Source organism: Mustela nivalis, assembly GCF_964662115.1.
Source record: "Mustela nivalis genome assembly, chromosome: 1".
Classification (NCBI taxonomy): Eukaryota; Metazoa; Chordata; class Mammalia; order Carnivora; family Mustelidae; genus Mustela; species Mustela nivalis.
This window is the reverse complement of record NC_139020.1, coordinates 173806318-173878406: the sequence shown is the minus strand read 5'-3', so window position 1 is coordinate 173878406 and position 72089 is coordinate 173806318.

Sequence of the window (72089 nt, the reverse complement as noted above, 5' to 3'; positions counted from 1 at the left end):
AATGCGAGATGTGAGCCAGGAAATAAGAGAATGTACAAGGTGAAGGTGAGTTGGGGATGCAGAAGATGACATGACCTAGAATAACTGTGGTGTCTTTCCTCCTTGTGTATCTATTTTAATGAGGAAAGAGGCCCTGAGATGGGATAAAGTATATTTAAAAAGAAGAAAGAAAAAACATTAAGGTAGTGTTACTCAACTTTGGTTGTACATTAGCATTTCTGGGAGAGCTTTTAGAAAGGTTCATGCTCAAACCTCAGCTCAAGATGAAATCAGTCAGAACTCTGGAGCTTGAGACCCAGACATCAGTATTCTTAAAATCTTTGTCAGTCATTCTAAAACTCAGCCAAGGGGCTCATGGTAGTGTAAATGCTCCTAGATTCCCATTGCCATCTCCCATCTGTCCCTGCGCAAAACACACACACCTCCAGGTGGGTTTTTATCAGTCTACCCAGAAATCCCATCTGAATGGAGATTTTATTTTCTTATTTTTAAAGTAACATTGTAACTTTGTTTGAATAAGTAGTTCAAGTTATCCAGAAATGTAGATGAGCCATAAGCAAAAGCGTTATATTTGCACCATGTAGAAACAACTACTATTGATACTTTATTCATATCCTTCAAAACATAGATTTAAACAAAATGAGATTATACTGTCTATATTTTAATGTGCTTTTTGTCTTTAATATATTGAATATGTCTCCATGTCTGCCCATGCATTTCTGTAACACTCTTTTCAGTGGATGGGTGTTGGCTATTGACTTCCTTTTCAGTTTCTCAGTATTTTTGTTGTTGTTGTTGTTGTTTTGTTTTTAGGTTGCAATTGACAATTTAAAGGATGAAGATATTGTAAAATACTTAAACTAAAATAATTATCCAATTTATGCTCATCTAATATGTGTACATTCTTATGCATCTCCTGTAGCTCCAAAGCTTGAGTCTCAGAGTGGAATCTTTCTCTCCCTTCTGTTTCTACCACTTCCCTTCATCTTTCTCTCCCAGCTTTCCATTCCAACTATCTATCTTTTGCCGGCCTTTTTGTCATTGTCTCTCTTGCTCTCTCTTTCTCTCTTTTATAATTAACACTATGGTATAAGGAGGACTTTCATTATACATGAGATGAGGCAAATATTCAGGAGGCGGTTGTTAAATATGTGCGAATATGGATATTTTCTCAGGGACTTTTAAGTTATAGTATTTTTAATTAATATAGTACAAGACCTCTCAAGAGTGATATTAGATTTGATTATGACCCCCTTACTATGGTGTTTTGAGTTTTTTTTGGTGATCTCTAGCTAATTTTAAAGTAAAAAATTGAATTAATAAAGTTTTCAAAAGAACATTGAAAAACACGTCCATATATTTTTCTAAGCCTGTGAGATGGTGTTGTTCCATCATAGATATTTCTCTGCTGTATAGTACATGAATATGAAATCTTCTTTGTTTCAGCGTATCCCCAACACTTCTGTACTGATGTGTAGTATAGCTAGCTACAGTAAGTGTAGTATAGCTAGCTACAGTAAGTGAACTTTGGGCTTAAATTCTATCTACTGAGTGTCATTGATTCATATTCTGAAAGTATTTAGATGGGTTTACTATTAGAAACAAATGACTGAGAGGAACAATTACAGTTGTGTGTGTGTGTGTCATCAACTTATTATTTGGAACTTACCCTAGAACTTTTTTGAAAAGATAGTTTGAGCCTTATTTCAATTATTTTACTATATAATTGATGTATATTATGATATCTTGACAGTAGGTTTGATTTCAGTAGAAGCTTAAAAATATAAAGGTTTTCTTTTTAATTTTAAAGTAATATAACTTCAAACAATACAGAGGTATATAGAGAGAATAAAATAAAATCCTTCTTTGTTCCTATATTTCTTTCTTTCTTTTTCTTTTTTTTTTTTCCCAGACCTATATTTCTTAAAATGACTGGTGTTAACGGGTTGGCACATGTGCTGCCAGTTTTTTCACTGTGTTCTAGTAACACAAATGCATTTTTCTATCTTTTAAATTTTGTACACATAAATGTGAACATACTAAGATTATCACTCTGCAATTTGCTTTTAGTTTTTAGCTTATCACTTTATTATAGTCAGTTTTCCAGATCAGTACATATGAATCTAACTTATGAAAAGCATAATTAGTTTATATTTAATGAGAAATATATGCTGTAATTTGCTCAGGCATTTCTTACTCAAAAACATTCAACTTATTACCAATTTCTTTTCTACAACAAAAGCACTATAGCAAACACACTTTACAAACACTGGTGGCCTTGGGGCATGCACATTTTCATTTTTATTAAATAAAAATACAATATATAGCTATCTATAATATCTATAATTGACTAGTATATAAACAGAAAGGACTAGCTGGCTTTTGGGAATGCTCTTTTGTCTGTCCTGAAATCATTCTTCTTTCTGTCGTGCTTTCTCTCACTCTTGCTCTCTTCCTTGCTTCCTTCCTTTGTTCCATTTTTATTTGCATTGTTCCTACATGTTTCTTTTGTGATTTCTTATGTGTTTTTTTTTTTTTTTTTTTGTAGCTTCAAATCTGTTTTATAGTTAAAAGTGAGATTAGTTTTCAAAATTAGGAAAAATCTCAGATATTCTGTTGCTTTTTGACAAGGGAAGGAGAAAGAACTTGAACATATTTGTTTGCCATGAATTTCTAACAGTTAAATTACTAAAAGACAAAATATGAGATTGTGGGAAGTGGTCACAAGACCCCCAGTATCTTGGCCAGCTACGGAACTGCAGGCTTCTCAAAGTAGTGGAAAATGTGTTTGGTGTCCAAACACCTGACTTCGCAAGATGGCTCTAGTTCATATTCGTTGTGTGACAATCAACAACTACTTTAATTTCTCTTATCTTCAATTTCCCCACTGCATAACAGAAGAAAATGGTTTCCTGGTAATGCTATCAGGTTAAAGTTAGATAATACAGGTTATAATTCATGTAAGGTATATTAAATATTGGCCTACATCTATTTATGTCTGTCATGAAACAAATGAGGAGACAGTATCAAAAAACTGTTTATTATTTCATAAAAGGTAAAATAAAGACTATAAAATTTACCCTGATTTAAAAAAAAAAGTGTATATGAAGTCAAAATACTGGATACCTCTTTTGAAGGGTTTTATTGTGTTATCTTTGGTCATGTCTTAAATAAATATCATTTACATTATCATTTAAGCAGTACAGATGCAAAACATGTTGATTGTTTTTGATGACACCTTTTTATTTCTTAATTTGGGCAAAATTCTTGGGCTTGCATAAGTATAAATAGAATGATTTCCCAAGGGGCACCTGGGTGGCTCAGTGGTTAAAGCCTCTGCCTTCAGCTTAGGTCATGATCCCAGGATCCTGGAATCGAGCCCTCTCTGCTTAGCAGGGAGCCCGCTTCCTCCTCTCTCTCTGCTTGCCTCTCTGCTTACTTGTGATCGCTCTCTGTCAAATAAATAAAATCTTAAAAAAAAAAAAAGAATGGTTTCCCAATTATATGTACTGGAAGGAATTCTGTGACAAAAGAAATGCATAGTACATTATTCCTGACCGGTGTTTACAATCCACATATTAAAGTTGTCTTCATTCACTTATTCATTCACTGATAACTATTTACTGAGTTCTGTTATGTTGTTAATCATAAATGGAGTATACAATACTGAGCCAAATGGATAAGAGGTCTGACTTCATGGGCAGATAGTTTAGAGAGAAGAAATCAATATTATCCATGTGACATATAAATGTATATTTAATCAGTGGTTTTGAATGTTAAACAACAAAAACTGGAGCAATTTTGCCCCATATTAATTCTGTTACAGTGAAAACACTGGTACTACTCACAAAAAGTACTGGAACAAATATAATCTCTACTGAAATCTTTTAAAGTATCCAGGGGACATGCCATTTAGAACATGCAGAAAACTACAAAGAAAAAGTTTCTGACCAAATTGTATTGTTTGATTAAACCGTTTGTTTTTATCTCCATTTTCTGTCTTACAAATAGAAATACCTAGACATAATTCTGTAAATGAAAACCATCCTGACCTGCCTCAGAATCGACAAAAGAATTAAATCAAGAAGAAAGTTATAAAGTCCAGCAGTAGTGGCCCAATCACCAAGTTCATTTGATTATGTACATTATATAATGTGACATTAATGGATAGCACTAATCCTTGGCTGTGATTGGTTTTCCTGTTCTTGATGAGAACTCAGAATTTAAAGAGCTGTAAAAAATAATCCAAACCCAACATTCTTCCCATTGTGACATATTAGGTGCACTATTCCTGGGAGATGGGCTTTCATTGTTTTGTGAACTTACTGAGCATAAGAAAATCTGTTTACTGTTTTCCTGCCCTATATTGTAGTCACTCCATGACTTTGTGAAGTGACTTGTATGTTGAGAAGTTCTATATTATCAGTTTGTTTAGAATCATTTGAGGAAGTGAAACAAATCAGATCCACTGGAGATTATCTCAAAAAATATAGAATGACAGTTGATATAAATTTGGAGATAGGACCCAGAACTATTTGTCTTCATAGGGCATAACCTTTCTGGTGAGAAAATCCATTTGGTTTATCAAATTGTAGACTAGAATTTTGTTTTGTGAACAAAGAGATTTATGGAGTTTAAGGGATATTTCTTTGTTAACTGGTGAGTTGAACTTTTTTTACTCAGAACTTTTAGACTTTCTTCTGAAAGAAGTAGAACTCACTTTGTGAGATCTATGCAGTTTTTTTCACTGAATGCTACCATAAAATGCTTACTGAATATTTTACTCTTTCTTAGGTGCTAGAAATTTTTTTTGTTATGTGGCCATGACAAAAATACTGAAACCACCCTGTGCTGTGAACTTTCCATTTCTACTACAGTACATCAAAGAAACTGCTGGACATACGGTTATTGGTTTCTGGGAGATGCCAAATTTGAGCCCAAACCATGTCAATGCCTTGTCTTTGCTCTTTGGTTCTGAGAAGCAAAACTGTACTGTGAGTTCTTGATTCTCAAAACCAAGACTAATTGCTATGAATGGCAAACTGGAAATTTCACTTCAAAGAATTTCAAGGAACTTGGGATTCTACCCCCAGATTTGTCACTAATGAGAAAATCACTTAGCTTCCTGAATCCTAGTTTTCTCACAGGTAAAATGATAGGATTGAATGTGTGTGTTCTAGTCAATTATGGGGCTGGTATTATTTAACATACTTATAGTTTGGGATACTTTCTTCCTCATAGGGAGACTACTTTGTGCATTTAGCCGCATCCTGAAATTTGATTATTTTTAGAAGTGAAATGACCTTTTTTAACTAAAAAATATATAGAATTAGGAAGAACTCAGAATATTTTGTGCTTTGTGGATTATAAATTAGCCACAGTAATCAGAAATGAACCAACATAACTGACAAACTGAAGAACTGTAAAATTGAATTAAAGATTTTATCTTTAATAATAAATTTCAAAATACTGGTTACTGTAAATAATACTAATGTTACTATTATCTTCTGTAATAGGCAAGACTTTGGTAGCACTGATGAAGTAAATATAAAGTAAACATCACAAATATTTGAGAGAAAAAAAGTTCACACTAGTAAGTTTTGGAATGTTTGAATGAAAACACATTATACAATTTAACTGTTACTGCGTCATTCCCAATGCCAGCAAAATCCCACCTATTCACAATTTTACATGTTCACAGTTGAACCTCTGCACATAGGCAGGTGGATCAGTCTCTGATAGGAAGTGATCAGTCTCTGTTAATTTAGAGACAACATTGGGCATATAATAGAAATATTACATCAAAAACAAATTGCTTTCCCTGACAAGTTGCATTTATAAACTCTGGAGAGATGGAATCCTCTCTGCTGATTCTGCTTTTACGAAACTTTGTAATTTAGTGCTAACCCACTCAGAGGTAGGTGTTAGCCCACCCCTAGCCTAATTACTAGCAGATAAGGAATTAACAATTTAGCTTATTGATAAATACTTTGTTTTGTTTTGTTTTCCCTTGGTAGTATAGTTTTATATATTTGGAATAAATTACTATCTGAAAATTTTCTCCTTTTCTTCTCCATCAGTTTTATGGTTAGCAGGATAATTGGTATTTCATTTTTAACTGAAACATTTATTTTATTATTTTCCAAAGCTGTTGAATTTTAGCCTTTGGCTGTGTGACTTTAACCAGAGGTGTTTGTGATTTACAACACCATAGCATGTTTATTTTTGCAAATCATTATATTAATAGTCAGCCCTTGGAAATAATGATAGTAAAAACTTTATAATTTTTATTATAAATGAAAAAATGGTTTGTTACCCCATATTCAAAGGAAAAAAACAAGTGACCCCCTGTTGACATAGACCATCATTGTTTGAAAGAACTCTTGTTAAAATACTATTTATTTATTTATTTTAACCTGGCATTTTTTTTTCATTTTTAATTTATTTTTTATAAACATATAATGTATTTCAATTCCCAGGGGTACAGGTCTGTGAATCACCAGGTTTCCACACTTCACAGCACTCACCAAAGCACATACCCTCCCCAATGTCCATAATCCCACCCCCTTCTCCCAAACCCCTCCCCCCAGCAACCCTCAGTTTGTTTTGTGAGATTAAGAGTCACTTATGGTTTGTCTCCCTCCCAATCCCATCTTGTTTCATTTATTCTTGTCCTACCCACTTAAGCCCCCATGTTGCATCTTCACTTCATCATATCAGGGAGATCATATGATAGTTGTCTTTCTCTGATTGACTTATTTCGCAAAGCATGATACGCTCTAGTTCCATCCATGTTGTCGCAAATGGCAAATTTCATTTCTTTTGATGGCTGCATAGTATTCCATTGTGTATATATACCACATCTTCTTGATCCATTCATCTGTTGATGGACATCTAGGTTCTTTCCATAGTTTGGCTATTGTGGACATTGTTGCTATAAACATTCGGGTGCACATGCCCCTTTGGATCACTACGTTTGTATCTTTAGGGTAAATACCCAATAGTGCAATTGCTGGGTCATAAGGCAGTTCTATTTTCAACATTTTGAGGAACCTCCATGCTGTTTTCCAGAGTGGCTGCACCAGCTTGCATTCCCACCAACAGTGTAGGAGGGTTCCCCTTTCTCCGCATCCTCGCCAGCAGGTGAAATCTCATTGTGGTTTTGATTTGTATTTCCCTGATGCCGAGTGATATGGAGCACTTTTTCATGTGTCTGTTGGCCATCTGGATGTCTTCTTTGCAGAAATGTCTGTTCATGTCCTCTGCCCATTTCTTGATTGGATTATTTGTTCTTTGGGTGTTGAGTATGCTAAGTTCATTATAGATTCTGGACACTAGTCCTTTATCTGATATGCCGTTTGCAAATATCTTCTCCCATTCTGTCAGTTGTCTTTTGATTTTGTTAACTCTTTCCTTTGCTGTGCAAGAGCTTTTGATCTTCATGAAATCCCAGTAGTTCATTTTTGCCCTTGCTTCCCTTGCCTTTGGCGTTGTTCCTAGGAAGATGTTGCTGCGGCTGAGGTCGAAGAGGTTGCTGCCTGTGTTCTCCTCAAGGATTTTGATGGATTCCTTTCTCACATTGAGGTCCTTCATCCATTTTGAGTCTATTTTTGTGTGTGGTGTAAGGAAATGGTCCAATTTCACTTTTCTGCATGTGACTGTCCAATTTTCCCAGCACCATTTATTGAAGAGGCTGTCTTTTTTCCATTGGACATTCTTTCAGGCTTTGTCGAAGATTAATTGACTGTAGAGTTGAGGGTCTATTTCTGGGCTCCCTATTCTGTTCCATTGATCTATGTGTCTGTTTTTGTGCCAGTACCATGCTGTCTTGATGATGACAGCTTTTTAATAGAGCTTGAAGTCCGGAATTGTGATGCCACCAACGTTGGCTTTCTTTTTCAATATCCCTTTGGCTATTTGAGGTCTTTTCTGGTTCCATATAAATTTTAGAAATATTTGTTCCATTTCTTTGAAAAAGATGGATGGTACTTTGTTAGGAATTGCATTAAATGTGTAGATTGCTTTAGGTAACATTGACATTTTCACAATATTTATTCTTCCAATCCAGGAGCATGGAACATTTTTCCATTTCTTTGTGTCTTCCTCAATTTCTTTCATGAGTACTTTAGAGTTTTCTGAGTATAGATTCTGTGCCTCCTTGGTTAGGTTTATTCCTAGGTATCTTATGGTTTTGGATGCAATTGTAAATGGGATTGACTCCTTAATTTCTCTTTCTTCTGTCTTGCTGTTGGTGTAGAGAAATGCAACTGATTTCTGTGCATTGATTTTATATCCTGACACTTTACTGAATTCCTATACAAGTTCTAGCAGTTGGAGTGGAGTCTTTTGGGTTTTCCACATATAGTATCATATCATCTGCGAAGAGTGATAATTTGACTTCTTCTTTGCTGATTTGGATGCCTTTAATTTCCTTTTGTTGTCTGATTGCTGAGGCTAGGACATCTAGTACTATGTTGAATAGCAGTGGTGATAATGGACATCCCTGCCGTGTTCCTGACCTTAGTGGAAAAGCTTTCAGTTTTTCTCCATTGAGAATAATATTTGCGGTGGGTTTTTCATAGATGGCTTTGATGATATTGAGGTATATGCCCTCACTATCCCTACACTTTGAAGAGTTTTGATCAGGAAGGGATGCTTTTGTTTGTTTGGAGTTTTTTTTTTTTAAATGATTTTATTTATTTGCCAGAGATAGAGAGTACACACAAGCAGGCAGAGAGGCAGGCAGAGGCAGTGAGAGAAGCAGGCTCCCTGCCGAGCAAGGAGCCTGATGCGGGACTCAATCCCAGGACCTTGGATCATGACCTAAGCCTAAGGCAGCCGCCTAACCATCTGAACCACCCAGGCATCCCTGTTTGGAGATTTTTGATGACTGTTTCCATATCCTTACTGGTTATGGGTCTGTTCAGGTTTTCTATTTCTTCCTGGTTCAGTTGTGGTAGTTTATATATGTCTAGGAATGCATCCATTTCTTCCAGATCGTCAAATTTTTTGATGTAGAGTTGCTCATAGTATGTTCTTATAATTGTTTGTATTTCTTTGGTGTTAGTTGTGATCTCTCCTCTTTCATTCATGATTTTATTTATTTGGGTCTTTTCTCTTTTCTTTTTGATAAGTCTGGCCAGGGGTTTATCAATCTTATTAATTCTTTCAAAGAACCAGCTCCTAGTTTCATTGATTTGTTCTGTTGTTTTTTTGGTTTCTATTTCTTATGATTTCTCTTCTCCTATTTGTTTAGGCTTTCTATCTTGTTCTTTCTCCAACTCCTTTATGTTTAGGGTTAGGTTGTGTACCTGAGACCTTTCTTGTTTTTTGAGAAAGGCTTGTACTGCTATATATTTTCCTCTCAGGACTGCCTTTGTTGTGTCCCACAGAATTTGAGCCGTTGTGTTTTCATTATCATTTGTTTCCATGAATTTATTCAATTCTTCTTTAATTTCCCGGTTGACCCATTCATTCTTTAGAAGGATACTGTGTAGTCTCCATGTATTTGGGTTCTTTCCAAACTTCCTTTTGTGGTTGAGTTCTAGCTTCAGACCATTGTGGTCTGAAAATATGCAGGGAATGATCCCAATCTTCTGACACTGGTTGAGACCTGATTTAGGACCGAGGATGTGATCTATTCTGGAGAATGTTCCATTAGCACTAGAGAAGAATGTGTATTCTGTTGCTTTGGGATGAATGTTTTGAATATATCTGTGATGTCCATCTGGTCCAGTGTGTCGTTTAAGGCCTTTATTTCCTTGCTGATCTTTTGCTTGGAGAATCTGTCCATTTCAGTAAGGGGAGTGTTAAAGTCCCCTACTATTATTGTATTATTGTTCATGTGTTTCTTTGATTTTGTTATTAATTGGCTTATATAGTTGGCTACTCCCACATTAGGGGCATAGTAATTTAAAATTGTTAGATCTTCTTTTTGGACAGATCCTTTGAGTAAGATATAGTGTCCTTCTTCATCTCTTATTATAGTCTTTGGCTTAAAATCTAATTGATCTGATATAAGGATTGCCACTTCTGCTTTCTTCTCATCTATTAGCATGTTAAATTGTTTTCCATCCCCTCACTTTAAATCTAGAGATGTCTTCGGGCTTAAAATGAGTTTCTTGTAGGCAACATATAGATGGGTTTTGTTTTATTATCCATTCTGATACCCTGTGTCTTTTGATTGGGACATTTAGCCCATTAACATTCAGGGTAATTATTGAGAGATATGAATTTAGTGCCATTGTATTGCCTGTAAGGTGACTGTTACTGTATATTGTCTCTGTTCCTTTTTGATCTACTACTTTAGACTCTCTCTTTGCTTAGAGGACCCCTTTCAATATTTCCTGTAGAGCTGGTTTGGTGTTTGCAAATTCGTTCAGTTTTTGTTTGTCCTAGAAGCTTTTAATCTCTCCTTCTATTTTCAATGGTAGCCTAGCTGGATATAGTATTATTGGCTGCATGTTTTTCTTGTTTAGTGCTCTGAATATATCATGCCAGCTCTTTCTGACCTGCCACGTCTCTGTGGATAAGTCTGCTGCCAATCTAATATTTTTACCCTTGTATGTTACAGACTTCTTTTCCCAGGCTGCTTTCAGGATTTTCTCTTTGTCACTAAGACTTTTAAATTTTACTGTTAGGTGACGGGGTGTGGACCTATTCTTATTGAATTTGAGGGGGGTTCTCTGCAGGTCCTGGATATTGATGTTTGTTCCCTTTGCCATATTAGGGAAATTCTCTCCAATAATTCTCTCCAGTATACCTTCTGCTCCCCTCTCTCTTTCTTCTTCTTCTGGATTCCCAATTATTCTAATGTTGTGTCATCTTATGGTGTCACTTATCTCTCGAATTCTCCCCTTGTGGTCCAGTAGCTGTTTGTTCCTCTTTTGCTCAGCTCTTTTTTCTATGTCATTTGGTCTTCTATATAGCTAATTCTTTCTTCTGCCTCCTTTATCCTAGCAGTGAGAGCCTCCATTTTTTATTGCATCTCATTAATAGCTTTTTTGATTTCAACTTGGTTAGATTTTAGTTTTTTCATTTCTGCAGAAAGGGCTTTTATATCTCTTAAGAGGGTTTCTCTAATATCTTCCATGCCTTTTTCAAGCCTGGCTAGAACCTTGAGAATCATCGTTCTGATCTCTAGATCTGACATATTACCAATGTCTGTATTGATTAGGTCCCTAACCTTTGGTATTGCCTCTTGTTCTGTTTTTTGTGGTCAATTTATCCGTCTTGTCATTTTGTCCAGATAAGAGTATATGAAAGAGCAAGTGAAATAGTAAAAGGGTGGCAAAGATCCCATGAAAATATACTTTAACCAAATCTAATGAGATCCCAAATCGTGAGGGGGGAGAAAGAGGATAAAAAGAGGTTCAGAGAAAAAAGAAGGAAACAATTAAAAAAAGAAAACAAATAAAAAATATATAAAAAAGAAAGAAAAAATATATATATATATTAGATAAACTAGTTAAAAAACGTTAAAAAAAGAAAAGGGTAAAAGTTCAAAAAATTTTAGCAGAAGAAGAGAGAAAAAAAATTGAAAAAAAAATTAACTGGAAGACTAAGGAATCATGGGGAGAAAGCTATGAGTTCCATGCTTTGCTTTCTCCTCCTCTGGAATTCTGCTGCTCTCCTTGGTTTTGAAACTGCACTCCTTCGTAGGTTAACTTGGTCCTGTCTGGATTTCTTGTTGATCTTCTGGGGAAGCAGCCTGTTGTAGTGATTCTCAAGTATCTTTGCCCCAGGTGGAATTGCAGCGCCCTTATCAGGGGCCAGGCTGAGTAATCTGCTTGGGTTCGCTTTGGGGAGCTTTTGATCCCTGAACACTTTCTGTAGAGTTCCGGAGGATGGGAATGGAAATGGCGGCCTCCTGGTCTCTGTCCCGGAGGAGCCGAAAGCTCGGGGCCCCACTCCTCAGTTTGCCCTCAGAGAATAGTGCCCATTTACTCCCATCTCCCTGGCCTCTGGCTGCGCTCTAAGCTCACTGAGCCTGAGACTGGTTCAAGGTAACCCCGAGCTGGGAGCTCACTCCTCGGCTCTGTCTCTGTAGCCGGCTTCCCCATTCTAATATCTGCAAGTTTTGTGACACTCAGACACCCCCGATCTTTCTGTGACCCTGTGGTGCCTGAGGCCACGCTGACCCCGCGTGGGCTTCACCCCGGTTTAGCCTCTGGAGCAATGTCCCTCAGTGGAACAGACTTTTAAAAGTCCTGATTTTATGCTCCGTTGCTCTGCCACTTGCCTTGAGCCGGCCCCTCTCCCTGCAGTCTATCTTCTCGTTGCTTTGGATTCACTTCTCTGCCAGTCCTACCTTTCAGAAAGTGGTTGATTTTCTGTTTCTAGAATTGTTCTTCTTTTCTTTGATCTCCCGTTGGATTTGTAGGTGTTTGCAATCTTTAGATAAGTTATCTAGATGATGTTCTGCTACCTGAAGTAATCTCAGCCTGCTACTTCTCCACCGTCTTGACTCCTCCCCAAATACTATTTATTTTTAATGACAGACACTTCTTATACATTCTCTATCCGAAGTCCTCAAAGTGTTATCCGTAGGTTACCTGCATAATAAATTGGAGAATGTCTTCAAAGGGCAGATTTTTTAACTATTTGAACTGCCAATTTAGAATTTTTGCCTTTCTTTTTCTAGCTTTATTGAGATATAATCAACATATGACATTGTATAAGGTTAAGATATACAACATGATGATATGAAATACGTATAATTTACAGAATGATAGCTTGAGTTACCACATCTGTCACCTCAACAAAATGATTTCATTTTGTTGATGTTGTTATGATGAGAACTTTTAAGATCTCTCTTAACAACTTTCAGTTATACCATACAGTGTTGGTATGGTCACTGTACTGTACCTTAGATACCTGAGCTTATTCATTTTGCAACTGGAAGTTTGTACCCTTTGCTTTCACCCATTCCTTCCTTTCTGCCCCTGGCTTCTAACAGTCTACTCTGTTTCTCTGAGTTTGATTTTTTTTTTTTTTTTGGTCTTTTAGATTTAACATACAAGTGGAATACAGAGTATTCATCTTTCTCTGACTTATTTTACTTAGCATAATGTCCTCAACTTTCATCGAAATTTTTTGCAAATGGCAGTATTTCCTTCTTTTTTTTTTTTATAACTGAATAATATTCGTGTGTGTGTGTGTGTGTGTGTGTACGCTTTCTTTAGTCATTCATTTGTTGGTGGATGCTTAGTTTGTTTCCATATGGTAGCAGTTTTGAGTAATGCTGAAATGGAAAAGAGAGAAAAAATATTTTCGAGGGTAATGATTTCATTTAAAAGCAGATTCCTTGACACTACCTAGAATTACCAAATAAGAACATTTGGTGAGTGCAATCCAAGTCTCTGAATTTTTCATAAACTTTCTAAGTAATTCTCAGGAACAATAAAATTTCAGGACCATTTTTGTATATAAGATGTCTTGTTTTATATTAAGAAATTATGATCCTAAGAAGGTACATAATTCTCCTCCAATTCCACAGCTAGTTAACAGCAGAACTTGAGCCAGAAATTAGATTTCTTTATTCCCATGATGATTTCTAGAGAGAATATGAACTTCCTCTCTATATTTTATCCTCCATACTTGGTAGAAAAATGAATTTTGTAAATAATCTTTTATGTACTATGGGTAAAACAAGCATTTTCAAAAAATTTCCCCCTAAGGTTTGTGGTTTATATCTTACCTCTCTTTTACAAGCTTTCTCCCAGTAAAATCAGTCAGCCTTTTTTTTTTTTTTTTTTTTTTTTTTTTTTTTTTTTTAATAGAGAGAAGAAGTGGGAGGTGGCACAGAGGGAAAGGGAGAGAGAGAATCCTGAGCAGGCTCCACAGCTAGCATGGAACCCACCATGGGGTCCGATCTCACAACTCTGAGTCATAACCTGAATTGAAATCAAGGGTCTAGACACTTAACTGACTGAGCCACTCAGGTGCCCCTCCAACTTTTTTTTGTTGTTGTTGGGGAGATAGTTTTTTATTCATGAGTTCTGATTGGATATGCCAATCTCAAGATTACTTGTTTTGCACTTATTTGTGCCTTCTCCATTTGTATTAATCAAGATATGCCAGGCCATGGTGCAGTAATAAATGAATATGCTAAGGTCACAATGGTGTGTCACAACAAAAGTTTAATTTCTCACTCATGCTGCATGTCCAGATTGGTTAAGCAGCCCTGCTTTATTCTGCTGCTATTAGTCCTATTCAGCAAACATTTCCAGCCTTCCTTCTTAAGAACCTGGTAAAATTATATTTATGGAGTTTTTTGTGATTGTGTTGGAAAGTTGGCTATTTATATATGATACTTTGTAAGCAGAAGTTGTGGAACATTTAATTGAACATTTAATTGCTGAGTTAAACCTCCATACTTCTTGGACATTACAAGTAGCAACGTATATGATAATGACTGGCTCCTCGGCATGACTCTCTACAGCACTGTGATGAACAAAGTTTTGCTAGAGATCCACAAAAGACATATTGAACAAGGGAAAATAAACTTTTGTTGTTTTAGCCTTTAGTTATCTAGAACCAGAAAAGGGCAGTGGGGATGGGGGGGATGTTTCCACATGACCAGAGTAGACATCATAAAGTTCGTATACCAACCCTCATAGCTTACTCATAAGAAGATTCTTCAAGATTTTGTATAAACCTAATTACTATTATTAAAAATCAATTTTTTAAAAGTGTAAATGCCATGATATGAAACCCAGGAAAAAGATGGTCAATTCATTCGTGGAACACACAGCACTGATAAACCTCTGAGAAAGATGTTAATTCACATTCTCCTCAAGAAAATTTGAAAAATCAAGTGTTTTTCCTGCCCACCAAATTTCCAAAGAATGTTTTAAAAGATGATAAAAACCAACAAGGGCTTAGTGGAATAGGTAGAGTATGCATCCACAAATATTTTAAAGATTAATTTAAAACCATTTTTGAAAATTAAAACTAGAAAATATATCCTGGGGAAACATTCAGAAAGTATACAAAGATAGATATTTGAAGATAGTCACTGTAAAATCATTTGTAAAACAAAACAAAACAAAAAGATACATTGCTCATAAATAGGGAATAGTTTTAATAAATTATGGTGTGTATGCATACAATCAAGATCTGTTACAGGAAAACAACAGAGTATGTACAAGATGTCCCAGTAGGAGAATATTGGATATACACAAGAAATAAATGTTGTTAAGGCTGCAAAAGAGTTAGCTAGAGGGAAGATGATAGAAGGTAAGATAATGTGGGCCAAAATGTAGATGGCTTGTAGGCCACTATGAGAATTAAGACTTTAACTATGACTGAGATTGAAAGCCCATTTGATAAAGTGATCAAAGAAGTGACATGACCTAAATAACCAATTAAAATCGTCACTTTCCCCTTTGCACAGTGAACTAAAACAGCAAGATTGGGGGCAGAAAGATTCATTAGATAGCTTTTTCATAACATGAAATAAGGAATGTTGATGACTTGAAACAGGATGATAATGGTAAAAGATCTGGAATGATTTAAAGATAGAATATTTAAGATGGAAACTGTAAGGAAGGAAGGAGTGGACAGCCGAGTCTAAGTCTCTAACCTGACCGAGTGAAAGTGTGCATGGAAAAGACTGAAGAAAGAATAGGATTATGAGAAAATCAGAAATTTAATTTGGGGTATGTTAAAACTTTCTTATTTTGCATCAAAGGGATATGTCAGGCAGTTGGATATACAAATGTGACTACAAATAGATATTCTCAAGTCATCAGTGCGTACATGACATTGAAATCTTCTTAAACTAAGGACTGTGCATGATCATCTAGAGAGCATACAGATGGAAAAAGAAGTATCCAAGGACTGTATCCTGGAGTATTCCTATACTATTCCTGGAGTAGTCCTATAATGGAGTATTCCTATTCCTGTATACAAAGGGAATATTCCTATACATCTCTTGCTGAGATGGGCAGAGCCAGCAAGTCATAAAGAAAAGGAACAATTGTGAGATTGGAAGAGAACTGAGTGAATGGCACCCAAATCCCACAATAGTGGGTATTTCCATGGGATTTCATGTTAAACTCTGAAATACAGATTATAGTCAAATAGAATGGCTAAAAGTTGATAACTTCATTTGACAATCTGGAGCTTATTGGTGGTATTTGTATGATCATTTGGCACTGTGATAAAAATGTAAGATTAATTGCAGTATTTTAAGGCCATGGAAGAAAAAGACGTGTAAAGAGTAGAAGATTTTCTATAAAGCAGCAAAGAGTAGGAACAATGGATAGCAGGATATGTGGGGTCAGGAAGGGTTTTGTTTTTGCTTTTACATGAACGATGACATAGCATGCTTATATACTGATGGTGATAATGTAGTAGAGAGGAAAAATTAAGTATACTTAGGATAGAAGAAACAATTATTGGGATAACACAAAAGGAAATGAATTTCTTTGCAGAAACAAAGTAGGTCTTTATTGGGAATACAGACAGATGATCCATAACGATAGTAGAATTGAATATAGGATATGCAAGTTACAGATAGAGGAAAATTGATAGTTACAGTTATTGGTACAAGTGGAGTAGTCTTCTACATGATTCTGTTTTCTCAAAAAGGTAGGAAGCAAGACTGTTAGCTGAGGGTGAAGAAAGGAGTTGGACAGAAAGGAGAAAGAGGGGTCAATAAAGGAGTTGAGGATTGATGCAAATGAGAGATGCTGTTTCACTTTGTAACAATAAAAATCATTAGGAATGATACATAATAAATCCTGTGGGATTGAAAGACCATTGCAGCTGGACAGATTAAGAGTTGAAGGCTGGAAAATGAAATAATTGAAATAAAGATTATAGATGAGGCATAGTTATTAGAAATAAAAACCTCTAGATATGAACATGAGAGTGGGTGGTTTGAGATAGTGTGGGTGACAAGATCATCAAAGGGCAGAGGGCCAAGGACTTGAGAAGCCAGCATTCTGGAAAATTATTCAGATTATTATTAAAATTACCAAGGCTTATAACTGAAGTTGGGTTGGAAAGAGTAATAGTGGTCCATGTGCTAAAATCTTCAGGAATGTGAAAGAGGGAACCCAAGGGGTTGTCACTGCCTAGAACATAGATAGGAGGCATATGGTAGAATCTTAATGACATTAACTACAGATCTGGGCATTTCAGGGAGTAGAGAGAAATCATGGTCTGAAGAGGCTTCAAAGAGCCAAGGGGATATATCCTACCATCAAGCCTAGAGTAATAAGGGGCATGGAAAAGAAAACTTTCACAATTTGAAGAGGGTCACTGAGGAAGTCTTGGTCAGGAAGATCCAGGACCAATTAAAGCTAAATGGTTAAGGGGATGCTCAGAGAACAGGCTGAATATCTGAATTAATTTACTGGAGCCATGACGTCCACAAGGCTGGACTAAAGCAGAACAGCTCTAGGATTCAAGGTAAATAGGAGATGGAGTCAGGCTGAGATCTCTAGTGCCTTACAGAGAAAAGAGCCCTACTGATAAAGGCTTCCTAGAGTCACTAAGATAAATAGACATGTGAGACAGGATTTGAGTTCTATCTGTGAGCCAGATTGAGGTGGAATGGCAAGTGTGTATTTAGGAAAAAGAGAGTGCTGTTACTGGGAGACCATGATGCTCTCCTTCCTCTCATCTGCCTCAGTTTGTGTGGAAACTTTGGGAGGAGACAGTGCTACTGAAACAGGGAGCTCTGTGCATATTTCTTTCAAAATGTTAACCATCATTATTGGTATGGTGGCATTATGTCTCATACTGATTTTCTCATTTCACTTAAAAATTTTAGATAATTACTTTTAATGAATACTTATTATGGGATATACATATATACTCACATTATGCAACAATGTGTGGAGTGAAAGAAGATTTTTTATTTGCTTTTACATTAGAGATGTAGCATGCTTATATGCTGATAGAAATAAAGCAATAGGGAGGTATTGTAAGAGAGTATACATTGATAATATCCCATGTGTATGTATGTATAGATCATATATTTGTGTATTTATGTGTGTATCCCATAATATATATATGTATGTGTGTATATATATGTATATATGTCTGTATATGTATATGTATATACACAAACACATATATGCATATACCTGTGTTTCCTCATTTTTAAACTTAAAAATTTTTAAAGTCAAAAATACTGGCCTAGAAGTGAAAAGACATAATGAAAGAACTCTGAATATTCATTTTTAGGAATAAGTCCTTATAGCACTATTTTATTTCAGCTGTATTTTTCAAATTACTTGCCTAATACTAAATCCATGTTTGTAGAGAAAATTATCAGCATTTTACCTAAAGTTGTTGAAATCTGAGACTGAATGGAGCTTAACAGTCATATTTATTGATGTGTCATTTGTTTAAAACTAAACAGATGTCTTTTTAGCTTCTCTACAATGATGTCTGGATAGTTCTAGGAAATTTTAGGAGGATTTCTAATAATTTAGAAGCTGTATAGAGGTTCCCTCCCAATATTGGTCTCTACATTAGAGTTTTTATTTCTTAGATGTTTCTTACATCTCTTAATTCCTCTAATCTGGAAACTTTTCAGCAGTTCTTATTTCTTTCCTAGTCTTCAAGGTTATTGGGAGGATTATAAGCATGGGCTCTGGAATTACTCTTATAGTCTTTGAATTCCATTGACACCTAAAAGATACGATTTTTTGCCCCCAAGGATTTACAGTGTATTCATCAAAGAGAGACATGTTGTTACAACACAAAATAGAAGGAAGTAGGTTAAAAATAATATTGGATGAAGTGACAGAAAAATATCATGGAGTGAATGACATTTGAGTGGGAATTTTATAAATAGTGTTTCAGAGATAAAAAATGGTGCTAGGTGGAAGAGAATTTCAAGCAGAGAAATGATCTTAGTGAAAAATATGAAAATGACAGATAGCTTTAATGTTTAAGGAAGAGTCTAAGATAGTGGGAGTATGCATTGAGTTGGGGAGAATTGAGAAATGTGGTTAAAAATACCTCATTGGGGGTGCCCCAGTGGCTCAGTCAATTAAGTGGCTGCCTTTGGCTCAGGTCATGATCCCAGGGTCCTGGACTGAGTCCTGTGTTGGGCACCCTGCTCGGTGGGTAGTCTGCTTCTCCCTCTCCCTCTGTCTGCTGCTCTGCCTAATTGTGCTGTGTCTCTGTCAAATAAATAAATGAAATCTTTAAAAAAATAAAAAAAAATCTTGTTGGGACATGAATACCAGCCTAATAATTCTGATTTGCTTTGCTCTCCATTTGACTTTATGAGTCATTAAAAAGAATTTAGTATAAATGCTAATAGCTGGTAGAGCACATTCTAAGGTTGTTTCTGCACACGAGAGGTACCGGTAAAACATTTTCATTCAGCCATTTATTTTACTACATGGTCCCAGGCAAATGTTTTTTTCTTGATTTTTTAAATCTTTAAAATCAATTGGCCAGTTGAAAAGGAATTAATTGGCTGATTTAAAACCAATATAAAAATACTTATTATATTAGAGTATATATGTCCATAGTAGGGACAAATACCAAAGTAATAAGAAAACTTGACCAAATGATGTTTTCTGTCTGGCAGTTTTTGTTGGAAGAACATCTCTCTGTCATTAGGGAGGGAATTAGTATTTTAGAAGTAGTGTTAGCAAACTTGTTCTGTAAAGGGGTAGGTAGTAAATGCTTTGGTCTTTGCAAGCTCTATAGTCTCTGTCACAACTACTCTATTCTGCCTTTGTAGAGCAAAAGCAGCCATTGATAGTATCCAAATGAGTGGTCATGGATGCCTTCCATTTAAACTTTATTTATAAAGTTTATTTTATTTGTAAAATATATATATTATATGTATATATTTATATATGATATACAAACATATGTATATATCATATATAAATATATATTATATAAAATATAAATATATTAAATAAAAATTTATTTTTATTTTATATACAATTAATAAATAAAATAAAAATTTTATTTATAAAAATAAACTTTAAAGGTTTGACCCCTGTGCTATGGTTTGCTGCGCTTGTTCTAGAAGATAGAACAGGTTTGTGATTACAGTAAACAGGTATGGGATAAGTTGAGGGAAACTATTACATCACTAATATACCACCATACAAAGATGAATGTTTATCAGATGTTTACTCTAAACCATCAACAGGAATCCATGCAGGGACCAGAACTGTCTGTGGTACGAATAATCCCAACTCAGCTGAATTCATAGTAAGCAAAAATTCTACTTTTAAGATTTTATTTATTTATTTGACAGACAGAGATCACAAGCAGGCAGAGAGGCAAGCAGAGAGAGAGGAAGAAGCAGACTCCCTGCTGAGCAGAAAGCCTGATGCGGGGCTTGATCCCGGGAACCTGGGATCATGACCTAAGCCGAAGGTAGAGGCTTTAACCCACTGAGACACACAGGCACCCCCAAAATTCTACTTTTATACCTCTTTCATATTGCAGGGCAACGAGAAAAATCAATTTAACTTAAATAAAGATGGATACAGTTTAATGATGAATATATCCCATAGGAACAAGCCCAGAAACTACCATAGAGCTGGGTTTCATGAAAAATAAAATTTCAAATAAGCAACGAGGATAGTACCAGGTATTTCTCTCATTTCCATTACGGATGATCTTATTTTTTCCTTTAGAAAATCCCTATGAGAATGAAATTCCTAGGGATTAATTTAATTAAGGAGATGAAAGACATGTATACTGAAGATCATAAAACATTGGTGAAAGAAATTCAAGAAAACACAAAGGTATTCCATACTTGTGAATTGGAAGAACTAAAATTGTTATAATGTCCATTCTACCCAAAGAAAGCTACAGTTTTAAGGTAATGCCTATCTAAATTCCAGTGGCATTTTTCATAGAAATAGAGAAAAAAAAGTTTTTTTTTTTTTTTAATTTTTAAATTTTTTAATGGAACCCTTAAAGACTCAAAATAGCCAAAAGCAAAGCAGTCTTGAGAAAGGACAAAAGTTCCTGATTTCAGAGTATACTACAAAGCTATAGTAATCAAAGCAATATGATACTGGCATGAGAACAGATGCATAGGTCAATGGAAGATAATAGATGGCCCAGAAATAAACCCATACATATATGGTTAATTAAATTACTTCAAAGAAGTCAAGAGTATGTAATGGGAAAGGATGGTCTCTTCAGTAAACGGTGTTGGGAGAAAAAACAAAGAACAAGAAAGCCTATAAGGTGAATAATTATGTCATCCCAATTTACAAATAAGGAAACTGAGACACAAACAGCTAAAGAATTTTCCCAGGCCATGTAGCTAGAGAATGGTAGAATGACTTTTTTAATCCTGCCAGTTCATTTCAAGAGCCAGTACTCTTATTAAACATTGCGTTAGACTGCCCTTAGGTTTAAGTTATTGCACTTTCTGAAATTTGAGCTTACTTAATCATGATAGTTTACTGATCACTTAATATATACCAGGCCTTTTACAAATTATCTGTAATCTTCCTGACCCTGCTTTGTAGAAAAAAATGAAGACACAGAATCAAACCAAAGTGACATGAGCAAAAATTAGTGTCAGAATTCTAACCTGGATGAGTCTGACTGTAGAGTCTATACTATACAGGGCTGGAAAACTAGTCTGAACAACAGTAAAGGATGTGCAGAGACTAGGCTGCCAGTTAGATAAGGAAGGTATTAACTGGGAAAGAACAAGAGACTGATTTTCTGGGTAGCATAATTCCCAGATTATTCACCCAGATGTTGGAGGCCAGATTTTTTGTTTCTTTGTTTCTTTTCTTTCTTTCTTTTTCTTTTTTTTTTTTTTTTTTTTTTTTTTTAACGAAGGTAATTGAGAAGCTCTGAAGAGTTGTGAATCAAAGAATGCAAGATAAAGTTGTGTTCAGAGAGGCTGGTTTGATGGCAGTAAGCAGAGGAGACTGGAAAGGTACATGAAAAATAGTAGATCAACAAGAAATCACGAGTTTGTGTTCCCTGTAAAAGAGTGGGAAGGGGGTGCCTGGGTGGCTCAGGGATTAAAGCCTCTGCCTTCAGCCTGGGTCATAATCCTGGAGTCCTGGGATTGAGCCCACATCAGGCTCTCTGCAGGGAGCCTGCTCCCCCGTCTCTCTGCCTACTTCTCTGGCTACTTGTGATCTCTGTCTGTCAAATAAATAAAATCTTAAAAAAACAAACAAGTGAGAGTTATAAAATTGAGAAAAAGGAATTATTCTGAGTCAAATTTCAAAAGAAAATATGACTAGAGTTTGGTTATAGCAGTTAAAGAAAAGGAATAAGTCAAGATTAATTCAAATGCTGAGTTTGGGATACTTGACAAATGATGTTATCACAAAAAACCTGGAAAATTTTAGTTAAAGATGTTAATTTGAATTGAAGGGAATAAGTTTGGTTGAATTAGTCACAGTGGTAGTAAACAAGGGGATGTTCTTTTGGCATTGCAAAATCTGCAGATGCATTAAAGTCCTAAGGGGATGAGAAATGAATAAAACTGTTTGCATATGGGAACACCATCAGTTATCTCAGTAAGTGATACTTCAATTAAATGAGGTGAATTGAAAGCCATTTTTAGGAGAAAAAAGATGTTGGTTTGAAACAAAACAAAACAAAAAAAAGATCCAAGTCTGGAAGTTCAAATATAAGGAATGTTCAATATGAACGTGTTCAGTGAACTACTAGGAGAACTTGATTCTTTGAAGAGAGGAAGGTTAACATGAGGACCAAGTCCAGTGAGAAGGATGGGCTTCATTTGGAAGTGAGAGAAATAAGACATGTGAGGAAGAGTTTAGGAGTATTGTCAGAAATATGGGAAACAGAACAGCAATGGCTTGGGGGAACTGAAAGGGAAGAAAGGCAAAGCTCAGTGTACCAGTGTTTGGTTAACAATATTAAACATAATAACTCAGGAAGATGGTATTTGGGAAAGACTACTAGACTTTATAAAACACTGGCTTCCAGTTGCCTTCAGAGGAAGAGACAACTGAAATAACCATGGAAGGTAAAAGGCAAAATGAACTGTGGTATATCCACACAATGGAATAATACTCTGCAACAAAAAGAAATGAACTAACCAAACTTTGACTCATGAAATTATATATGGATTGATCTCAAAATAGTTGTCCTGAAACATACCAGACTAGAACAATCTTCACATTATGATTCAACTTCAAAGTATTCTGCAAGGCTAACTAATCTCTATTGACTAAAAGCAGATCAATGATTGCCTAGAGAGAGTATGATAGGTTATAATGGCATGAAAACCTATTGGAATGGTGGCTGTGTTCAATATATTAATTGTAATTTCATGGATATATATGTATATCAGAACACATTAAATAAAATGCTTTAAATATGTGCACTTTATTATATGTCAGTTATACCTTGACAAAGCTATGAGAGTTTAGAATAATAGTGTTCCCAGTTAGATTTTAAGGGGTTATGTAAATGGAAAATGGATGTACATTTAGCAGGTATCCTAGACCACATAGTGCACATTTTAGAATGTTGCACATTAAAAAAAAAAAAAGGAAACTTGGATTACTAGGGAAAATGACAGTTTTTGTCTTTTTTAAAAATAGTTAAGACCTAGTTTTTCCTCATCTTCTATTTACTTTCCCCCTGTGACTCCACGGTAAAATATATGTCATTTGTTTTCTAGTATTATTTTTCCCCAGAAGCAGAATAAGTTATGGAAGAGTTATGTTTTAATTATTTATTGAAAATGTAAACTGCTTCAAGCAATATAACACCATAAATAAAAGTGGCTAATTTTGAAAGCATGAGACTGTACACAGTCTTAATACATTCAATTCTCCATCAGCTCAAACTAGCAACATGAGAGCCTTCCATACAATCTGCAGCCCCCTTGTCATAAATTTGCCCTCAGGGGAGAAATTTGAGGGAAACTTGATGGATTATTTTGCCTGTCTTGGGTGGGGATAAATGCATAATGTGTGTAATCTCAAGATGCAAATTTAATTATGATTTTTGTGAAATGTTTGCTGCCTAGAAATACAGGTTTTTACAAATAGCTGCTATATAATTTTTCATGATGATATCTTTTTTTTTTTTTTTAATGTACGGAACTATTTTCAAACTGTTCTAATAGCCATTGTTTTCATTTTCACCCCCCACACAGTAAGATACCACTGATGGCTGATGATCATATCTCTTGCATAGAGTAAGCTTTAATTTTACTGATCATTGCTTCTAATGTGTGCCTGAAGGCAGAGATCAGGCTTCCCTATCCATTCTCTATTTCCTCCTCAGGTTAATAGGTTCTTCTTTCTCAATCATTAAGTATTGCTCATAAGGACAGACAGATAAATGCTTCTTGAGAGACTAAGCTTTAACTGATGGATTTGTCCTATAATATAAGGGTTTTCAATAGATGTTTCTTATATGCACACATCTATTGCATATTTTAAAATCTCAATAATATTTCTCCTGTGACCTAAGGGCCTTAGTCTGAATACACTTGTCCATTTAGCAAGATGTGTGGGTAGGGGGCAGTGGGCAGCAGAGAGCAGTATATTTTATTCCATACAGGTTGGACTTTAGTACTTGGTAACAAGACACAGTACACAGTCCCCTACAGAATTAGGTATTCATGTGTGGTTTTGATGTAAGTAGACTTCACTCCGTAATTATATAAAATTTTGCTGTAAAGATGAAATGAGGTAGTGGATTTAAAACTATTGACAAATTGCATAATACATAAAAATCACTCAATGGGTATTAGATTACATTTTGTACATGAAAGGAAGAAATAAAGATACCTATTGATACTTGTGTGTTTTTATCTAAAGAACTCTGGAATTAAATAGTGGATGCTGATAGTAGTTTTTCTTTTTTCTTTTTAAGCACACAGGATAAATATTTATTAATAAAGATCACAATCAGGGTAATGAAACAATTTTAAATAAATGTAAAAGAATGGAGATTATACAAAGTATTTTATTTGTAAGAGAATTACAATAGATAATAATCAAAGAAATATCTCTGGGATACCCCCCAGATACATCCAAACTAAACTGTACACACATAGATAAAGAAGAAATCGACATGGAAATTAGAAAGCATTTTAAACAAAATGAAAACAGTGTATCAAATTTAATGAGATATCACTAAGGAGGTACACAGAAGGAAATGGTATACAATGTCTATATGAAAAAGAATGATGCAGTGACTTGACCTTAAGAAATTGGAAAAAGAATAAACTAAAAGTAAGCAAGAAAAAGAAAATAAACATCAGATCAAAAAAGATCAGTGAAATTGACAACACAAAATAATAAAGAAAATGAATTAAACCAAAATATGGATCTTTGAGAAGACCAATAAAATTGAAAAGCCTCTAGGGGTACCTAGGTAGCTCAGTCGGTTTAGCGTCCAACTCATTATTTTGGCTTAGGTTATGATCCCAGGGTCATCAGATCAAGCCCTGTGTTGGGCTCCATGCTGGGCTTGGAAGTTTGCTTGATATTCTCTCTCTTCCTCTCCCTCTGCTTCTTCCCCCTTCTGCTTAAATGCATGCATATGTTCTCTCTCTCTCTCTCAAAAAAAAAAAAAAATTTGATAAACCTCTATTCAGGCTGAAAAGGAAAGAGAAAGCAAGACAATAATATCACAGATGAGAAAGGTGACATCACTGGAGGTTATATAGATATAGAACAAATTATAAGTGAACTTATTTTATATTTTTAATTTAAATTCAGTTAATTAACATATGGTGTATTACTAGTTTCAGAGGTAGAGTTCAGTGATTCATTAGTTCTATATAATACCCAGTTCTCATTAGATTATGTGTCCTCCTTAATGTCTATCACCCAGTTACTCCATCCCTCCAACCCCTCTCCCCTCCAGCAACCCTTGGTTCATTTCCTATGATTAATAGTTTCTTATGGTTTGTCTCCCTCTCTTATTTGATCTTGTTTTATTTTTCCCTCCTTTCCCCTGTGATCCTCTGTTTTGTTTCTTAAATTCCAGCTATGAGTGAGATCATATGATAATAGTTTTTCTCTGATTGACTCATTTTGGTTAGCACAATACCCTCTAATTCCATCCATGTTGTTGAAAATGGCAAGATTGCATTTTTTTAAAAATATGTTTATTTATTTGACAGAGAGGGAGAGATCACAAGTAGGCAGAGAGGCAGGCAGAGAGAGAGGGGGAAAGCAGGCTCCCTGCAAAGCAGAGAGCCCAATGCAGGGCTGGATCTTGGGATCATGACCTGAACCAAAGGCAGAGGCTTAACCCACTGAGCCACCCAGGTGCCCCAAGATTGCATTTTTGATGACTGAGTAATACTCCATTGTGTATGCACATGGGTGCGCGTGTGCACACATACACACACACACACACACACACACACACACACACACACACACATAACATCTTTATTATCCATTCATTTGTTGATGGACATGTGGGCTCTTTCTGTAGTTTGGCTGTTGTGGACATTGCTGCTATATAAACGGTGGGGTGCAGGTACCTCTTCAGATCACTGCATTTTATCTTTGGGGTAAATACCTAGTAGTGCATTTGCTGGGTCATAGCACAGCTCTATTTTCGTATTTTTAGGGAACATCCATACTGTTTTCCAGAGCGGCTGCACAGGCTTGCATTCCTACCAACAATGTAGGAGGGTTCCCCTTCCTTTGCAACCTCACCAGCACCTGTTGTTTCCTGACTTGTTAATTTCAGCCATTCTGAGTGGTGTGAGGTGGTATCTCATTGTGGTTTTAATTTTTATTTTCCTGATGCCCAGTGATATTGAGCAATTTTTCATGTGTCTATTGGCCATTTGTATGTCTTCTTTGGACAAATGTCTGTTTGCATATTCTGCCAATTTCTTAATTGGATTATTTGTTCTTTGGGTGTTGAGTTTAATAAGTTCTTTATGGATTTTGGATACTAGTCCTTTATCTGATAAGACATTTGCAAATACCTTATCCCATTTGTCAGTTGTCTTTTGGTTTTGTCAACTGTTTCTTTTGCTGTACAAAAGGTTTTGATTTTGATGAAGTCACAATAGTTCATTTTTGGCTTTTTTTACCTTCCCTTCAGAGACGTGTCCAGTGAGAAGTTGAGGCAGCTGAGGTTACAGAGTTTGATGCCTGTTCTCTCCTCTAGGACTTTAATGGATTCCTGTCTCACATTGAGGTCTTTCATCCATTTTGAGTCTACTTTTGTGTATGGTATAAGAAAATGGTCCAGTTTCATTCTTCTGCATGTGGCTGTCCAATTTTCCCAATACCATTTGTTGAAGAGATTGTCTTTTTTCCATTGAAGATTCTTTCTTGTTTTGCCAAAGATTAGTTGACCATAAAGGGTCCATTTTTGCTTTGTTCCACTGATCTATGTGTGTGTTTTTGTGCTAGTATCATAGTGTCTTCATGATGACAGCTTTGTAATAGAGCTTGAAGTCCAGCATTGTGATGTCTCCAACTTTGGTTTTCTTTTTCAACATTCCTCTGACTTTTTGGGGTCTTTTATGGTTCCATATAAATTTTCAGAATATTTATTCTGGCTCTGTAAAAAAGTTGATAGCATTTTGATAGGGATTGCATTGAATATATAGATTGCTCTAGATAGTATAGGCATTTTAACAATATCTGTTCTTCTAATCCATGAGCATGAAATTCTTTTCTATTTATTTCTGTCTTCCTTAATTTCTTTCATGTGTGTTTTATATTTTCTGAGTGCAGATGCTTTGGCTCTTTGGTTAGGTATATTCCTAGGTATCTATGGTTTTGGTTGCAGTTGTAAATGGGATTGACTCCTTAATTTCTCTTTCTTCTGTCTTATTGTTAATGTATAGAAATGCCACTGATTTCTGGCATTGATTTTTTATCTTGCCACTTTGCTGAATTCCTGTATGAGTTCTAGCAATTTTGGGGTGGAGTCTTTTGGGTTTTCCACATAGAGTATCATGTCATCTGCAAGGAGTGAGAGTTCGACTTCTTTGTCAATTTGGATGCCTTTTATTTCTTTATTGTCTGATTGCTGAGGCTAGGACTTCTAGTACTGTGTTGAACAACAGTGGTGATAACAGACATCTCTGTCATGCTCCTGACCTTAGGGGAAAAGTTTTCACTTTTCCTTATTGAGAATGATATTCGCTGTGGACTTTTCATATATTGCATTTATGATGTTGAGATAGGTTCCCTCTATCCCTACACTGTGAAAAGTTTTAGTCAGTCAAATGCATTTTCTGTGTCTATTGAGAGGATCATAAGGTTCTTATCCTTTCTTTTATTAAGGTAGCACATCACACTGATTGATTTGCATTTTGAACTACCCTTGCAGCCCAGGAATAAATCCAACTTGGTTGCGGTGAATAATCCCTTTAATTTGTTGTTGGATCTTATTGTCCAGTATCTTGGTGTGAATTTTGGCATCTGTGTCCATCAGGGATATTTGTCTGTAATTCTCGTTTTTGGTAGAATCTTTCATTTGGGAATCAAAGTGATGTTGGCCTTATAGAAAGAAATTAGAAGTGTTCCATCCATTTCTGTTTTTTGAAACAGCTTCAGAAGAATAGGTACTAATTCTTCTTTAAGTGTTTGGTAGAATTCCCCTCTGAAGCCATCAATCCTGGGTTTCTTGGGAGATTTTTGATTACTCCTTCAACTTTCTTGCTGGTAATGGGTCTCTTCAGGTTTTCTATTTCTTCCTGGTTCAGTTTTGGTAGTTTATATGTCTCAAGAATGTATCCATTTTTTCCACATTGCCTAATTTGTTGGTATATATTTGCTCATAGTATGTTCTTAACAATTGTATTTCTTCAGTGTTGGTTGTGATCCCTTCTCTTTAATTCATTATTTATTTGGGTCCTTTCTTTTTTCTTTTTAGCAAGTCTGACTAGGGGGTTATTAATGTTACTAATTCTTTTAAATAGCCAGCTCCTAGTTTTGTTGATCTGTTCTGCTGTTCTTTTGATTTTTGTTTCATTTATTTCTGCTCTCTTCTTTATTCATTCTCTTCTTCTCTTGGGTTTAGGCTTTATTTGTTGTTCTATCTCCTGATCCCTTAGGTCTAAGGTTAGGTTGTGTATTTGAGACCTTTCTTATTTCTTGAGAAAGGCTTGTATTACTCTATAATTTCACCTTAGGACTGCCTTTGCTGCATCCCAAGAGATTTGTATAGTTGTGTTTTCATTTTCATTTGTTTCCATAAATTTTTTAATTAAAGAATTTTTTAATTCTTTAATTTCCTGGCTGACTCATTCATTCTTTGGTGGGCTGCTCTTTAACTTCCATGTATTTGAGTTCTTTCCACATTTCCTCTTGTGATTGAGCTCAGGTTTCAAAGCACTGTGGTCTGAAAATATGCAGGGAATGATCCCAGTCTTTTGGTACAAGTTGAGACCCGATTTGTGACCCAGTATGTGGTGTATACTGGAGAATGCACTTGAGAAGAATGTGTTTCTAGTGTTTTAGGATGGAATGCTCTGAATATACCTGTGAAGTTCATCTGGTCCAATGTGTCATTCAAACCCTTGTTTCCTTGTTGATCTTCAGCTTAGGTAATAAGTCCATTGACATGAGTGGGGTGTTAAAGTCCCCTACTATTATTGTATTATTATTGTTGTATTTCTTTAATTTTGTTATTAATTGGTTTCTATAACTGACTACTCCTATGTTGAGAATAAGTATTTACAATTGTTAGATCTTCTGTTGGATAGTCTCTTTGATTATGATATGGTGTTGTTCCTCATCTCTTAGCAGAGTCTTTGTTTTAAAATCTAACTTATCTGATATAAGGATTGCCACCCCAGCTTTCTTTTGATGTCTGTTACCATGATGAATGGTATTATACCCCCTCACTTTAAATCTGGAGGTTTCTTTGGGCCTAAAATGAGTCATTTGTAGAAGCATATTGCTGGGTCTTGCTTTTTTCTTTTTTTAAAATAGATCCAATCTGATACCCTTTGTCTTTTGACTGGAGCATTTAGCCCATTTACCTTCAGAGTAACTATTGAAAGTATAGCATAACAAAATTTTTAAAAAGGGAAAGAAAGAAAGAAATTTAGTGCCATGGTATTTCTTGTAAAGTCACTGTTTCTGTATATTGTTTCTGTTGCTTTCTAGTCAATGTTACTTTTGAGCTCTCTCTCTTTCCTTAAGGAATCCCCTTAAATATTTCTTGCAGGGCTGGCATATTGAACACAAATTCTTTTAGTTTCTGTTTGTCCTAGAAGCTCTTTATCTCTCCTTCTATTCTGAATGACATCCTAGCTGGATAAAGTATTCTTGACGGTGTATTTTTCTCATTTAACACCCTGACTATATATCATGTCAGTCCTTTCTGACCTGCCAGGTCTCTGTAGATGGGTCTGCTGCCAATCTAATGTTTCTTCCCTTGTAGAAACCCTTGTAGGAACTCTCATTTTGAGCTGCTTTTAGGATTTTCTTTGTCTCTGAAATTTGCAAGCTGTATTGTTATATGTTGAGATGTTGACCTATTTTTGTTGAATTTGGGGGCTTCTTTCTACCTCCTGGACTTACATAGCTTGTTTCCTTCCCCAGATTAGGGAAATTCTTAGCTATAATTTGCTCAACTATACCTTCGGCCTCTCTCTGTCTGGGATCCCAATTATTCTAATATTATTTTACTTTTTGGTATCACTTACCTCTCAAGTTCTCCCCTCGTGATTCAGTAGTTGTTTATCTTTCTTTTTCTCAGCTTTTTATTCTCCATTATTTTGTCTTCTATATCACTAATTCTTTCTTCTGTTTTATTTATTGTAGCAGTTAGAACCTCCATTTTTATTATATCTCATTAGTAGCCTTTTTGATTTTGACTTGATTCGATTTTATTTCTTTTATTCCTCCAGAAATGAATTCTCTAGTGTCTTCTATTCTTTTTTCAAGCCAAGCTAGTGTATTTATAATTATTATTCTGAACTCTAGTTCCAACATCTTACTTATATCCATACTGATTAGGTCCCCAGAAGTCAGTACTCCCTCTTGTTCTCTTTTTTGAGATGAGTTTTTCCATCTTTTCATTCTATCCACAGAAGAATAGATGAATGAGACAACAAGATACTAAAATAGCAACAAAGGCCCCAGATAAATATACACTAAACAAATTAGAAGAGACCTGTTATAGAGTGACTTCTTACAGGATATACTCTGAACAGAGCAATGTTTCCAGAACAAGTGTTAAGTATCACAATGCTCAAAAGTATTCACCACAAAACAAAAGTTGGCTAGTTTCTGTACTTTGCTCAGATTTGTTCATTGGCTGCTTTCCACAACTGCTGTGCCAGTAGTACTTTCCCTCATTAAAAATGCCTCCATCTTAGGTCTTTGGTTGTAGTTTTCCTAAGCAGGGTGGAAACTGCAGAGGGATGACAGGTATAGGGGAAAATCTTCTGCATATACCTTTATTATATTTTTAGATTTTGATCCATGTGACTATATATTCTACTTAGAAAGGTAAATATAAGGTCTTATGGTCTTTGTTGTTATTTAGGCATTCTTTCTAATAATATTGCTTTAAATCTGAAAATGCCGGGCACCTGGGTGGTTCAGCGGGTTAAAGCCTCTGCCTTCAGCGCAGGTCATGATCTCAGGGTCCTGGGATCGAGCCCCACATCGGGCTCTCTGCTCAGTGGGGAGCCTGCTTCCTCCTCTCTCTCTGCCTGCCTCTCTGCCTACTTGTGATCTCTCTATCTGTGTCAAATAAATAAATAAAATCTTTTTTAAAAAAATCTGAAAATACTTCTTCATTGTCCTATCTCTCACAATTTTTTTGAAGAATATATGCTTTTGTGTTGAGTGGGATTCTTAAGATTGTGAAGTCATAGAGAACAGGTGGGGAGCAGCATCTTGTTTTTCTATTAGTGTCATGTACAGCCTTATACATGTTTTTCAGGAAAGGTTAAAATTATGTATGAAAAACTGAAATAATGTCGCTTCTGGCCTAGGTGGGGTACTGCCAATTTTTAAGTAATAGATCAAAGAGGAATCTGTTTTGTGTTCTTCTGAAGAAAAATCTTATTTTATCTAAACCAAAACTTGTGACTATGCAAGTATTTAATGAGGCCTTATCTTTGTTCCTTTTTTTTTTCCAACTTTTCACATAATAGTCCCCATTCTAAGACAAACCTTTTCTTTGTTGAAGTCAAGGCTTAAATAGAGTATATGTTATGTTATTAATACTTATGAAATATAATACTTAATCTAGTAGGATTATTAGAGGATGATTGAGAGCTGACTTATCAATAATAATAATTTCTCATAATTACAGCTAGCATTTCTTAGAGTCTACAGAGCAAAATACTTTACATGTATTATTGTCTTATTTCATTTCCCCTGGCAACCCTGTATAGAAGTTTGTATTAGCCCAGCAGATTGGTACACTGACAGTTAAGCACTTAGAATATTGCCAGAAGTCACATAGGTGGTAAATGGTGTCAGATTAAGGTCTTTTAAATGCTAAAGCCTATGCTTTTGTCCATCATACTACTGTATGTAAGCAGCTCTCAAATATATATATGCAGTTGAATTTATTTAGCAGACATTTCTGGAATAATTTTTCACTTTGCATGGAACCAGTGTTTCAAAGATAACAGAAATATGACTTGTAATTCTTTTGTTAAATAGATTTTATTTATTTATCTATTTATTTATTTGGGAGAGAGAGAGAGAGGGCATGAGAGGGGGAGGGTGAGAGGGAGAACCAGAACTCCCTGCTGAGCAGGGAGCCTGATGCCGGACTTTATCCCGGGACTCCAGGATCATGACCTGAGCCAAAGGCAGTCATTTAACCAACTGAGCCACTGAGGCACCCATGACTTATAATTCTTATCATGTACAGATGGCATGAATCATCCAATTAATCATCTCAAATGATGATTTCTCACTGTCATGAGAAAATAACTGTTGGGTGCACCTGGGTGGGGTCTGCCTTTGGCTCAGGTCATGATCCCAGGGTCCTGGGATCAAGCCCCTCACCAGGGCCTGCTCAAGCCCCTCATCTGCTCAGCAGGGCCTACTACTCCCTCTCCCTCTGCCTGCCAGTCTGTCTACTTGTGCTCTATCACTCTGTCAAGTTAAAAAAAAAAAGAAACTAGCTGTTCAATCTTGTCTTTTCGGTAGTATTGCTACCCAAAGGTAATATGGGTGCTAATATAATAAAACCAAATAATATTGATGAACTGAGTTAATTGCTTTATAGTCATTCATAATTCACAATCATAAACATAAATAACAGTAACCAAAAAAAATGGATTTTTGCTTTCTGGCTTTATTGTATTTTGCCTGTATTCTTGGTTGCTTACTATTTTTAAAATATGTAATTTTCAATAGAATGTGTGTGTGTATATATATATACACACACACACATTTTGGCATTATGTAAATACAACTTTTATTTATATATATTTTATATATATATATATATATATATATGCACACACATTTTGGCTTTATGTGAATACAACAAATATATATATATATATAGGCAAAAATTGTATTTACATAATGCCAAAAGAAACTGGTGATTTGACTTTAAAAAATGTAATGTTAAGAAGTAATTTCATTTCATAGTGGGGGGGGAACATATAAGTTGACTATTTGCTTTTCATTTATGGCATCATGTTAAGAGAGCTGACGATTCATTCTCTTATAATTTTAATTTGCAGACTATAGTTAGAATATAAATATTATCACTCAGAAAATAAAAATATAAAACCCATTATTTTATTACATGCAGCTCTGTAGCTGTAATCGTAATAAACCTATTTATTTGTTTTTCTATGACACTATGCAATGTTTATTGCATTATTCTAGTTTATTTGGGTAAAATATTCAGTATAAGGAAAAGGTATTGTCATCATCCTCCCCATAGCATTGTCATGAGAATATATTTAATTGTATGTCTGTGAACTGTTTAATTAGATTTGTGAGGCTCTCATGAAACTGTCATCAGCAGAAATGAAAATGCCAAACTTGTAAATTGTATTTTTTGTATGTGCTAAAGCTGAGGCCTCTGTGTTTTGCTAAAGAGTATCCTTAGAGCAGAGGGTATGTGATTTACAGGAGTAGACGGCTTACCTAGAGATGGGATGCCTGCAGTATCTTTACCCTGTTTATTTGTTTGAGGTTATTATTGACTTCTCAAGTTGCTGCCAGTATAACGTGCATACAAGTTGAAACTCATCATTGTTACGTTTCTAAACTTGCTAAAGTAATGTTTTTCTCCTGCTCTAAATATTTGAAGATGTCTTTGGGTAGATCAGTCTCTTTTCATCCATCTTTAAATAACACATCCATCTCTGTAAATTGTTTTGAGCTTCTCCTTTAATAGGATGGAGATGAGTGAGACTTACTTTCCCATTTCTGACATGCTTGAGCGAGAAAACAAAGCTACTCCACCATCCCCCAAATGGAAAAACCTCACTATGCTAGATGGGTTTTGAAAAATAAAAACACAAATCAAAACCTTCTAACAGCACATCTGTTCTTATTTACAGGAATTAGACGATACAAGCCGCAGCTCAGAATCAGAGGTAAGCATTACATTTAATCTGTCATGCCTGCAGGTTTTTATGGAGTTCAAACGATTTAAAAGGTTTGGCTTGATAAAACTCCCTCATTATGTTTCTTGAGGTAGCACTGTCATCTGTGTCCAGTATCTCACTAACAACATTTCCAGTTCAGTAGGAGCAGACATTGTTCATTGCATTTTATTTGATCCCAGGCTATTTAATACTGGAAGATGTTGTGTGCATACTGTTCGTTCCTTTAGGACTTTAAACCATTGGGTTAAAGGTACACCCAATTATGTTATATCTTTAAGCAACTTGAAAGTGTAGCTATATATAGAAATTTGCCACTGAACTATGCTTAAATGAAGTTAAGTTTGTGAAACACACTGACAAAAGATGGGGAATTCAAAGTTAAAAGTGACATTTTGTCCTTCCTTTGTGCAGCAGGAAGTTGAGTAGAGTACAAGATAAACTCAAGGAGATTGGGGTTTTACTTTTTTAATGCTGTTATCGATGCATCATATACAAGATAATAGCTAGTTTTTTAAATACTTATATAATTTTAAAAAATTTTATTTGAACTTCAAAATAGTCCTGTTTTACACATGGAATAGGTACTGTTCTGTTTTTCCTCCAGAAAGGACTTGGAAAATCTAGTAGTTCTTTCCTCATATTTGCAAGACAAATGGAAATGTAAGTGCATGCGGGGTCACTTCTTTAAATATCGTGGTGGGTACTCCCTATACTACACAGTATAGGGACTATTGCCACAGTATAGGGAGTATTTCAGTATTGCCAATAAAGTAAATCATGCATCAGTATATTTGTGCTTGCACATACACATACTAGTGGACAGCAAGAGAAAGAAAAAAAGGAATCAGAGATCAAGCAGTGTATATTTTTTGGTTGAATGAGGATGTCCTTTGTGCTGTATAATTCAACTCTCAATGGTTTAAACATTTAAGGGGATTTATTGGCTGATGTAAACATAAAGTCCAGGGCCCTTGTTCTTGTGAGTCTCCTACATTTGTCCTCAGGTGTGCCAGATTTACTTGTAGACATCCCTTATGTTTGCAAAAGGTCAATGGCAGTTTTGGGAAATCTGTGACCTAGAGTTCCCAGTATAAATCCTGACTTTCTTGTGCATAGGATCAGCCATGAAGCTATCCTTGCAGCCAAGGGTAGGACACTTAGACTTGGATTAGCTACAGTGATCATCATGGCAAAAGTGAATCAGAATATACTGTTTGGAATTAGCCAGATATGTCTTATCCCTTCTAGTGAGAGATGGTCGGTTCTATCTAACTACAAAAATGTGTCAGTCAAGAAGAGGCTGTAAAGCAATCAAAAGCATTTATTGGTGTTTTAAAGATTGCAGTCTGGAAGGCATACAGTAGGCCAAAATTGAAAGTGTGCTCAGAATTGTGAGTTGGTAATGCAGGTTTATAAAGGCAAAACCCACAAGGTTATATAAACTATTTTTGAAAGAGTTATGACTGATACTGATAGGATTTAAAGTATCTGTACATGGTTTGCTATTTGGCTAACAGGTATTATATTATTTCAGTGCTAAGTAGAAGGTTGTGTTCTTGGAGGTGGTAGGGTTACAGTTGACAGGTTATAGTTGTCAAAAGTCAAAAGTTTATGGTGTTCTGAGAATTGGAGCAGGAGTTGTATATGTGCCCTACTTTCTGAATGTCCTTTTGGTTCTATTTTGAATGACTTTCTTAGTAATGCTTACTCTGTTTTGAATTTTCTTTCACAGAGGTTATACAGTGGGGGAGGGTACCATCAATTCTGTGGAGACACCATATATACTACAACTAAGCTTTAGTGTGTAACTTCTCTGTGTTAGGTATATAAAATTCTAATTATTTGACTGCAGGTATAGACGGATGAAATTAATGTACTACTAAGTACATGGAAACTTACTTTTATGTGACAGATAATGAAACCAATTAATTTTGTCCCTGTACCTCATTTTCTATTATCTCTTCCCTAACAAAGCAAAACAGAGTCTTTAAAGCATTTAATAGGTACCTGTTTGTTAATGTCTGTTTCTTAACATTTGTTCTGTTGTTTTACATTTGTATAAATAGTGTACTGTTGATCATACTCTATTTCTTACTTTTGGACTTAATATGTTTCTGTGAGATATCTATGTTGGTACAGGTATACCCAGTTCATTTCTTAATGCTGTGCAATTCTCTAATATAAGCATGTATAACCTCTTAATCACTTTTTTAGTAATAAAAAAGTGTTGGTGTTCATTTCACTTCTAGTTTTACACCATCACCAGTATCATTGCATCAGATTTCGGCCAACATCTTCTTGTAGACTTGTGTGAGCATGTATTTGGCTTATACACCCAGGATCTAAAGTAGTTGGAATGTGGTATTTTTATACTGAATTTGACTAGGGACTGGAGTGCCTCTCCAGAATGGCCCTACACTAGGAATCCATGAGGTTTCCCTGTACTCACCATTTGGCAAACTCTTCATTATTTAGTAGTTTCAATCGGGTTCTAATGCAGGAAATGGAAACTCTTTTATGTATTTATTTATTTTTTAAAAGTTTTTTAAGTAGGCTCCACACCCAGCACATTGTGGGGCTTGGACTCATGACCCGGAGTTCAAGTAGCATGCTCTACGAACTGAGCCAGCCAGGTACCCCTCATTTATGTATTTTAGAGAGAAATGGGTTTAGTACATGTAACTATGTTCTTTCGAAAAATCATTGCATGGATGCAGAAACAAGTCTAAGATGGGATTCCAGGAATGACACCAGAACAATATTTGAATACCTCGAAAAATGTACCTACAACCTCTGAAGCTACCCCGAAACTATTAAGCATAAGAACACAGTGCTGTACTTGCTATTGTATTGTAAGTTGTGTAGGTGTGCTGTTGGATTAATGTGGCTAATACTTTACTGTTGATTTTTGCATTTTTATTAATAAGCAAAATGTGTCTAAAGTTTTATTTTCTTATATAATATTTTCTTATTTAATCATACATATCTTTATTTTTAAATTAAAATTATATTAGACTCTTAAAATAATCATAGCAGCTATTGTTCTTTTACCTAATTTCCCAGAAGAAAATATAAAATGCACCTGTCCTGGGTTTAGTTGTATCCTTCTCCAACTCCATATATATATATATATAGATGGATAGATAGATATACACACACACACACACATATACATACATATATATATATATACATATATATATATATGTCAAAGTCCTAACCCTAGTACCTGTGAATATAACTTTATTTAGGAATAGGGCTTTTGGGACGCCTGGGTATCTGAGTTGGTTAAGCAACTGCCTTCGGCTCAAGTCATGATCCCAGGGTCCTGGGATTGAGTGCCGAATTGGGCTCCTTGCTTGGCGAGGAGCTTACTATTCTCTCTCCCTCTGTCTGCCACTCTGCCTGCTTGTGCTCTCTCTGTCTGTCAAATAAATAAATAAAATATTAAAAAAAAGAAAGAAAGAAATAGGGTCTTTGTAGACATAATCAAATTAAGATGAGGTCATTAAGGTGGTCCCTAATTCAGTATAACTGGTGACCTTGTAAGAAGAAAAAGGACACAGACACAAATTGAAAAAAAGAAGAATGCTCTTTGAAGATACAGACACACAAAGGGATGGTTGCTTTGTGACAACAGAGGAGATTGAAGTTAGGTATCTGTAAGCCAAAAAACACCAAGGATTGCAACCACTGGAATTTGGGGAAGCGAGCATGTGGCCTTCCTCCATTTCCGATTTTGAATTTCGAACTCCCAGAACTATGAGAGAATAAATTTGTTGTTTTAAGCCACCCAATATGTGATTGTTTATTGTAGCAACCCTAGGAAACCATTTAAGATTTTGGTACTAGAAAATGGCACACTGCCACAACAAATAACAAAAAAGTTGAAAGTCGCTTTGGATTGGGTAATGGGTAGAGGCTGAAAGAATTTTTGAAGTGCGTGTTACAAAAAGTTTAGTTTGCCTTGAAGAGGCTGTTGGTAAAAATATGAACTAAAGGGGCACCTGGGTGGCTCAGTGGGTTAAATAAAGCCTCTGCCTTCGGCTCAGGTCATGATCCTAGAGTCCTGGGATCAAGCCCCACATCAGGTTCTTTGCTCCGCAGGGGCCTGCTTCCTCCTTTCTCTCTGCCTGCCTCTCTGCCTACTTGTGGTCTCTGTCTGTCAAATAAATAAAAAATCTTTAAAAGAATATGAACTAAAGGTATTTCTGGTGGGATCTTAAATGGACACGAAGAACACATTTTGGACAACGAAGGAAAGTTGATCCTTGTTATAAAGTGGTAGGGGGCGTGATGATATGGAAAATTTTCAGCCTATCCATATTTCAAAAGATCCAGAAGTGTGCTCTGGGGAAAAAAAAAAAAAAAAAAGATGTGCCTGGTTCTGTTTTTGCTAGAAGGATTAGGTATGTGACTTAGGGGTCTAATCAGCTGTCTGCAGAAATGTTCCCATTTGGACTGACGAGGAAAGACATAGAAAGAAATGAAGGAAGGTGCTGGCCTTCTGCAATACTACATGTAGGAATTGGGGAGCCAAAGCTGTTCGCTGCAAATATGTATTATCCTTCAAGGAAAGAAAAGAAAGACTCTCTTCTCAGAGGCCAGAGAGAGTGGGATGGATACTGCCATGGACTCAGAGGAGACATGCTGCCATGGAGGACTAAAGTATGGGGCTGCCCTGATCTGGCCCAACAGACAAAGCTGTAGTGGATTATTCTCAGGTCTTGAAATCTAATGGAATTTGCTGTGACAGGTTTTTAGGCTTGCTTGGAACCTGTGGACTTTTTTCCTTCAAATTTCTTCCTTTTGAATGTGAATGTATCTTATGCTTAGACCACCATTGCATTTTGGAAGCCAGTAACTTGTTTTTTATGTTTTAAATGTCCAGACATGGAGAGGACTTTAGCGCCAGGATGAACCGTATCCATTATCTTACCCATACATAGTTTAGGTGCTTTAGATGATGATGATGATAAGTTATATTTCAGTAAAATCTTAGATTTAGAGATAATAATAGAAATAATAATAGAAAGGGTTAAGGCTTTGGGAGATGTTAGAATGGGATAAATGTAGAATATAGGTGGGTTGAAAGGTTAGGGTCTGGTTTGTGTCACCCCAAAGTTCCCCAGCACATGGAACATTCAGAAACATGGAACACATCTTAACAAATCTGAAAAAATACAAATCATGCAGTGTCTCCTCTCAGACTACAGTGGAATTGAACTAGAAATCAGTAACAGAATGAAAACTGGAGAGTCCTCAGATATGCAAAGATTAAATAACACACTTAAAATGACACATGGGTCAAAGAAGATATTACAAGATAAATTTTAAAATATTTGAACTTTGGTGCCTGGGTGGCTCTTTTGGTTAAGCAACTGCCTTTAGCTCAGGTCATGATCCTGGAGTCTTGGAATTGAGTCCCACATGGAGCTCCCTGCTTGGTGGGGAATCTGCTTCTCCCCCTGAACTCTCCCCTTATGTTCTCTCTCTCTCTCAAATAAATAAATAAAATCTTTTAAAAAATAAAATAAAGGGGCGCCTGGGTGGCTCAGTGGGTTAAGCCTCTGCCTTTGGCTCAGGTCATGATCTCAGGGTCCTGGGATCGAGTCCTGAATCGGGCTCTCTGCTCAGCAGGGAGCCTGTTCCCCCTCTCTCTCTCCGCCTGCCTCTCCATCTACTTGTGATCTCTGTCTGTCAAATAAATAAATAAAATCTTAAAAAAAAAATAAAATATTTGAACTAAATGAAAATGAAAACACAGCTTTTCAAAATTTGTGGGATGCAGTGAAAGTCATGCTTAAAGGGAAATTTTTAGCATCAGATATATATAAGAGAAAACAAGAAAGATAAAAAGTAAGTAATCTAAGCTTCCACCTTAGGAAAGTAGTTTTCTAAAATAGAGGAAAATGAGTAGTAAAAACTGGAGCAGAAATCAATGAAATTGAAAACAGGAAATCAATAGAAAAAGAAAACAATACCCAACCCTGTTTGTTTGAAAAGATTAATAATTTCAATGAGTCTAACCTGGCAAGTTAAGAAAAAAAGAGAGGGAAAACAAACGGTTACTATCAGAGATGAAGGAGAAGGCAGCACTACATACTCCATGGACATTAAAAAGATAATGAGAATAGTGAACAAGTGAACAAGTCTATGGCCACAAATTTGATATCCTATGAGAAAGACCAATTCCTTCAAAGATACAATTTACCAAAAGTCCCAGAAAAATAATATACAATGTGAATAGAGCTGTACAATTATTAAAGAATTGGAAATATTAACTAATAATCTTGTAAAACAGAAAACCCCAGGCCCAGATGGGTTCCCTGGTGAATTCTACCAAACATTTAAGAAAAATGTTATATAAGTTTTCTGTAATCTCATTCAGAGGATAGAACAAAGGAGATACTTCCTAACTCATTTTATAAGAACACTATTACTCAAATAGCCAAACCAGACAAAGGTGTTACAAGAAAACTACAAACCAGTATCTCTCATGAATATAGATGGAAAAATACGTGAAATGTTAGTAAATCATATCCAACAATGTATGAGAATTATACACTACCAACAACTGGGATCCCAGATGTACAAGGGTATTTCAACATTTGAAGATTAATGTAATCCATCACATTGCACTCCAAAGAGAAAAATAACATGATCATATCAATAGACACAGAAAAAGCATTTTCCAAAATCCAATACTGTTTTATGTTTGGAATAGAAGAGAACTTCCTCAAGTAAAAAATAAAACCCCCCCAACCCCAAAAAACCTATTGAAAAAAAAGCGGGGTGTCTGAGTGGCTCAGTGGGTTAAGCCTCCACCTTTGGCTCAGGTCATGTCTCAGGGTCCTGGGGTCAAGCCCTGCATCAGGCTCTCTGCTCAGCAGGGAGCCTGCATCCTTCTCACTCTCTGCCTGCTGCTCTGCCTACTTGTGATCTCTCTCTCTGTCAAATAAATAAATAATATCTTTAAACACACACACACAAAACCCTACAGCTAGTATACTTAATTGCGAGAAACCTGAAGCTTTCCCAGTAAGACCAGGAACAAGGTAAGGATGTTCCCTTTCTCCACTGCTTTTCAATATTATAATTAGAAGTCCTACTTAATGCAGTAAGACAAGAAAAGCAAGTAAAATGTATACAGGATTTAAAGGAAGAAACAAAGCTATGTTTCTTTGCAAATAACTTGATCATCTGTATAGAAAATCCAAAAAATATGCAGAACATCTCTTGGGATAATAAGTAATTATAAAATGGTTGCAGGACAGAAGGTTAATATGCCAAAGTTAATTGCTTTTCTACAAAATGGCAATGAACAAGTGGCATTTGAAATGAAAAAACCTATCATTTATATTAATGTACAAAAATGATATAATTTGGTGTAAATGTAACAAAAGATGTATAAAATTTATATGAGGAAAACTGCAAAACTCTGATGAAAGATATCAAAGAAGAACTTTATAGAAAGGTATTCTATGTTCATGGATGCCATAACTTCCCAACTTGCTATGCAGTTTCAATACATTTTCACCCCAAATCCCAGCAAGTTATTTGGTCAATATTGATGATTTACTACTAAAGTTTATGTGAAGAGCCAGAATGATTTACTACTAAAGTTTATATAAAGAGCCAGAATAGCCAATGCAGTAATGAAGGAAAACGAAGTTGGAATACTAATACTGTCCAATTTCGCGATTTATTCTAAGTGATAGTAATCAAGGCAGTTTGATATTGGCAAAATAAAAGATTACTAGATCAATGGAACACAATAGAGAGCCCAGAAATAGACCCGCTTAAGTTAGAGTCAACTGATCTTTGACAAAGGAATCAAGAAAAGACAATAGAGCAAGCACCATCTTTTAAATACTGGAACAATTGGTCATCCAAATGCAAAACAAGAATTTAGACACAGACTTAACACCTTTCACAACTTTTTAAAATGTCAGTATATGGTCTAATTAAAACCCAGTGGTAGAATTTGAGGAGAATATAAGTTCCATCATTATAAACAGACAACTATGACAGTGTATTTGAACACAAAATCAGGAAGCTACATACTAACAAAATGATTTAACTATGTATATATAAACCTGCTTATCAAACACTGAAGTAAAATAATTAAACCATTTTTCAGTCTTCAGAGGTGTTTGGTATTTTACTCTGTTCTGGTGAAAGCACTTTGAATGCTTGCATAGAGACAAAGTCAATATTTAATCGAAAATTGATTACACATCTGTATTTTTTTTTTGAAATTGGATTAAATTTCCTTCCTTTCTGATAGTTTGGCAGACTTTAGAGCAGGAAAAACTTGATGATACAGATTTTTGTGGGTTGGTGCTGTACTATAAAGCTTGTATAAAGGCTGAGTCTGCCAAGGTAGCACCTTTATGAGCTATTACAGCATCCTGTTCTCCGGACTGACTACCAAACATGTACCCAGGAGTACAGGGTGATATAGGTCAATTCTATTATCATATTGCATAGTTGAGCTATAATGTCCAAACTAATGATTCTAGTTATTACCAACAATCACTTACATGATAAAGATTACAAAAAACAGTGTGGCAGGGCTATACGTTTCATGGAAGATATTTTTGCATTATTGTGCTTAATATCCTAGAGGTACTGTTTGTACATCTCGTTTACTTCCCAAATGCTGCTGCTAACACTAGCCAAATTTTTACCCATGCATCTCTGTCACCCCGCAGAATAGCTTTACAAAGTCTTCCTTAAGCTCTAGGTATTTGGCCTCCAAGTAATTTGGGAATAGAAGTGTTTTGTTACAACCACAGATGTTTTTCATCTTTTTGCTACATGTGTCTTTAACAGTTGTTATGGCCACCAAATTGTTGCCTATTGCTGTGGCCTGCACATGGGTTGGGGATATGGTAATTCTTCATCTTGACAGATTTTTATATGTCTTGGAGTAGTCCACCAGACTTTGACAAGTGATTTTATTCTCTGATCTTTTTATTATCTAGGCTCTCAGGACTAAGGAATCCAAGGAATCAGTATTTTCAAGTTTTGGTGAATTCATCATCTATTTCTTTAAATTTTCCATCAAAATACAGAATGATAGCTCCTTTTAAGTCATGATGAGGTAGCAGAAAACAGTATATTTTGGTGAAATAGGAAAAGATGTATTTTTTCTCAAACATTTTGTAGTTCCTTATGTTGGTTCTCTGAAAACTTTAGGAAGTTTCCCAAAAATTTGGTGCCACCATCAGCTTCCCCAGATTCATTTGGGTAACTTCAGTTCTCAGTGAAAAAATTTCAGGCTTTGAAATGGATTTAGGAATATTTACCTCCTGCCAGCTAGCCACACTCAGCAAAGAGCTGAAGATTCTGATCATCATCCTCTTGGACATTTTGGGATAGGAATATATAGGTCATATATCTATATTAAGCTTATCATTTTGCCAAGGACAAATATTGTAGCTGAATCTCTCAAACTGTCTGTCAAATGTTCCCTGAGTGTCCATCAATAACACCAAAGACTTATTGAAAAGGAAGATAACTGCGTGTCTAAATTGTGTTCTTTCATTGAGACCTCTCTTTGAAAAACTAGTTAGTGATCACTATCATGTCCAATTCAATCAACTGATTCCTGGTTGTACATGTATTTTTAACATGAACTCTTTCAGAAATAATTTTCCTTTAATAAATGCTCCGGCAACAGATATAGCATTGGTCTCCTTGACCCTGAAAGCTTCTAAGGGAAGCACTTGATTTAGTGTGATCTCATCTATCTCAGAGGAATAGCCATTTGCGACAGTAGGGACTTGGACTGGTCCTACAGTGATAGAACTTCACTGCTGCCAGTCTCCATACCACCATGGCCAAGAATTGTAGGGACTGAAACAGCTCCGATGGATTTTCAGGAAACAAACAAACAAACAAACAAACATATGAAAGGATCTCAGAAGAGGAGGAGCCACTGGAAAAGGCAGGACTTTTCATAAAAATTAATTCAAAATGGATTAAAGACCTAAGTATAAAATACAGAACCATAAAAATCCTAGAAGATAACATATAAGAAAATGTAGATGACCTTGAGTTAGATAATGATTTTTTTAAACACAAGAATAAAAGCACAATTCATGAAGGAAAAAAATTGATAAACTGAAATTCAATGAAATTAAAAATTTCTGCTCTGCAAAATACATTGTCTAGAGAGTTAAAAGACATATTACAGACTGGGGAGAAATATTTCCAAAGGGTATGTCTAATAAAGAATCATTATCGGGCGCCTGGGTGGCTCAGTGGGTTAAGCCTCTGCCTTTAGCTCAGGTTGTGATCTCAGGGTCCTGGGATCGAGTCCCACATCAGGCTCTCTGCTCAGTGGGAGCCTGCTTCCTCCTCTCTCTGCCTGCCTCTCTGCCTACTGTGATCTCTCTGTCAAATAAATAAATAAAAATCTTAAAAAAAATCATTATCCATAATACACAAAAATTCTTGAAATTCAACAATAAGAAAATAAACAACTTGATATAAAAATGTGCCACAGACCTTAAAGGGTTTCTCACCAAAAGAGATATATAGACGGCAAATAAGTATAAGAAAAGATGTCCACATTTTCATTAAGAAATGCACGATAAACACCTATGAGGTACCTATGAGGTACCACTACACACATATTAGAATGGCCAAAATCCAGAACACTGACAATACCAAACACTGGCAAGGTTATGAAGTAATAGGAACTCACATTCATAATTGTTGGGAATGCAAAATGATACAGCCACTATGGAAGACAATTTGGTGGTTTCATACAAAACTAAACATATTGTTACCATATGATCCAGCAGTCCTACTGGTTGGTATTTGCTAAAAGAAGTTGAAAATGTATATCCATACAAAAACCTGTGTGTGGTTGTTTATAGCTTTTCTATTCATAATTGTCAAACTGGTAAGCAACCTTGTAGGTGAATGGATAAATAACCTAGGTACGTCAAGAAAATAGAATATTATTCAGCACTAAAAAATGAGCTATCAAGCCATAAAAAGATGTGGAAGAAAGTTAAATGCATATTACTATGTAAAAGAAACCAATCTGAAAGGACTACTTACTGTGTGATACTAACTGTATGACTTTCTGGGTAAGGCAAAACTATGGAGGCAGTAAAATGATCAGTGGTCGCCAGAGGTTAGGGAAGAGGGAAGGATAAATAGACAAAGATTATTAAAACTTCACTGAACTTCACTGAAACTACTCTGTATAATATAATATAATATAAAATAATGGTAGATACATGTCATGTGTATTTGTCTGAGCCCATAGAATGCCCCAAATCGGAAGTATACCCTAATGTAAACTCTGGACTTTAGTTGATAATGATGTTATGAATGTAGGTTCATCAGTTGTAATAAATGCATCTCTTTGGTGGGGGTGCTGATAATGGGGGTGGCTTTACTTGTTCGGGGGCAGGCAGTTTATGAGAAATCTCTATACCTTCCATTCAGTTTTGCTATGAATCTAAAACTGCTCTAAATATAAGGTTTGTTAAGAAAAAAAAATAATCTTCCAGTAGCTAGAAGAGGATCATGGCCTTGTCAACATCTTGATGTTGGCCTTCTAGCTCTAGAACTTGGAAAGGATAAATTTCTCTTGTTTTGAGCCACCTATTTTGTAGTATTTCATTATAGTAGCCCTAGGAGGAATAAGCATAAGTTATCCTGGATGGTTTGATAATTTTCACCTGTAAATCTATTTGGAATTATTATTATTTTTTTCTTTAGCAAGATAGGAGAGGGGCAGAGGAAGGGGGAGAGAGAGAATCTTAAGCAGGTTCCATACCCAGCAAGGAGCCTGATGGACTTGATTTCATTACCCTGAGATCCTGACCTGAGCTGAAATCTAGTTGGATGCTTAACCAACTGAGCCACCAGGCACCCCTAATTGTATTATTTTTTAATGTAGGGTGGAGTGGAATCCTTCAACCAAAAATATGTTTTTAACTATAATTTCAATTTACTATGTGTTAATCTGTTAAAAACTTATATATTTTGAGTATTTTATTGAAATTGTCTTATCATCTCTATTCATTACAGTATTATTAGCGATGATAATGACCTCTTTTCATGTAACAATTTTTCTTTTTAGTTTATCTTACCCTTATATTTTCTCATATACAGCAAGGAGAAACCAAAGGACACTTTTAATACTTCGTATGGAAAATCTTTAGGCAAAATCAGCCTGTTATTTCAGCACATTTTTTGTCTTATACACTACTATAGGCAACCATATTGGTAAGCTCGATTTTTCTATAACATTTTCTTCAACTTCCTTCAAGTCCTTGTGTTCCAGACACTTTAAGCTTTTACCAACATTCTCCTCAGTTCCAAAATCATTCTCCTATTCTAGAATTGTTACTGTAACATCCCATTTCTTAAGTGCTGAAATTTAGTTACCTGTTACTGCATAAAAAATGGTCATAAATTTAGGAGCTTGAAACAGCAAACATTTATTAGTTTGCTGCATTTGGATAACTGACTTCCTTGCCATATAGCCCTCTCAGTAGTCTCAGAGTATCCTCACAACATGGCAGCTGGCTTCCCTCAGGAAGAATGAACCAAGAGAAGCAACTCAACCTAATTTTTAAAATGACATACTATCACCTATGCTATATTTTATAATTACACAGACCAACCCTGGTATAGTGTGAAAGATGATTCCATAAGGGTCTGGAAGCAAGGGGTGGGGATCATGGATAGTGGGGCGGGGGAATCTTGGAGCAATTATTAAAGGATGATCTCCATCAACCCTGAGTGGGTTTTGTCAAGAATATCAACATAAAGTCGGCTTTATCCTCATCTAACAGTGGTCAGTTGAAATGAATATATTGAGATTTATTATATCATAGAGATCTCTGCGATTTGATTAAGTAGCTAATTGGTACTTGTAATCAAAACTAACAGACAAATGATTTAAAAATATGTATCAGTATGAGGTTTCACCTATAATACAGTCTCACTACTGTGACCTTTGAGGGCAATATTATAATGAAGATCATTTTTATAAGTGGCATCTTCTTAATCTTGGTTTCAAATGAAGCATAAATGGAAGTGAAGTGCTTATTTGGACTAATGGTGCAGTCCAGTTATTTCAATTAGAGTCACCCAGCTACTAGTGAGCTGACTGTATTATTGGAAGAGTTCATTTAAACTACTGACCAAGTCTTGCCAGACTCAGCAGGCAACATCTAATGTGATTACCCCCTAATGTGTTACAGCAGTTAGGAAGCCTATAAAACAATTTTAACAGGGGTTAGAAATACCACTTCTATAAAATGGGCAGACATAAAGTTAATTCTTTAATGCATTACATTAAGAGAAAAGTGTTTATTTTACTTTCCTCTCTGTGAACAATCCACTCATTAATCTGGAAACTGTCACCTGAGAATGCTACTGAAGTCTAGCAGATGAAATAGAATAATGACAGGTTTTGTGATGGGAGCTCAACAAATTCTACTCCAAAATATATCCCCCTATTAGAGCTGCTGTAAACTATGCTTGAGTTTAGCCATCTTGGCAGAAGATTTCAAAAGAAAATACACATTCACAGCCATGCAATTAGAGGAAATCACACCAGCAATTAGTTGTAGAGTAGGTGTTACTTCTATGTTAGCATCTATTTTCAGTTATTTATGCTTTGACTTTTTTTTTTTCTTAGTTTCTTTCTTTCTGTGAGACTTTGCAGGCAAACAGTACAATCTGAGCTCATCTTTGATAGAACCCTAGAATGCTTGTGTTAGGAGGAATTTTAACCTAACCTTGTCAATTCCTGTTGAGAATTTCCCTTTGAATTGAGTCATTTTTACTCCAGAGTTTGATGCCTCCTCTGAACTTAAGTAGCTTGAGTGGTAGAACTCATTATCTTCCGAGAGAATACTTTCTACAGCAAATCAACTTGGTCAGCTACTTCTCGTATGGACACTCAGTCTGTCCACCTGAGTTTCTAAATGTTGACACATACTCTTCCCTTGTTAACATTTAACCTGAGTCTCTTTCCTCTTGCACAAGAGAATCCTTTAAATATTTATGATAAAACACACTTTTGTGTGTTTTTGTAAGTGGAGTCACCTCATGAAGCTGAAGAATACCATTTTATTTAAAGTTGCTTAGCATCAGGTTATCATTGACTTTCTTAAGATGGGATTGTGCTTGTTTTTTTTTGTTGTTGTTGTTGTTTGTTTGTTTTGTTTTTGTTTTTTTAATTCTTTGTGCCCTTGCAATATCAGGAGAGTCTTGATTGTTGTGCTTTTACATATTGTGAGAGATTTGGTCCTGCTGTCCCCTGACATGGAAGTTGTAGATTTAATAAAAAAAGTTTGGTAGTCTTCTGAAGTAGTATACTTCTTGACCCACACTGACACATGGGAATGGCTGAATGAAATAATCTTGACAGTCAGCATGGTAATTAAAACTGATGAGTACAGATGTTGATCCATAGGCTCATAAAATATAAGATCAGAGGAAAGTCAAATCACATGTGAGGAATGTATCTTCTTAAGGAACTGACATACCCACAGTGATATTAAATTGAGACAGGAAAGTAAAATGGGAATTCTGTAAGTTAAGTAGTATATATGCATGTATATTGGGCATTCAAAAGCATTTGTCAGCTGTTACAGTTATGAGAATCGGAGTAGTACTCTTCTAGAAACTTGGGGACATTTTGGGGACAGTTCCCAAGTACCAGAATGAGAACCTTGGGGTGGGGTGAAAGCACATGTTTAATTCATTCAGCATTCAATCAACAGGCATTTATTGATCCCTTGTTTTGAGTCGGGTCATGTTTTGGGTACACTACATGCACAATTTTAGGCAGTGGCATAATCACAAGCTTATTCTATTAATGTTGTACAATGACCATAAGTAAGGCACAATATGCTGATTTGGGAGTTTGAAATAATTTTGTATCTAATCTATTTTATTGATTTGAAAATTCATTTTACAATAATGATTATAAAAGTTTTATGAGATTGTTACATCCACACACACAATAGTGTATAATTTTTATAGCTTTATAAATACCAGTGACATGTTGCATTTGCCAGATTTTCTAGGGTTTGAATTCAATGATTAGACTTTAATTTATATTTTACTTGCTTGATTGATTCTCATCCGGATTATTTGCTGTGTGAAATTTTAGATGTCAATGGAAGGGAAATGGTGAGAATGTCATAGAAATGCAGAGCTTTTCATGTAATCCAACCCAATGCAGCCAGGCAAATGTTGTCCATGAGCTTTGTAAACACAAGCTGGTATATACTGTAGCATATACCAGCTTTTCAGGGACTGTAGTAGTGAGGTGGGGTTCCTAGATTCATGCTATAGAACTGAAAGCAAAGCACTGAAAAGGATTACATTTTATAAGTCCCAGGTGCTATCCAATAGCAGGAGATGATAATATATTTTTTAATGGAAAAAAAACACAACTTGTTTATGAAGAAAGGTATTTTTATTAACAGAGGTAGTAGACATTACAAGAGTTACTAAATGATATTGTAGAATCTTCTTTTGAAAATCATATTGTAACAGACTTTCATTTCTAGAAAAATGGAATTGACATACTTTCCCACCTTTACTCCCTGCTAAGTAAATCCCAAACCCTGGACATTTTATACAAAATGGATATAAGACTTTGAAGGTGAAGGGAAGGAGGTGTACTGGCTAAAGATCTTGGGACTAAGAGAGAACATGATGGTGAATTCCTTGGGTTTTCTTTTTGAGTCTCACAGCCCAGACTTAGCGGTAAAGAGTCAGCAATCCAGAAAGGTCAATGAGTGAAGACAAAAATGGCTCAACAAAAGCTTGCTCTCTCTAGCCAAAAGAGTGAAAAAAAAAAAAGAGTCTCACAAGAAGGAAAACTTTTGGATAATACTGCTTTACTCCAGCCAAACACCCCTGAAAAGACTATAGTCCCACTCCACCAGCAACAGCCAAATGAGGAGCCTAGGCCACATTTACTAGGTAGAAATGAGATGTTCTAACCTCCCACCAGGGTGGTGTCAGAGAACGCAAAGTGAGAAACAATCTCTCATCCATGTCAGGCAGTAATGAGCTCCCTTCTCCTACTGCAGAATCTGTGGAGACCACACATGGAACCTAGACTTCCACCCCAACCCGGCGGTTTAAAAAAAAGAACAGACTGGAGCAGTTGCTCACTTCCTTTGTCTTCCTTCCACACTTTGACCATAAAGCTCTCCTGTTTTAATTTTAAATTAATTAATTATGCCAACTTTTAAAACATGAAACAGTTTTAAATTTAAAAAAAAAAACTAAATTTTATACTATTGACAAAATCAGTAGATCCTGAAACTCTAGGCCCAAAGTCAGCTGCAGTTTAAGAGCATTTGCCCCTTTACATGGTCATGCATTCTCTACTTAAACATAAACCTGATACTTCTTGTGACCTGCCACGCAAAGTATAAGTGGCAGTTATCTCTTACCCATTGTTCAATCAAGAATGGAAAAACTAAGCAATGGTCTAAGAGACTTCGTTATTTTTCTCATAACTGCCCAACTTCCCATGGATGTAAATTTTAGCCCCCTATAGGTATATAAATTTATATCAATATTACCTCTAGATCATTGGTTTCAACCTTGGCTATACAGAAGAATATTGTAGAGAAATTTTAAAAATCTCAATGCCGAACCTCAAAATTAGTTATCAAACTAGCTGCAGCTGGAACCCAGGTGTAAGTATTTGTATCTTCCCAGGGGATTTTAATACACAACTAAGATTATTTAGGTATTCTCTAAAATCTCTCCTGTTTCATAAATTCTCAGACTTAAAATTCTGAAGTCAGTTGTCCTAACATTTCGTGAGGTTCAATATATTGTGTGTAAGCTATATACTGGGGACCTGGGATTGATGCAGGAACATTAGTTGTGGAATTCTGCTTGCTGAAGAGAGCAAATCATACCAACTCTTTAGGTGTGCAGCCCAGTCGAATACAGAACATTCACACCCAGAAAAAAAATATTGTAGATTAATCCTAGTTCTAGGATCAATGTTCTCTGTAACCCAAGAAAGTCATTTTCTCATTCTAGTTCTCATTTTCTTTTTCCATTTATGACTCAACAGCATATACATACATTGTTGTACTCATGTCATATAGTTGTAGTTTATACAAAAATACAAATCTATAATAAGCCATAAAAGGGCTTATTTAAAAAACCTAATGACTTACACTTCAAATTCAGAAAGGTGATCATAAATTTGAAATTCTTATTGCAATGCTTAGGTAAGAAACTTTTACCCCTTGTTACCCTCCAAGGTCCAGATTACATGTCCTGGTGAATCACAAGGTTGATAACTGAAAGTTTTATAGGTTCAATAACCAGCTATGAAAAGGCCTACCATGATCAGGAGCCAGTGGCAGAGCTTAGAGCCCAACAGTTTCTATTATTTGTGTTCAGACTTGTTCATTCTCTAGAGAAGGTTAGAATATTCTATACAAAGCTGTGTTCAGTTCTCAAGTGTGAAACTTCCATGACTGGAAACACATCAAGGCTTTTTGACAGCAGATAACTTTTTACCTCCTCTCTGAGGGGCTCCTGTTCAGAACAAAAATGTAATATAGTTCAGAGTGTTATCAGAGCCATTATAAAATGCACTTGGGCATTCCGAGATTCATGCTTAATGCCTTTCTATAATTTGTGAGAATGTGTGCAGAGTCCTTATAGCATGCTAATAACAATGTATTATGCCACTGTGCAGCTCCATAGTTCAACTTACGTAAGGATAATGCTGTGATGTTGAAGGCAAAAATGAAGACTAGAATTGAAAATTTTAAAACCAGGTTTTAAGTTTTGAGTTGGGGATAGAGTAATGGATAAAAATTAAAAACAGTGAAAACATCCAACTCTATCTTAGAATGAACTCAAGTGGCATTGTTCAGGCAAGCTTAAAAGAAAACTAACCTTTGTGTGATGGGATTTATTTACTGTCTTTAGGGAAAAGTAATGCAATAAGTCTATATATTCTAAAATATGGAATGTCTACTAAAATTGGCAGCCTAATTAAACATCACCTATCTTCCATATGTGTGTGTGTTTTCCTTCCTAAAAAATACTACCTTTGTAAGCTAGAAACACCTTAACCTGAAACAAACTTCTCCTATCAACAGAACTTCAATTTTATAACTTGACACTGAAGAATGAAATCAGACCCAAGTAGTCACTGTTGTTTGTGACTGCGCTGAATTTAAATTCAGTCATGCCACTTGGAGTTCAGTAAAGGCAAGCAGTGAATTTATAGGCATTCCAATAATAGATTGACATACTGATAATTAGACTCAGTCCTAAATTAAAAGTAATTTCAGATGGACAGAAAATGTGCTGTTTTCTGATATTCATGAAGCTCTCCTTCTTTCATAGAAATGATGAGAATGGAAAGGTTATGTGAAGAACAGAACGCAGAATAAGAGTAAATTTTCGTCTATTTCATAAACAAAAACCAGGGCTGATGATAAGTAAATCAAGGTATTTGAGTTTTACCTTTGAAAATAATATAAAATGTTACAGGTATCTCAGGAATTCAGGTAGACACTCAGTAGGACTTGAGAGAGAAATAATAATTATACAAAATGGTGTTTTACTGGTGTTTCTTTGTTGAACTATTACACCTGAGTGAGAAATAGTGGCACCTGTTTTGTTTATATCCATTATTGTCTGTTTTGAGGTGGCTTCGTGCCAGTATATGTAGGGAAAACCTGATGATTATTCTCTAAATTGCATCCATTATATTATGAAATCACCTTTTCTACTACATTTTATGAATGACTAACTGTAGAAACTTCAAGGTTTTAGAAATGATTTATAGAATCTAATCATTCATGTATAATTAATTCTAATAATTTACATGAGTGTTTCAGGTCATTTTGGAATAATTAGCCATTGTTGAGGGTTTTCCCCCCATCAATTAAACTAATTGCTTTTCACAAAGGTGTAAATTGAATATTGATCCCCATTTTTTAAAACTCACTTGCATAAGCAAATTATGCCTAATTGCCAGCTTACCACATCATTACACAGTTATCATCAATTACACAAAATATACTCTACTAGACTAATGAATTCTTTGTCGTGTTTTGAAGGGCTTTTTAATTGTGATTCTTGAAACAATGTTGTCATTAAAAAAAAATTAAACACCATGTTTAAACCCATAACACAATAAAGCACATTATTGGTTAACAAATATATTAGCTCCTGCCTAGATAGTCATTAATCTTAGAATATAGAGAATTCCTTGAAATACTTTGAAAGAACCTCATTATTGTTTTTAAATATAGTAAATACACACAAACATGAGACTATGTCGGCTCTAAATTTTTTTTAGCTTAATCCTTTCTGTTTTCTCTCTTTATTTCTTTTCTACTTGATGAAAAATATCTCAGAGAGGATCTGAAGAGGTTGGAAATTTCAAAGAATTGCCAGTAGAGAACAGAACAACATTTTAAAAAGTCAGGAGATAAAAGAACTCTATTCATCATTCATTCCATGAAATGAATTATTGTCTTTTGGTGGTTTTGCTGGGTTTTTTGCTCCACTATTGTTTAGATTAGATCCTTAAAAAAAAAACAAACACAAAAAGACATGAAAATAAATAATGCCAAAATTCTCCTCATAGATTTCTATACAATACGGTGTAATTGTCACACATTAGGTCTTCACAGAGACCAGAAGTAAAACCTAATGGATAATATTTAAGTGCTTTTTGTGTGTGGGAGGATGGTCTCAGTATGAAAGCCTTAATTTAATTCTTAGATATCCCACTAATGAAAGCATATGAATACAGGCCACTTTTTTATTGGTGCTCACTTATGGAAGGCAGACTTCTCTCAACTGGAGGTCAGGTTGAGCAACTTATATTTCCTAAGGCTGTGTCTACACTCACAAAGAGAAGCAAAAGATAAGATAAGCTTCTAAATAATTCTCTTGCTTAAAACTGCTAGACAATGGGTCTTGGATTGCCTTTAGACATTGTGGGAATCAGGTTTTTTTTTTGCTCAATGGACCTAAATTTTTCTCTTTTCCCTTTCCACAGAGATGAAGAAGAGATAGAGGAAGACAAGAAATGTTGCTTTACTCTTTCGGGTCTTTCTGATACCAAAATGGGATGATGTTTTAAAAAGTTTAACTTAAAAAGTTCAGTTTTAATGAATTTAATGAAATTTGGCCATTGTCTTAAGTTGGTTGGGTTTTTTTTGGCGAGAACATGGATGAGCCTCATGGATATTATGCTAAATAAAATAAGTCAGAGTGTGAAAGACAAATACTGTCAGTTCTCACACATGTGGAATCTATTAAATTATGTAAGCCAAACTTACAGAAACAAAGTAGAGTGGTGGTTACCAGGAACTAGGGAGTGAGAGAAATGGGAGGGAAGTTGGTTAATAGAAACAAACTAAGATCTAGTAAGTAAGATCTAGTGCACAGTGTGGTGGTTATAATTGATAATACTGTATTATATACTTGGAAGTTTTTAAAAGTATAGATGGACCTTAAATGTTGCTACCACATGCACAAATACACAATTATAATTGTGTGACAAATTGGAGACATGAACTAACCTTATTGTGGTAATCATTTTGCAATATATACATGTATCTTTTCATCACATTGTATGCTTTGAATTTACATGTGCTCAATATCAATATCTCATTGAACCTGGAGAAAAATATTAAAAATTGCAAAAAAATTGTCTATGTGTGCAATATGCCAGGAACTGTCTTAGATTTAGGTATTGTTGAGTGAAACAGGTATGGCTCCTTCCCTCAAAGTGAAACAAAGATCAGTGAAGTAAGTACAGCTTCTACTTAATGGTAGATCTTAAAAATGCTCATGTTGAGAAAGAAATTGTAACTATGTGAGGTGATGGATCTTATCTAAACTTCCTGTGGTAATCATTTCACAAACTATACATATATCAAATTATTATGTTATGTACCTTATACACCTAATACAATGCTATATATCATTTAGAACTCAATAAAACTGGAAAAATTATAAAAATTAAACTATATATCTTAGACTCAGCTTATAGAAACCTAGGACATCAGAGGTAGAAGACTCCTTGAAAATCATGTCGTTTTAATCACTGCCATCCAAACTTACTTGAATACCTAGAGTCACAAGGGCTCATTACCTACTGAGGTAACACTGAGCATTTCCAGAGAGCTTTAATGATCACAAGATTCCTAGATCTATTTCATTCCCAGTTCTGCAACTCTTTTGGCACCTGGAATGAATCTAATCTCTTCTTGCAGGTTTTAGTTTTGAAGATAACTCATCTCTTGCTATACCTTTCTCTTTTTTATTGTTGACCAAACATTCTCAAATTTCTGTACAGCTTATGTAGTGTGAGACCTTTAAAAAGATTGCTCTCTGGATTTCTTCTGTGTGTATTTTGTTTTCTGATGGTATTTAAAAGTTGTATAAAGGAAAGTCATTTATGGAAATCACGAAAACAAAAAAAAATCCCAAAACAAACAAAAATCTTTTATTTCCCTTTTGCATAAAGAGTGATCCAAATAGAAAATTAAAAAGTCACCTCATACAAAATAGATGTATTAAGAATACATACAGAATAATGTATTATATAAATAGCCCTACAATTTGTGCTATTGTTATTTGTTAAAATTTTTATTATATTGAGTTACTACTGTATTTGCCAGAAAATTTTGGGATATTTAAATTCTTTGACCAGGGGAACCTGGGTGGCTCCGTGAGTTAAAGCCTCTGCCTTTGGCTCAGGTTATAATCTCAGGGTCCTGGGATTGAGTCCTGCGTTGGGCTCTCTGCTCAGCAGGGAGCCTGCTTCCTCCTCTCTCTCTGCCTGCCTTGTGATCTCTCTCTCTGTCAAATAAATAAATAAAATCTAAAAATAAAATGAAAATAAATAAATAAATAAATAAAATATTTGACCAAAGTAGCCCTGCCAAACTATTGATTCATGATAAATTAATAATTTCTGAAATAAATATTATTTAGTCTGAAGATTACTAACTAGTGATGAAAAATAGTATTTAAGTTTAAATATTATTTGATACTCTGCAATTTTTGGTTGATTTTAAATCATGGCTTCAATGATGACAACAGTATAAACTAAGCTTAGGTGAATCCAAGGTGGACTCAAATATTTTCAGTATAAAAAAACTCTTTATTATTTTGAACATAATAACATTCTTACTTTCATTCCAAAGGATTATAAAAACAACAGCCTTTATTCACAAACTGTATTTGTGCTCAATGTTAATACATTTCTTCCAATGTTATTCTTCCTTCCTAATGGTTATTGAGTACCATCCTTTGCTGCTTATGACAACACATTCATATTTCTGAAGGTTGACTGAAGACCTTCTTAAATTAACTTGAAATAAAATGAGAATAGCACAGGCCAGGCCTGACACTACCCAGCAAACACACATAAAGAGTAAATTTAAAACTCTACCCAACAGAAACCACACACTCTTGCTTTAATTGCTACAGAGAGTTCAGTGTCTCAAACAAAACAGGGGTAGGAAAATGTGCTTTTATAATAGGCTGATGCTATTGCAATATAAAAAGCAAACTAAGGTCAGCCCTTCTTCCCCAACTTGCTTACTTTTGGTTACATCTTGGAAGTGATTTCAAAGCATATTTCAAAGGGCAACATCTGTTGTTGGAACTATGCATAAAGAAGTTTATAGAGAGTTAAGTTTATAGGTAGCTAAAGAATTTAGAAAAGCATGGGGAAAATTCTAAAGAGATTATAATAGTGAATTTGGAAGAATTGTATTAAACTCATTCTCTATTTGCATAAATAATTTTGTCAATAGGATGAAACTAAAGTGACTTAGAGATTCATGGCTCCAGCATGTCCTCTTTCAGTATGCTGGGAAGGGTTTCATTCAAGACATTCCATTATTAAGAAAGCAAATGGCAAATTTAGAGTTCTTTTGACATTTACCACAGAGATAGATCTTTTGTTAAGAAATTGTAATCAATGAATGCTGGAACACTGAAAAGAAATAAAATAAAATAAAATGGAAAAAAAATGTAATCGAAGTTTTTTTTTTTTTTTTTTAAGATCTTATTTATTTATTTGAGAGACCGAGATCACAACTAGGCAGAGAAGCAGGCAGAGAGAGAGGAGGAAGCAGGCTCCCTGCTGAGCAGAAAGCCCAACGCAGGGCTCCATCCCAGGAGCCTGGGATCATGACCTGAGCCAAAGGCAGAGGCTTTAACCCACTGAGCCACCCAGGCACCCCTGTAGTCAAAGTTTTTACATAGTTTTAGGTCTCATGGAGTATTTTGAAAATGTTTCTGAACACTAGCATATAGCGTCAATATTTTACACTTCTTTATCATCATAGAATTCTAGCTAATGCCTAAAGCAATTAAGTGTGGACTTTAAACTTTAAACATATTTCTATTTCAGAATGTGCAAACAATTGGGTGCTCTGATATTTATTTATGAATGGTAAGATGTATGTGAAATAGCATAATGTTAGAGCCCAAGACATGGTATCCTACCTGGCCCTGTTTATTTGGTGACTATCAAGTGATATTTAAAGATGCATGTATTTCATTATTATGTTAAAAAATCAAGTTGAAATAGGAAAACACCTTTATGATGTTTTTCTTCTTATTTGCTTTACAGACTAGAAAGCAATTTCAAGTTAAAAACAATCTTTGAATATTGACCATATTTTTTTTTGTTTAGGAACTATGAAAAGTAGAATTGCAGAGTTAAAGCATGAGAAAAAATATGTCATGTTTGTAATAAATTACCTGCTGTGTCTAGTTAGATGTCCTTTTTTGTAAGCCAAAATTAAAATTATATATATTCTTATATGTATATTCATACACACATTTTTTTCCCAAAGTATAAATGAATTAATGTAGAACAACCTCATAAATTCTCACCAACAAACCTAACTTTGAATTACAGGGAAGTTTATTAGAAACCGAATATCAAATATTAAAGAATTTCACTCATATGTAAAGTATATTAGTCCAAGAATATATAATAATCTGGGCTAGAAAATCATAGAGTAAGAGAGATTGGGAGAGGGAGGAGACAGGAAGACATGTTAATCAGACATTTGTAAAAAGCACTTCTTTGATTTAACTGGACAGTTTCTCTCCTGTATAGCAAAACAAAACAAAACAAAACAACAAAAATAACATACTTGTATATCATTTAAAAAATAAATAAAACTGCATCATGTCAGCATGTTCTTATAACAAATGCTAAATAAAGTCATTATAGCAGCTACCATATTCCATTTTAATTTCTATTTGTCTTTCTCTTTCATTAAATTTTCTTTCAAGACACAACTCTTTATCTCCAGAATCTAATACAGTACCAACATATAGATGAAAACCAAATAAAAATTCTTGTTGTTTTTAGCCTTTAAATTTTAATCATCATACCTAGAACTCTTATTTGCAAAATTATACAATTAAAATAACTAACTAGTGTGAAATGCTTTCTGTATGCCAAAAAATGTCTTAAGACATTTCTGTATTAAATCATTCATTCATTTCAACAACCCTGTGAGGGTAGGGACTTTTATTTATCTGCATTATACAAAGGTGGAAACAAAGGCACAGACCAGAAAGGTTATTTGCCCAAAGTGAATGAGTGGCCAGTCAGCATTTGAACTCACCAATTAAATCAAGAGTCAAAGCCCATAACCATTACAATGTATCATCTTTATTACCAAAATTAAGTACATGCCTTGGGGTCAAGGTATTTTTCAATAGTTCCAGTTATAAATTACCCCGTAACATTATAGTTATAATAAACACACTATTATTTAACCAGAAAAATTGAGTCCAGAAGTGATCAAAGGTAACAGTTGAAAGTAGAGCCATGTTCAGAAATATTGTGGCTAATTACCAAGGTGAGCAATCTGTTTTGAGACTACAAACCATTGAGTCACGGATTGTCAGAGATATCCAGATAATCCTGAGAATATGAAGGGAGGAAAAAGGGGCCAAATGGAAGAAGTGAAGGATGTGGCAGAGATCAAACTTGCCTGACCTGATCATGTAATGTAGGGCTGGTTTTGCCGTGTTTAGTATGCACTGATCATAAGTTTCATCTCATATACCAACTCTAGGTAATTAAGAATGTTTGCCTGTAATGTGGTATTGAGATAGAGTGTGAAGTCTGTGTTGGAGTGTATTCTGCTTCCCTTATTAAGGTCTGTGATGACCTTGGATGTAGACTGTAATGGTTTACAGAACCTACATATGTGTTATCCCTGCATTAGATTAACATTTCCATGACTTGATGCTTCACTCTTAATATCATAGAATCACTGATCAGTCCTGTGACAGAAAAAAACATGGCTTGACTGTGTATTGTTTGAACTTGAACCAGGAATATATATATATATCTTAAAGACCTGGGCAGTGTTGTCTTTATATACACTAGTGTTGATAGTAGGAAAGTCAAGTATGGTTGTATTCAAAGAAACTATGTTGAATGCTGGCTTCTCAGTTATTATTGACTAACACGGCATCATAAAGGCTGTTGGTATATATTACGTATATATTATATATATTACGTAGGAACGCTTAAAGCTTTGTATCCAATCTCAGCTGTTTTTCAGTCTGCTTTTACACCAAGAATTTCTAGTGTGTTCTGAGTTTGTTTCCCTCCAAAAAGATATGTAGAGGGGCACCCAGGTGGCTCAGTTGATTAAGCCTCTGATTTCAGTTCAGGTCATAATCTCAGGGTCCTGATGATCTAGCCCTGCATTGGGCTCCCCACACAGCAAGGAATCCGCTTCTCCTTCTCCCTCTTCCCCTGCCCCCATTCATTCTCTCTTTTACTCCCTCAAATAAATAAAATCTGTTTTTAAAGAATAGGTATATTGAAATCCTGGCATATATCAGGAAAGGCAAAGGATTCTATTCTAGGATTATTAGAGGGAACATGGTCCATAAGACACTTTAATTTTGGACTTCTAGCTTCCAAAACTGTTAGTTAATAAATTTGCTTTAAGCCAACCAATTTTTTATTCAATTTGAACATTTTATAAATAAAAACATGAATATATATTTTATTTTGTGAGCTCTGTTTTCATTTTCACTACTATATTATATAAATTACTGTGCTTTTAAAAATCCATTATAATTCATTATTATATATATAATTATATATAATTACTATATAATATATAATATATATAACTATACAATATATATTATATATATAATTACTATAATTATATATATAATTACTATATAATCCAATATATAATTACTGTGCTTTTAAAAATCCATTATAATTATAATTATATAAATTACTGTGCTTTTTAAAATCCATTCAACTACTGGTGAATCTTTTGGATTTTGTTAGTTTGGGGCTATTACAAATCATACTACCATGAATTTTTTTTGGTGCATGTCTTTTGATGCATATACATACATATTTCTTTTCATTATATATTGAGTTATAGAACTGCTGGATCATAGGGTAAAAAAATGGCAAACATTCTAAAATCATGAGATTACTTGATTCTTATTTCCAGAATGAGGCTGACATTTTCTTTAGACTCTCTCTAAAACTTGATGATGTTAGCCTTTTTAATTTTAATTTTTACTTATTTTTTAAGGTTTTATTTATTTGTCAGAGAGAGAAAGAGAGCCCATAAGCAGGGAAGCAACAGGCAGAAGGAGAAGCAGACTCCCCACTAAACAAGGATTTGGATGCAGGACTCAATCCCAGGACCCTGGGATTATGACCTGAGCCGAAGGCAGATGCTTAACCGATGAGACACCCAGGTGTCCCAAGACTTTTTAATTTTTAAATTGATATCCCATTATTATAGTGGAGATGTAAAAAAGATACATCTTTTTTTTTTTTAAAGATGTTTTATTTATTTATTTGACAGATCACAAGTGGGCAGAGAGGCAGGCAGGGGGGAGGAGAAAGCTGACTCCCTGCTGAGCAGAGAGCCTGATGCAGGGCTCAATCTCAGGACCCTGGGATCATGACCTGAGCCGAAGGCAGAGGCTTAACCCACTGAACCACCCAGGTGCCCCTGTAGGATCTCTTTAACTTACATTCTGTATTATGTGATGATGTCTTGAAATTATTTAAGTAAACTTGTTTTGGACTCAAACATTTATTTTTGGTGATGATCATCTTCTAATTAGGAGAATGAAAAATTTATTTTCAGCTCAAAGGATGAACTGCCCCAACTCTAGAACTGATCAGCAAAATGGTATTTTTCACTGTGGAGAAATTTGCTATTAGTTCTTCACTGTGTGATCTTATGGTCATAAAGAATCATATTAATTCTTTCTTCTTATTAAAGATTTTATTTATATTTGAGGGAGGGAGAAGGAATCTGAAGCTGACTCCACAATGAGTGTAGAGCCCAATGTGGGAGTTGATCCCACGACTATGCGATCATGACCTGAGCCAAAACCAAGAATTGGCTGCTTAAGCAACTAAGCCACCCAGGTACCCCAAGAATTATGTTAATTCTAAATATCACATGTTCCCCATCCTATCAAGTTGACATTAGATAAAAATTGAGCTCTAGCTTGATACCTCTGCTGACTCTGGACTGGTTTTGTACTGCGGTGGGTTGTGGGTGATTTGGAGATTTGTAGCCATTTTAATCTTCATTTCTGTATATTGCAAAGATCTTTATCCCTCAAACCGTTTACTGTAAATATTTTCTCTCTTCACTCTTGCTTTCTTGGGAGGCTTTTCTTTTCCTTCTAAAATCGTAGATTCACTGCAAAACGAACTGTGATTAAGTGCAAATGTTAAATAGCACCACAAAGTGAATGATACCATTTATAAACATGTTCCAAATGTAATTTGGAATTTTCTTGGACAGCCTTTGGTTTTTCTACATCTAGTACTACAGTTGCAAAAATATTGGGACTCTCCAAGACTGCCTCTCAGTCTGTTCTCAGCGTGCTCCTCCATCACTGGAAAATAATTGCTTAAGGAGAACATGGATTGAGCTGTTGGGACTTAATGGCCTGACGTTGAGGGACAAATTGTATTTTCTCCCTTCCAGGTACTTGATTTGGTTTCTCCCTACTTGAAATTATATTCTGAATTTGAAGAGGTTACCTAAGTCCTAATTCCAAAATCCTTTGAAAAGAAGCTGAATTAAAAAAACAAAAAACAAAAACAAAACAAACCCATAAGAAGAAATCACCATCTTTCTGTAATCTCAGCTCTGACTTGCTTTAACCCAAGAGGTGATTAGGAGGAGACTTCCATTTTATCAGTGATTTCCAAGCAAAATTCATTTTCTTATTGACTGTAAGATTCATGGTTAAGAATACTAATAAGTAACTGAAACCCTGTAGCACGCTCTCAAGGTAGCTTCACACATTTCTAGGTGTGAAGAAAGGCATTGGAACATTAAGGAGCTGTGACTATAACATCCCCCGAATGAGACTAGCTTTCTTTTAGCTCCTTTACTTTCAACTGAAAGTAAAAAATGTTTATCAGCTCTGGAAATGAGTAACAAATGTAAAACATAAGCAGCACAGAATTGTTTCACATCTAATCCTGTAGGTATATATTTGTGCAGTAACCCCAAGGGTGTACTTTATTTTAACTTTTCAGAATAACTGAATGGCACAGAAAAGATGGAAAAATGATGAACTCTTACAAAAATTTCCCAGCTGTCTGTTAAAGCAGAACCATAAATGGAAATTTGCTGTAAAGACTAAAAAAACTTATAACATTATTAATAAGGGAATGTGCTTTAGGCTATTGTGTGGGGGAAAAAAATTCCCTTCCTCATTAGTGCAGCTTGGGCAAAGCTTGGTATGGTCTCAGCCATTTGGAAAGAAAGAAAAGTTTTTGTTGTGCCTGATGATAAGGGAATTTTTAAAAAATCATATATAATCATTTTGTGATGACGTAGAGTAAGTTCATGTCATTTTAGTATATGTACTGTGGAAATGAACAATTTTTAGAAATAGTGAATCAAGTATTGTTAGTTGTTGTCATTAGTATGCCTCCAAAGAATCTGAACAGTTCCTAGCTCATAGTGAGGATTTAGAAAATTTTTGTTCCATTCAATATCAGTCATATTTTTATTATTTGTGACCAAACAATATATGCTCTGGAAGCCTGGAGAGTGTGGCTCAGGGAATGGGCAGTGAACTGGTATGTCATATTTTTACCTCAGTGAACTCAACTTTTTACCAAGTCTTTAAAAATGTTTGGTGATCCTCCAAAGAAGAAAGAGAGAATATACTTTTTATTGGGGTGACAAGAAATGAGGAAGGTTGTATCCAGCAACAACTAGACCTAATAAATATCCCTTAAAATACTGAAGGTATGGTATTATGGTTTATATAATTTGACTGGTTAAGGATTTAATGTGGTTATTATAAATAACCCATCTGGAGAACTCAAAGCCTTATGCTTATCAAAATAGTAAGCTCTTATCTATTGAACCCTTTGGGCTTCAGATTATTGTTAGATCTCCTTTTGTTGTAGTGAGCAATTTTCTAGGGGTGGAAAGCAAATCTAAAAGGAAGTCACTGACAACAGGAAAAATGAAGTATCCTTTAGCTGGTAGAGGGGAAGGGTGGTTAACAAGCTCAAAGAATGTATTTTTGGAAGACAATACAAATGCTTTTGCTTTGTAGAATGTTAATACCCATGGACCCACTTTATTTCAACTTCTGTACAACTTAACCTATAATGTTTTGGGAACCTAATGCCATGATTCTTCATTTGACTTACATAGACAAGCTTACTTTTTTTTTTTTTTTAATTTTTTAAACAGTATTTTTTTTTAAGCGATTTTATTTATTTATTTGGGAGAGAAACAGGTTGACAGATAGGGAGAGAGAGCCCAAGGTGGGAGGAGAGGTAGGAGCAGGTTCCCTGCTGAGCAGGGAGCCCGACATGGGCTTGATCCCAGGACACTGAGCTGAAGGCAGACACTTAACTGCCTGAGCCACCCAGGCACTCCTCAAGCTTTATTTTTAATGCTAAGTCTTTTTTTTTTTTTAATTTTATTTATTTATTTGACAGACAGATATCACAAGTAGGCACAGAGGCAGGCAGAGAGAGAGAGAGGAGGAAGCAGGCTCCCCGCTGAGCAGAGAGCCCAATGCAGGGCTCGATCCGAGGACCCTGGGAACATGACCTGAACTGAAGGCAGAGGCTTTAACCCATTGAGCCACCCAGGTGCCCTAATGCTAATTCTTAACATAAAAAATTTAACAGTGGTACAAAGAAAGAGGCAATAAGTCTATCCTACAGAACCGAAGCTTTTCCTGGGTTAGATAGCTTGATTTGTTCATTGTTAACATGTCATACAAACCAAGTCACACACATGAATTATATTCACACAGCGTACAGAGGGTTTCATCTAAATTCTATTATTTGAGCTTTCTTCTCAACTACTGGGACATAATCATGAGAATCTGTAGCAGAACACTTGTTTTCACCTTTGCATCTGTTTTACAGAGCACAGGATTGGCCACAAAGTATTTACTTAAAATTATTTATTTGAGTGATTGACGGCATATATCAGGCCAGTCTATTAGTATAAAAAAAGTTGTATAATACAAAGTTTCAAGTTTTAAACCCAGAAAAGTTTCAATGGGATAATAACTATTTTCCTGTCACTAATTAATGACACAGTACTGTAGGGATAATAAGGGGATCAGAGATGTTTATTATCAAAGTAAAATGAGATTTATCATTCATATAATAACATGTATATTTTTCTAAGTACTTTCTATATGTTACCCTATTTAATCCTCATGATAACTAGATGTGGTAGGTATTATATTTATTTTGCAGGCAAAGAATCAGAACAGTTACATTATTTAGCCAAAGTCACACAGTTGTAAGCAGTATACATTTTATGGGTATTAATATACATGGTATACATTATATTAATATGTATGTATTATATATACATATTCATGTGTATATTAATATATGTTTGTCACTGAAGAAAATGATTTAGGTAGCTCAATGAAATTTTATTAATAGATTTTAATTTTTAAAAATTCACTAAATAAAACGTTTTTCCCTATTTCATTAATGTCAGGTCCTCAGATGATTTTCATAATGCACTTATATGTTTCATAGTGTTCAACCCATCTTAGTTTCCTACCTCAAATAAGTGATGAATCTGTACACTATTCCTTTTGTCTGTGTAGCGCCTGGTATCCTAACTATTCTCCTACAAGAGAAAATACTCTTCAGAGAGGATCCCTCTGCTGAAACCAAAGCTGATGGACAGGTCTTAGTTTCTTTTTAAAGATCTGTTTTAAATTACATGCACTCTCAGTCCCAGGAGAAGCATGTGTTCTTTTCCTTCCCCATCTCTTGAACATACATGCACTTACTTCAGCTCTGCCCTTCTTTAAAATTATTGTTGCTTCCTCAGCTGCAGCTTCTGCATAATGATGTCATTTTTTACTGTCATTATCACCCTAATGTTTTTATGCAAGGAGTTAGGGAACAAAAAATTGGATAACATTATTCTAGAGTCTTATTTTTTCTTGTTCTGACTTTTCCTCTTGACCTTGTACCTACCTGACCTCATATGTGACATAAAAATCATGTCATAGGTTTATTTGAATCTGTTGCATTTGAGTTGGATGAGGCACAATTCAGTAAGAATGGGCTGTTTCTTAGGGCAGAATTGATACTGAATTAGCAATGTTGAACTGCATGGTTCATTTACAGTGTTATGGGTGGCTAAGAAAAGCTGCCATTAATTATAAGACTTGTACACCAGGTTCTCCATCATGGTTTCTGGATATTTTTGCATCTCCTCATTCTAATAGATCATTACATTTTTTCTAATAGTTTCTTAGGAACTGACTCTGCTTTTTTTAAGCAGAATAAATAAATAAATTTACTGATGTAAAAAGGATAGCTCAGAAAATGGAAGAAGTATTTGAAGAATAAGGCTGGCAATGGACAAAACAGAGAGAGGTCCAGGGGTCTGGAGAACAGAAAATTTTGATCAAATTTTTCAGGGCATTACTTACCCCTGGAATGAATCAGCTGAAACTATCTTCAGTATTTGTTCACCATGCTCATGGTTTAGATTCTCTAGAGAGTGGGAGAGGAAAAATGTGAATTATGTGTGTATCCTTTCAAGAGACCATGATGGACAATTGCACTAAAAAACCAGCACATCAATGTAAAGTTGGAAGTTGTTACCAGAATACAGGAAAATTGATGTAGATTGGCAAAAGCAACACATTTCTATTGTAAAAGTTAGCAGTTTAAAAAATTGTTTATTACAAAGGTTATTCAATCCACAATACAGCTATAATCTAAGTTAGATCAATATTTCCAGCCCACCCCACCCCTTTTAAAAAAATCAGAATATGATACCCATTTCTACTTTAGGAACTTAATCAGCTTAAGACAGCGTGGCAGAATAAAGGTTAATCTGAGATTTTAAGCACTTTCAAGTAGAACAGAGAAGTTTAGTTGATCTTTGCAGAATGTATTTGAAAGTAGTTGAAATATCAGCTCTATACAGAATCATTAATTGGTCCATGAGTGAAGCATTAATGTGTACACAGGATCTAAGCATTTTCCTGGCATGTGGGCCAGGTTGCATTCTTTCAGACACCTCCTTAGACTCCCAGGGCACAAATACTGAGAATACTAAGGAGTATGAGCGCCTTGTTACTGTGCCGTCGGAGAGGCTACTGCAGTATCTAAAGTTGTAAACATGCAAACACATTCTGTCTTCTTCCGAGCTGCTGCCCTGATGTCTCTCTTATTGGCAGCAGAAAGCAGAGCAGAGCTGCAGATCTTGTACAGCAATCTGGAGATGATGGCAGGGCAGCCTTGTGTGGGAGTCCTAAATCTGACACTCTGGCCTGTCAGTGTTGGGCTCACCACATTTGCAGCTTGTCCAGCGTGTGGGAAAGGGAAGTGAAACAGGGACCGTCTGCTTTGCCTTCCTGGCCTCCAACCATGTGATTACAGCCTGGTGTGTTTTCCTATTTGTGTCTTTTCAAGATAGCCATCGGCTAAGTTTACACTTCTTTGTCAAGGAAGAAAGTCTGTACTTTGTACCCTCAGACTTTATCTAATCTAAAGTTTTTGTGGAAAAAGCATGTATTTGAGGTATACAAAGGTTTTGTTAGTTGTATTTTAAGGGCTTTTTTTGTTTTGTTTTCAGTGAGGGAGGATTACTAGGCCAAAATTTCCCATTATCATTTTAATTAAGATTTGCAAAATGTTCAGGGTATTAGGTGGAAAAATACTGAGTTTAAAAAAAAAAAAGTTCTCTTCCTTATGATAAACCATTTTAACCTTCCTAGGCTAGAAAGAACTGGCTTTGTCTGGTCCCATAATCTAGCAGGGCTCAATTTACATCCCTGTTAATATTCCCATTAAAAATACTATAAGCTTCCAATTCAGGATGGATAGCTTTAGTATAATTATGCCTCTTGTCCTCTTTGAGAACTGACTGACATAAAAATAGTGAAAAGCAGAGCTTACAGAATGTAGTACGTTGATTGAACCATTTAAAACTGTTTTTTAGTTGAAAATGGTTCAACACTGGCTATTTCCTATGTTTCAAATTAATACAAAATGATTATATACTAACAAGAAGGATAACTGGAGGTGATTAATAACTGAATAAGAGCTAGAAATCACATGGGAGTGGGTTACGGATGACTGTGAAGAAAGCCACACATCCCAGAACATCCAAGGGTGAGAATTTTGGCACCGGTCTGTTCTCTGGGTTCCCTAGAGGCTATGGAGTCAGGGGCAGTAACCACAGTTAAGGGCAAAGGGCAAATGGGAACCCGAATGGTCATGGTGCAGAACTAAACCAAGTAGCATTCCTATGCCTAGTCTTAGACCATAGGCATCTGATAGTTTTCTGAGATAAAACTCCCAAGTGGGGTTTTTCTGTCAAGCAACAGTTTGATAAAAGTTAAGGCTCCAAATGTGACTGTCAGTGTTAGTAACAGGATCATGGTCATTTTGGCATTTGGTGGAGGAAACTCAATGGCCAGCCAGCTAACAGGTTGGGCCTTATTCTACCCTATGTAGACATTCTGGTCAAAGTTCCTTATCAGTGGGCAAACTCAAAAGGAAACTGTACGGATGATCAGTTACAAAGGAAGAACCCATTACCCACATTACTCTTTCTTAAATAGACTTAAATAATAGTCTCTGAGGAGACCTAGCAGAGTTGAAAAATAAAGAAACTCAGATATAAAGTCTATTCTAAGAGCAATGTAAGTAACTTGGAGAACAGAAGAGAACTTAAAATAACCTAGTTTATACTTAAAGATTTGAAACAGTCTTTCCACGGTACTTTTTGGATAACCAAAACATATTTATATAATCATAAAATGTGAAACTATTTTTTAACATCAACCTAAGGACAATGTGTGATAGACTTGGTTGAACGTGCAATATAAAATGTTAATACTAAAAATGTCAATAGTGTGAAAATTAAAGCATAATTTACAAAAGGTAGTATGTTGACCTGGAAGAGAGAGAGAACAGAGAAGAGTGGAAGAGAGAGTTAAGGGAACTAAAATTCTAATCTTAAAATGTCAGAAAATACAGCTGAATGTTAATGGAACAAGAAATTGAGGTTTAAGTATATTATTTAAGGTTGAAAATATAATCAATAGAAGAATTATTGTATAGTACTAAAGGAGAAAATGAAAAGTATAGTATAAGTAGTTTTAGTTTAATCTTTATTATTCACATTGGGGAGTCAATAGATATTTTCTGTAGTTGATAGATCAAGAAATAGTTATAGATTTATATTACCTAAAGTCTGGGAGTTTTCCTTAAAGAGTGGAACTAGGTTTGAAGAGGAGTGGGACTGTAAATTGTGGCTTTTTTATACTGTGTTTTTCTATTCAATTTGATTAGTTATGGGGGACATGTATTACTCCAGGAACTATTCAGATAGGGAAAATGTGATACAATATGTAAGAATCACATTGATCTTTATTGTATTTTCTTGATTTTACTTTTATTTTTAAAACATTTAGTATAATGTATATGTACTTCTGGTAATGAGAAAATCTCAGAAATACTCATAAATAATTAAAATAATTTGCCATTCATTGTCTACAGTGTGTCCATGTACTCTGCTAAAAATTTTATGTGCGTTTAATCTGCTCTGAAAAATGGTTTATCTACTATCATTTATTTTTATGTATAAATAAACAATCTCATTGTAATTTATTAACTAACAGAAGTTTAAATAATGTTGGGTCATGCTTTAAGTCTAGGATTTGGTTTCCTGAAATGAGCCTATTTATATCACCTCACATTCTCTTTAAAAGCTTATTATATATTTATATGATAGAATGTGGCATATGATCTTGAAATATAGAAACATGTAAGGTTTTTTTTTTAACATTTTATTTATTTATTTGACAGATAGAGATCACAAGTAGGCAGAGAGGCAGGCAAAGAGAGAGGAGGAAGCAGGTTCCCTGCCGAGCAGAAAGCCCAATGCGGGGCTTGGTCCCATGACCCTGGGATCATGACCTATGCTGAGGGAGAGGCTTTAACCCACTGAGCCACCCAGGCACCCCTAGAAACCTGAAAGATTTAATTCAGATTCCTTAAATGGAAATGTAAGACCCAGTATACACAATGAGATGACAAAAATAGTTTTTGCAATATATTAACACCAGATATACAAGTTATCTTTAAAAAATCTCGCCCCATTGATCCAGTTGGTTTCTGCACACTTAATTACTGCAGGTGGACATTCTACAGAGCTTTGGCTGCCTCTCTGTGGTTCTGTATTGCATTGATCCTACTATTGTTTGGAGTCTGGATTCTCTATCAGACTGCTTAGCTTCCAATTCCTCTTTTCCCCATTTACTATCTGTGAGAGATTGTTATTCTTCTTTTGATGCCCTCATTCCTCAAGCATAAAATAGAAATTAAAAAGGTACTGCACAAGTATGGATGAAGGGGATCGAAAGGTACAAAACATCCAGTCATAAAATAAATAATGTACAACATGGTGACTATAGTTTATAACACAGTATTGCATATTTGAAAATTGATAAATTAGTAGATCCTGAAAGTTCTCATCAGAAAAAAAAATTTTAAAAATAGTTGTAAACTAAACTTAGTGTGCCAATAATTTTGCAATATGTACAAATATTGAGTTATGATATAATACACCTGAAACTAATACAATATTATATGTCAATTATACCTCAACAGAAATTAAGAAATAAAAAAAATTAAAAAGGGGGGAAAGTACTGCATATGACAATATCATTTGTCATCCAAACATTTATTCTTCCCGTTTTCATTGCCAGTAGAACCGTACTTTGAGGTCTGGAAATATTTCTAGCTAAAAATTTTATCTAGTTCACTTAAAGCTAAGGGTTGCCGCATAACAGTTCTAGCTAAGATGATGTAAGGAGAAGTTGACTGTTGGTTGTGAGGAAAGCATGTTCTTTCTTGATGGGGAAAGAAAAGAGATCTGAGTTCTGGACATTCCCACCTTTCTCTGTTTTACTTGCCTCAAACAGGGACATAGTGCAAGGAGCTGGGTATGCAATCTTGTAATATGTGAGGAAAAGCCAAGAGAATTTCTTTCAGAAGTTCTAGCTTTGACATCAACAAAACATCAGCTGCCTAAGCTTAGATTTTGTGTATGTGTGAAGTAAATAAATTAATGGGTCTAAGTCAGTCAGTGTAAGTGGTTTTCTGCCACTTGTGGCCACATGAATTCTCAACTTATACTAATGTCTTTCTCATAGGGTTATCATAAAAATTAGATGAAATAGTGTGTATAAAGAATTAAGATTAGAAGCCAGTACACAGTAAGCAGTAATTATTGGTTACATTGGAGGAGAGGAAAAAATTTTAAAGAAGCATAGGTTTCTACAGCTTGATATCCAGTCTTTTTATCTCACTGCTGAAAGAAAAAAGATTCAAAGCATTAAATGACTTATTCAATATAACTCCTATAAATTTTATTTCTCTTCACAATTTGCTATTGTAAATATGATGCTTATTAAACACCTGCTAAGTAACAGGTGTCTGGAAGGCTCTGGATACAGAGTAATGCCCTCATTAAGCATACTTCCAGTGACAAATATTCTGGAAGTAAAACTAGAATCCCAGCCATTTAGAATTAAATTGCTTCAAATAATAAAGAACTTTGATATTGAAGTTTATACCTTAGCAGAGAGGAGGTGGGCTAACTAACCACCAATTCTCTCTGGTATTCATACCAATTAAGTTTATTGTAAATCTGCATTTATCACAGAATCAAAGAAATGACTGGGATACCATAGTTGAGACAGAAACAATAGCTGTTCAAATCACCCCGCTACCAGGATTCCATCTTACTTGAATATTGACACTAGAATGTATGGACTTCAATTGTTTCTCATTCTTGTGTTCCTCTGCTTGATTCAAAGACCAGCAGGAGATTGGAGAGAATGTTGGATTGACCTACTATGCATCACATATTCACTCCTTGGCTAAGAAAAGTGCACTTTGCCTGACAGTTCCACCATATTGCTTACAATGGAAGAGTAGTAATTCTTTAACAAGAAATTACTG